Source organism: Trifolium pratense, linkage group LG7 (assembly GCF_020283565.1).
Source record: "Trifolium pratense cultivar HEN17-A07 linkage group LG7, ARS_RC_1.1, whole genome shotgun sequence".
Taxonomy (NCBI): domain Eukaryota; kingdom Viridiplantae; phylum Streptophyta; class Magnoliopsida; order Fabales; family Fabaceae; genus Trifolium; species Trifolium pratense.
The window spans coordinates 16984200-17056288 of NC_060065.1; the positions used below are offsets into that span (position 1 = coordinate 16984200).

General features: G+C 32.6%; 5 protein-coding genes and 2 long non-coding RNA genes across 10 annotated transcripts; 6 read left to right on the forward strand and 1 right to left on the reverse strand.

The window, feature by feature from the left end:
* The first annotated feature begins 13104 nt into the window (after positions 1 to 13104).
* LOC123895963 (B3 domain-containing protein At4g01580-like) lies at positions 13105 to 13881 on the forward strand. The gene is made up of 2 exons (XM_045946427.1): positions 13105 to 13210; positions 13300 to 13881. The coding sequence occupies exons 1-2, from the start codon at positions 13115 to 13117 to the stop codon at positions 13879 to 13881; spliced, it is 678 nt and encodes a 225-aa protein (XP_045802383.1). The 5' UTR covers positions 13105 to 13114.
* A 421-nt stretch (positions 13882 to 14302) lies between these two features.
* On the forward strand, positions 14303 to 15323 carry LOC123894506. The gene is made up of 3 exons (XR_006803832.1): positions 14303 to 14580; positions 14695 to 14770; positions 15168 to 15323. It is a non-coding gene; the product is annotated as an uncharacterized LOC123894506 (long non-coding RNA).
* A 1375-nt stretch (positions 15324 to 16698) lies between these two features.
* Positions 16699 to 19634, forward strand: LOC123894507 (B3 domain-containing transcription factor VRN1-like). Its single transcript, XM_045944519.1, has 5 exons — positions 16699 to 17040; positions 17233 to 17710; positions 17806 to 17957; positions 18701 to 18983; positions 19425 to 19634. Exons 1-5 carry the CDS (start codon positions 16954 to 16956, stop codon positions 19430 to 19432), a joined length of 1008 nt encoding a protein of 335 aa, XP_045800475.1. The 5' UTR covers positions 16699 to 16953; the 3' UTR covers positions 19433 to 19634.
* Positions 19635 to 21654: 2020 nt separating this feature from the next.
* Positions 21655 to 25607, reverse strand: LOC123894508 (transcription factor IIIB 90 kDa subunit-like). The gene is made up of 7 exons (XM_045944520.1): positions 25467 to 25607; positions 25020 to 25124; positions 24507 to 24587; positions 24186 to 24311; positions 22935 to 22976; positions 22456 to 22503; positions 21655 to 21806 (listed from the first exon to the last, which is right to left on the reverse strand). Exons 2-7 carry the CDS (start codon positions 25104 to 25106, stop codon positions 21762 to 21764), a joined length of 429 nt encoding a protein of 142 aa, XP_045800476.1. The 5' UTR covers positions 25107 to 25124; positions 25467 to 25607; the 3' UTR covers positions 21655 to 21761.
* A 4757-nt stretch (positions 25608 to 30364) lies between these two features.
* On the forward strand, positions 30365 to 31383 carry LOC123895964. The gene is made up of 3 exons (XM_045946428.1): positions 30365 to 30868; positions 30999 to 31178; positions 31324 to 31383. The coding sequence occupies exons 1-3, from the start codon at positions 30419 to 30421 to the stop codon at positions 31381 to 31383; spliced, it is 690 nt and encodes a 229-aa protein (XP_045802384.1). The 5' UTR covers positions 30365 to 30418.
* Positions 31384 to 31691: 308 nt separating this feature from the next.
* Positions 31692 to 32131, forward strand: LOC123894509. Its single transcript, XR_006803833.1, has 3 exons — positions 31692 to 31783; positions 31860 to 31981; positions 32078 to 32131. It is a non-coding gene; the product is annotated as an uncharacterized LOC123894509 (long non-coding RNA).
* Positions 32132 to 56087: 23956 nt separating this feature from the next.
* LOC123894510 (E3 ubiquitin-protein ligase TRIP12-like) lies at positions 56088 to 61555 on the forward strand. 4 transcript variants are annotated; one of them, XM_045944521.1, is made up of 8 exons: positions 56088 to 56137; positions 56239 to 56290; positions 57359 to 57762; positions 59792 to 59896; positions 59987 to 60055; positions 60137 to 60262; positions 60452 to 60526; positions 60630 to 61551. In XM_045944521.1, the coding sequence occupies exons 3-8, from the start codon at positions 57367 to 57369 to the stop codon at positions 60693 to 60695; spliced, it is 837 nt and encodes a 278-aa protein (XP_045800477.1). In that variant the 5' UTR covers positions 56088 to 56137; positions 56239 to 56290; positions 57359 to 57366; the 3' UTR covers positions 60696 to 61551. The 4 variants fall into 4 exon arrangements, with proteins under 4 accessions (XP_045800477.1, XP_045800479.1, XP_045800478.1 ...); XM_045944523.1 differs by having other exon boundaries at positions 56111 to 56167; positions 60630 to 61552; XM_045944522.1 differs by having other exon boundaries at positions 56136 to 56290.
* The last annotated feature ends 10534 nt before the right edge of the window (positions 61556 to 72089 follow it).

The window sequence follows — 72089 nt, forward strand, 5'->3', positions numbered from 1 at the left end:
TCGTGTAGACCAGAAAGATGCGACCTCGCCGGCGTTTGACGGTGGTTGCGAGCGTTTGAGACCCCTGTTGGAGCGGAGGGGGGTTGTGTACCTGCAGGCACTCCGACGCTCAAGTCAGTATGTGTGTAAGGTTTTCTTAGCTATAAAATGCGTACCTTGCAAATGAAGTGGAGATGCATATATATAGCCCCCAGCGCTGGGCTAAGGCCCTTGATGGCATTAATGGCCATCAAGTGGCTGCCGGAAAACGGCTTGGAGGCCTTGATGTGCAGTAAATGCTCATCATTCCGGTTTACGGCCGTTACAATACGCAAGGGTATCTGACCGTTAGGACGTGCTCGGATGGTATGTGTGTTCGACACCCTCTGATGCTCGAGCTCTAAGCTCGGCCCAGAACACTTACTATCTTTATTACTTTATGATTTTAGTATGCTTGCTAAATAAATCAGCATTTACCACTTCATCTACCTATGCAAAAGAAATAAAGAAAGATTTTTTTTCTAATTAATTAAAAAATTCTTAAAACTATAATTAATTTGGTCAAAGATTCAAACAAAATTAATTCGATCAAAATATGTTTTCTAATTACTTTTTGACGAGACGTATGGTCAAAAACAAATTTAAGACGAACAAATCTGCACCTGGTCTACATCTTGCATCTTTTCATTCACATTATATATAATAAAATAATATGCAATTAAAATATCTTGTACTTCGATTTCCACCATCTCGTTGAGCTTTTTCGACCCAATTTCAGCACAGGGCTTCAACAAATCCAAAATGATGTCATTGATGATCCGAATTAATGCGCCATCGTTCGACTTCCATAGGTACCACAGAATGACGACACCAACAACAATGCTTGGGTGGTTGAAATCATGGCACATAGACTTCAACTTCGCTTTAGAGTCTGTTTAATTTGAGGTAAATGGAGTGGAGGGCAAATTTTAAAATATTTATGTCTGGTTCAATTTTTAGGAGGAGGATAAGATGGGAGAAAAGTTCCTCCTAAATCCTCTTTTTTCTCAACACCAAATTGAAGAGATTTGGAGGGGAGAGAATCTCTTTAAAATGTTATTGTGTTGTCAAAATTATCCTCAATTCATTTTTAAATTCAAATACTATCCTTATTAAACATCATTCTTAATTGCGTTCTAACTTATAAGTTTTTTTTTTTACATGTAAAACATGACTTTCTTGTTATAGTGAGTGTACGTTGTTGCTCTCTGAATTTTGTTTTTCTTCATTGTTCGTAAGTTGCTCTCTTACCTTGCCTTAAGATTTTTTCCTTGTTTGATATCTTGTCATTATTCACTAGCATGCTAAATTTTGTTGTTTTGCATGCTTTGCATTGTTCTCATATTATTTGCATTGTTCATAGCATGTTCAAATCACTTTCTAGCATGCACTATTAATAAAACTTATTTTACATGTTCTTGCTTAATTTATTTTTACATATGTTTTGTTGAGTTAGATGAATCATAAAGATCAAAAAATTGTTATCAATAGATGGATTGAAATATTGTTAAGGGTAAAAAGATAAATTAGATTTAAAATTCAACCCTTCCCCTCGTAAATCAAACATATATTTAATGAAAATACCTCTCTTCCCCTCACCTCCATTAAAATCACTCCTCCTCCCCTTCGTTGAACGAAACATACCCTTAATTAGTAGTTGGGATCATTTGTAGTAGCATATGAAAGTTCCATCTTGAATAAGGTCCAAAACCTAACTCCCCAACCAGATTCCCTAGCTCTAGACACTTTTGAGTTCTGACCTGTGTTTAAGACTGTTGGAACAATGAGCACATTATGTGTGAATTGAAAAGAAAATGTTTGAGTCCCACATCGGGTAGTAGAACACTCTAATGTGTATAATTAAAATAAATATTTTATTTTCTATTTTAGAGCATGTGTTGAAAAAAAAAACACATGTATTTGGTTTTCCTATTTTATAGATCTCTGGAGCCACTACCAAAAACTGTTCCTATTATTTAGGAAAGGAGTTAATAGGATATTATAAAAACCAGTCTCTATCTATTTTTTTATGAGTTCATTAACTAAAGTTTTTTACTTATATAAGAAAACAACCCTAGTTGATAATTGAAGATAGCCGCCACCCAATATAGTGTGTATATTATACAAATATGCTAGCTACATAAGTTGTTCAAATCATGGGCTAGATATAAGGTTGTGGCTCCAATTGTAAGGGAAGAAGCTTAGCTTATAACAATAACGTGAACAAACCGAACCAGTATGAGCATGAGATGAAGAGAAAGAAATTAATCATGAGATGCTGTTCATGTTCTTGTCATGCAGCATCATGCTTGGCCGTAGAGTCAAATTGTTTCTTGAGACTTTGATAAAGTGTTTTTTACCGGTATGTTGTGAAGGTTTTCAATATCTTATTAGTAGTAGCAATATATATAGAAATTGTGTTGTGGTGTCATATGCTAAATGTTGATGAATCCACACTCATAGTTATCCATATTCAATTCAATTGAGGACATAAGAATGATATCGGTATTGAATTGTGCCGTATTAAAAATTAGTCAATGAATTAGGCACATGATTTAGTCTCGTTATTTCCTTATGCTAATTAAAAAAAAAAAAATTATTCAACGTTGAATAATACTACACTTACTATTAGTAGTATTATTATTATGTTTTAAGAGTGATCTTAGTATCACATTTCCTTCAAATTTAAGAATGGTGATAGCACCATATTCCCTATTCCCTATGATTTGAGTGGTCTCAGTACCATATTAGAACGGTCATAGCATCGTATTAGAATGGACTTAAAATCATTGCGCATTGGTTTTAGTACCATAATTGAGGGTGTAATTCTTGCCCGATATCTACAGTGCAATATTTATCGGTATCAGTAGAGAACTGGACTGTTTTATCCTGGAGACTTAGTGGTTGATCGTCTGCCTTGCACAATTTTGGGCAGTGCCGCGAAACGTCTTAAAGAAAGCGTATTCACCCGCGACTCAGTCCAGTAATCTCTTCGGTGGCTGAAAATTATTTTTAAAGATTTTGAACCTCGGAAACAACAATTTTAAGACGTTTCTTTTCTGCCATGTCTACCGAAGAAATTACTGGCTCAGATTATGATATTGCGGACTAGAACAAACCGTTTCGGTTTGATGTAAATCACTTCAAATATTGGCAACAAAAAATTATGGTTTTATAATAACAAAAGAGTTGCTACTTTTGAAGAAAGTGATTCCAGTTTTACTTTAAAATTGAACAAAGGATAAAATGGCTAAACAATATTCCCTCAAATGTCTGATAACATGTCTTCGCATTGAAGAAGAAGCTAGAAAGCAATATCAGAAAAATGAAGTGTTTGTTATCTTGAACAACAACACTAAAAAGAAATTCACAGGTCTGAAGCCAACCGGCAAATTTTTCAAGAATCAGAAACATATTGTGAATAAAAACTTAAGATGTGAGGTTGTTGATACCTTGTTTGGAAACGATAAAAATGATGTGATATGTTGTTGTGCACACATATAACTAGTACACATACGATTAGAAACAAAGGAAAATAAGCTCCTTCAATCTTAATTCCCTTTCACATGGTATTTTAATCCGTTAAAATTAAGTTGATGGCTAGCAAAATATAGTTTTCAAGTTTAACTATGAAACAATATGAGTTATATATGCTCTCAAGTTCATTGTTAGAGGCATAGTGTATAACTGAATTTTATAAAGAACATGAAATAATTCTTGTAAGAACATCACCTAAATTTTTTGAAATGGATGCTAAGACTGATATATAGAACACAAAAAAAAAATTCGAATTTTTACTGAGTCAGTGTTGTTAATTTCGGCACTGCACTTTATTGTTGAAGAAAAAAAATTTAATTAACTCATTGTTAATTTTGTGCTACATAGAGTACCTAAGTACAAGAACAAAATTTCTACTTTTGAAATTTTAAAGAAAAGACAATCTAATTTGTCTTATTTTAGAACTTGGGTTTATCTGGTCTATGTTTAAATTTCAGAAACCAAGAGAGTTAAACTCACTAGTAGAGCCTATGAATGTGTACTCATTGAGTATATAATTAACATTAAAGCTTATAGGTTTTATGACCTAAATGCTAAAGTGATCATAGAATCAAATGAAATTGATTTCTATGAAAATGAATTTCTCTTTAAATTGAGAAATAGTGGGGGCACTAGTGGGGGTATTGCAACTTATCACATTCCAGTGATCAGAAGCAGTGATGAGAACATCAAACAAGATGTTATGAACCTCTAAGAGGTAAGATAGCAATAGTTGCTAAAGAGTGTGAACCATGTTACATGGTTTATACATTAGAAGAGAATCTATAATTAGTTTCCAAGAAATGTTGTCTTCCTTGAAGACTGATATATGGCAAGAGACGATAAAAGATAAGATAGATTCTCTAGGGTCTAATAAGACCTGACATTTGAAAGAATTGCCTCCTGAGTACAAACCAATGGGTTGTAATTGAATTTTGAATAAGAATCTAAAACATTATGGAATTTTGATAAATAAAAGGCTCACCTTGTAGCCAAGGGTTTTAGATAAAGAAAAAAATATTTCTTCAAAAGTTTTTCTCCTTGCCACAAGAATAACATCCATAAAGGTACTAAAATCTCTTGATGATATTTATAACTTAATAGTAAACCAAATGGATGTCAAAATTGTTTTTCCTTTGTTTTTACCGTGACTGGAAGAAGAAATTTATTTAGAACAACCTGAATATTTTGTAATTCATGGGTGGCAAGAAAACAAAAGTCTATAAGTCATATAGTACTTTGTATGGTCTTAAATAAACAAAAAGAAATGTCATGAAAAGTTTGACAATTTGATGATGTCAAATGAATTAAAAGTGAATGAAGTGACAAATGTATTTACCATAAACTAGTAAATAGCATTTGCATTATCATATGTCTCTATGTAAGTGATTTACATGTTTAGAGAAAACATTCGTGTTGTGAATGAAGTGAAATCATTGTTGTCTAACAACTTTGATAAGAAAGAGTCCGAAAAGGTAGATATGTAATCTTAGGAATTAAGATTACTATTTCAAAAGAAATAATTTCTTTAAATCAATCTCTCTATGTCGAGAAGATCTTTAAGAAGTACAAGTAAACGTACTTGCACACCTTACGATCCAAGTGTAAACTTATTTAAGAGCACTGATGAATGTGTTAAACAAATTGAGTATGAGAGCATCATTGACAGCCTTTGGTATGTCACTGATTGTATTAGACCCGACATTGCATATGTCGTGGTACTGTTGTGAAGGTTTATTAGTAAACCTAATAAAGAGCATTGATATGCTATTGAGAGGTTCATGAAATACCTGACAAGGGTCATGAATCCCATATTACATCAGTAGAGATTTTCTGTTGTATTTGAAGGATACAGTGACGTAGATTAGAATATATTATCATATGATTCTAAAACTACTAGTAACTATATATTTAATATAGTAGATAAATTGTATCTTGAAAACAGACAATGTTGGCTCAGTCCACTATGAAATCTGAAATGATAGCATTATTGACTGCTAATGAAGAAGCAAGACAGCTGAGATACTTGCTAGCTGAGATTCCTTTATGGAATAATCTATGCCAGATGTGTTGATCCATTGCGATAGTACCGCGGCTATTGCATAAATTGAGAACCGTTATTATAACGGTAAAAGACGTCAAATAAGAAGAAAGCACAGCATAGAGAGAAAGTTACTCTCTAAGAGAGCTGTAAGAATGGGTCATGTACACACTGATGAAAGTTTAGCAGATCCTTTGACGAAAGGAATAGCTAAAAATGAAGTCCATAATATATCAAAGAAGATGAGACTAATGCCTATGAATTGCTCATAACGGTAACCCAACCTAAAAGACTGGAGATCCCAAGAATAATTAGGTTCCAATGGGTAAACAACAAGTTGTGAGTGGTAGGAAATGATCATGCAAGTTAAGAAGCATGAATCCTGAAGCAGAAGTAAAAGGATGAGTTAATAGAAACTCTTAATGAGATCTATACTCTGATATGAGTGGAGTACCAAGCTTCGGGAGTACTCCAGATAGACTCACCTATATGAATGTGGAACTGAGGCCGGTTCCTATGGAGTTTTGAGGCGAATTCCTAGAGCGTTCATGAAACCGGGATACACGTGCAGGGCCATTAAAGCACGGGCTTTTAAGATACACCTTAAGAGAGGTTGTGTGCGGGTTTGAGAAAAATCTGAGATAGAGTTCAAGACAAGCGTCACTCTTGTTAAATCGGGCTCTTACTTGCTATGTGAAGGTTCAAGACAAGCGTCACCTTTGCTTATGCACAATCTTATCGAAGCGTTCTACGCTATTTTGGAATTTTCTTTTAAATTCAAGTGGGGGATTGTTGGAACAATGAGCACATTATGTGTGAATTGAAAAGAAAATGTTTGAGTCCCACATCGGGTAGTAGAACACTCTAATGTGTATAATTAAAATAAATATTTTATTTTCTATTTTAGAGCATGTGTTGAAAAAAAAAACACATGTATTTGGTTTTCCTATTTTATAGATCTCTGGAGCCACTACCCAAAACTGTTCCTATTATTTAGGAAAGGAGTTAATAGGATATTATAAAAACCAGTCTCTATCTATTTTTTTATGAGTTCATTAACTAAAGTTTTTTACTTATATAAGAAAACAACCCTAGTTGATAATTGAAGATAGCCGCCACCCAATATAGTGTGTATATTATACAAATATGCTAGCTACATAAGTTGTTCAAATCATGGGCTAGATATAAGGTTGTGGCTCCAATTGTAAGGGAAGAAGCTTAGCTTATAACAATAACGTGAACAAACCGAACCAGTATGAGCATGAGATGAAGAGAAAGAAATTAATCATGAGATGCTGTTCATGTTCTTGTCATGCAGCATCATGCTTGGCCGTAGAGTCAAATTGTTTCTTGAGACTTTGATAAAGTGTTTTTTACAGGTATGTTGTGAAGGTTTTCAATATCTTATTAGTAGTAGCAATATATATAGAAATTGTGTTGTGGTGTCATATGCTAAATGTTGATGAATCCACACTCATAGTTATCCATATTCAATTCAATTGAGGACATAAGAATGATATCGGTATTGAATTGTGCCGTATTAAAAATTAGTCAATGAATTAGGCACATGATTTAGTCTCGTTATTTCCTTATGCTAATTAAAAAAAAAAAAAATTATTCAACGTTGAATAATACTACACTTACTATTAGTAGTATTATTATTATGTTTTAAGAGTGATCTTAGTATCACATTTCCTTCAAATTTAAGAATGGTGATAGCACCATATTCCCTATTCCCTATGATTTGAGTGGTCTCAGTACCATATTAGAACGGTCATAGCATCGTATTAGAATGGACTTAAAATCATTGCGCATTGGTTTTAGTACCATAATTGAGGGTGTAATTCTTGCCCGATATCTACAGTGCAATATTTATCGGTATCAGTAGAGAACTGGACTGTTTTATCCTGGAGACTTAGTGGTTGATCGTCTGCCTTGCACAATTTTGGGCAGTGCCGCGAAACGTCTTAAAGAAAGCGTATTCACCCGCGACTCAGTCCAGTAATCTCTTCGGTGGCTGAAAATTATTTTTAAAGATTTTGAACCTCGGAAACAACAATAAGACCATTTTGCATAACACAGTTACAATAATGAGGTGGACAACTACAAAAAGAACCGCATTCAAAAAGTTTTGGCCTCCCTTTCAAGAGAAATCCACTTTGACTATATGGAAATTCGTTTCCATTATCCATGATACAAAAGCATCCATCCACACATTCGTTATTCATAACCCGTTACCCTCTCACTTTTATGAAACACAGACTGCGGAAAAGTAACCTTCGGGGATACTCAAAACACATTGGGTCATGATTCTTATCAAAACATGAATACATCGGAGGGCTACTTTTCCATAATTAATCTCATATATTGATAAGAATCATGACTCGATGTGTTTTGAATATCCTCCGGGGGCAACTTTTCCACAGTTTGAATTTCACAAGAGTGGGAGGGCGACCTGTTGTGAATGCATCGACGATTGTCTGGATGGATGTTTCTGTCTCATGGAAAATGGGAATGAAATTCCATATAGTCAAAGTGGGTTTCTCTTGAAATGGAGGCCATTACTTTTTGAATGCGGTCCTTTTTGTCGTTGTCCACCTCATTCTTGTAACCGTGTTAAGCAAAAAAGTCTTAAACAAAGGTCGGAAGCAGGGCGGACCCAACTATAAAATATTAGTGTGGCTAAAAAATTTAGACACCATTGAAAAAAAATTCTTCATTCTGAAAATTCGGTTAAACAACAAACAGTATATGAGATTACTACTAATACAACATGTATATTCATAAAAAGAACAACAATAAACCAAAAAATTTCTATTCAAAAAAAGAAATCAACAAATTAAACCATATCTAAAAAACAACAAAATTTCTATTTGAAAAAAAAAAAAAAGACTATAACTTATCAAATATCCATTAAATCATGCATATCGCTATTGTTTGATGTTTCACAAGACCCTACCTTTGACAAAAATATATAGAACCCAAAATTATACTACCTTGTTTAGTTTGATAAATTAATCCAATTTTACCTGTATTATTTTATTTGAAAAAAATAAATATCACTTAAACATATATTTTTATGTTATTCCATATTTATATGCTAGTTCAATTGCTAATTTTACCTAGTATTACAAATTCAATTCAATTTAATCTATTTATTACAAGTTCAATGGCAACTATTTTTTTTACAAACAAACTAAAAGTTGAATATTATAAAATTAAACTATACAACTTAAATTAATACTCTACATATAACAAAAGAATTAAAATCACCAATAATAGACTATGAATTAATATTTGCTCTAAAACTTAAACTAATATATGTACCGAAAGACTTACAATCATTAATAATAAACTCTTAACTAATATTTATATTAATATTTGTACAAATATGTATATAAAATGTCTAAAAATTATTATAAAATATATTTATTTTAACAAAAAACATTTGGGCTGGTGTGGCTATAGCCACACCAAGCCTTACACAGGTCCGTCCCTGGTCGGAAGTATTTAGAGCTAGGGAATCTAGTTAGGGAGTTAGGTTGGACCTTATCCAAGCTGGCACTTTCATTTGTTACTTCAAATGATCCCACCTGTTAATTTAGATCGGACGATCTAAAGCTCAGAAAATTCATTCCTAAAACTTGTGTGATTGTCTAGTCGGTTGATTGAGAGTTAAATATGAATAATTAGGAGAGAGAGTTCAAATCTATGGATAATTCTTATATAAATACAATTCATTTAAACACAAAAAAATAAACATTTATCAATAATTTGTATAATAATATAAATTGTTTTTTTTTCTTTAATTAATTATCTGTGCCAAAAAGCTTTGATTTGAAATAAAATTACACAAATTTGTATAAATTAAAGAGATTAATATTAATATTTCTATTTGTACAATAATATATAGACCTTTATTTCAAAATTAAGAGAAAATCAAAAAACTACAAATTATAAACATGATCCCCCCGTTACAAAGGCCTTGATTTGAAAAAAAACAAATTATACATAGAGATTAATATTTGAAAAATGTTGAAATTTACGGATAAATTGATGTAAAATTGTAAGGAAATCTAAAAACGTCAAATTAGAATTTTGTCAAAAATATTTATGAATTTATACTCGATAAAATATAAGTGGTGTAATTTTTTTTTTAAGCAATATAAGTGGTGTAATTTAATCCTCAAATTTTGATGACTCCTTTAAAATGAATATAATAATAAAATTGACCACTATGTGTAGCTGTAGTGGCTAGCTGTAACCTTTAATTTTTAAAAAATAAATTAAAAAATAAAATGCCTCCTGTAGGAATCCAATAGCAGACATATAGTTTACATTATCATTTGGAAAGCCAATAAGCTAAGCTTTTAACTTATAGTTGTGTTTCGTAACAATTTTTAAAAAATAGTTTATAGCTTATTTTACTAGTTTATAGGTTATCATTTTTTCTTCCAATTTTACTTCTATCATCTTACTTGAAAAAAGAGTTGTTACAATTTTGATTTTTTTTCTTTTATAATTTGAGACAAAAATATTGAATTTTTTTTGCCTTATAATTTGGTGTACAAGGGGAAAAACCTTTCCAAATATCTCTCATGCACCCACTATTTTAATAAAACAACTAACCTCAACTAAACTAAAAAAGATACTCCAACTTAAGTTTTTATTTTCATCGTCATATAGGCAAAATATTTGTTATAAATATACTGTATTTACCATACTTTTTTGCTCGAGATTATATAAATATATGTACGAACAAGATTGATAGTACAGTGCATCGTTTTTTTTTTTGAAGGAAGTACAGTGCATCGTTATATAAGGGTAAAAGTGGATTTTTTTGTAATTTGTGTGGGTTGATCTAAGAGCATTCACAATGGAGATACTCATTTTTTAGTACTTAATTGGGCCCCACGTCTACCCGTCACTCATTTATAATTTTTTTAAGGACAAAACTTACATGCATTTCCATACATGCATTTCTTACTTTTCCACTCACAAAGAGGTGGTTATTTGTGTTTTTTCATTTTGAAAAAATAAAAGAAAATTATTTTTTAATAAAAAAAAGGCTTAAATGCAGTTTTACCCCCCCTATTTTGAAAAATGCGGAATTTTACCCCCCCCTATTTTAAAATGCGGAATTTTACCCCCCCTATTTTATAATTTGTTGGATTTTGCCCCCCCACCAAAATTTTGCATAAAATCTCCTTCTGAGCCTCAAGTTCAAAGCTACGCACAGAACTCAATTTGGATCAATAATTCACCAAACTGGTACAGAAACGACCGCAATCGAGTTAGTTTTCCACAGAATCAAACTCCACTAAATTTGGAGTTACAGAGAGAGATTAATTACTGTTTTAGTGAAGGTCTGTTCAAATTAATTATCGTATGAAACTACCACTGGTATTCTCGTCATTCCTCTCACCCTGTAGCTCATTTTTTAATACTATTTACATGTATGGAAATATAACGAAATTACCCTTGTTGGCATTTCAATTTCGTCGAATTTGGAGTTACGATGTGTTCGGTAGACAATGTTGAATTTGAAGATCACAAGTAGATTTCTGCAGAATTAGTAATTGGACAGACCTTCACTAAAACGGTAATTAATCTCTCTCTGTAACTCTAAATTTAGTGGGGTTTGATTCTGTGGAAAGCTAACTCGATTACGGTCATTTCGGTAGCCTTTTGGTGAATTATGGATCCAAATTGAGTTGTATGCGAAACTTTGAAGTTGTGACTCGAAAGCAGATTTTTTGCAGAATTTTGGGGGACATACCTTCACTAAAACGGTAATTAATCTCTCTTTGTAACTCCAAATTCAGTGGGGTTTGATTATGTGGAAAGATAACTCGATTACGGTCATTTCGGTATCCTTTTGGTAAATTATTGATCAAAATTGAGTTGTGTGCGAAGCTTTGAAGTTGTGTCTCGAAAGCAGATTTTTTGCAGAATTTTGGGGGACATACCTTCACTAAAACGGTAATTAATCTCTCTTTGTAACTCCAAATTCAGTGGGGTTTGATTATGTGGAAAGATAACTCGATTACGGTCATTTCGGTATCCTTTTGGTAAATTATTGATCAAAATTGAGTTGTGTGCGAAGCTTCAAAGTTGTGACTCGAAAGCAGAATTTTAGGGGGGGCAAAATCCAACAAATTATAAAACAGGAGGGGTAAAAGTCCGCGTTTTAAAACAGGGGGGGTAAAATTCCGATTTAATCAAAACAGGGGGGGCAAAACTGCATTTAAGCCTAAAAAAAACTACCTCTTTATGAGATGAAAAGTAAGAAATGCATGTATGGAAATGCATATAAGTTTTGTCCTTTTTTTAATAATAATACCTAAGTATTCAATCCCTCCAACCCAACATCTCTTAAAAAGTTCTACCAATAACACATCTCACCAATAATTATACAAAATTATAAATGGGACCCATGAAAACAAAATAGATACTAAGAGCATCCACAATGGAGCACTCCATTTTTGAGTACTTAAATGGTCCCACATAGACACATCATCAATTTATTATTTTTTTAATAATAGTACCTAATAGGTACTCAACCCCTCCAATGGAGCATTTCTTAAAAAGTTCTAAAATGAGTTTCATCAATAACTCCACATCATTAAAATTTGAAATTTAATTTAAAATAATATTGCCAAATTAAATATTTTTGAATATATTAAATAAAGTGGGTCCCATAAAAAGAAGAGAGAGAGAGTTCTTATATTATAAGTGGTACCTATTAGGTACTAAAATGTGTTGTGCTCTAATGGTAGTACCTAATAAGTACCATGAGTATCTAATAGGTACTACACCATTGGAGATGGTCTAATGCTTATTATAGAACTAGTACATATTAGGTACTCAAATGAGTATTGCTTCAATGATAGTATCTAAGACCATCTCCAATGGTGGATACTTATTTTTTTAAGTACTAGTACCTAATAGGTACTCCCATTGGAGCAAAATACAAAGAGTACCTAATAGGTACTGGTTCTAAAATAAGAAGTGGTACCTATTTTGTTTTTGTGGGTCCTATTTATAATGATGTATAATTATTGGTGGAATGTGTTATTGGTGGGACTTATTTAGAACTTTTTAAGAGATTTGGGTTGGAGGGATTGAGTACTTATTAGGTACTATTATTAAAAAATTATAAATAAATGATGTGTACACGTGGGGTCCAGTTAAGTACTCAAAAATGAGTATCTCCATTGTGGATGCTCTAATAAGTACCATGAGTTCCTAATAGGTACTGCACTATTGAAAATGGTGTAAGTCAATTATTTTGTGGGAGCATCTTAGAATGAATACTAATCTAGAAAATAAGAGCTACCGTCCAAGATACATTGGAAGTGATTACTACGCAATATTAATGTAGTAATTAATTTGTATTGGAAGTTGAAAGTTTTTGCTATAAATTTAAAATATATTTGTCTTAGATCATCAATCATACCTTTCTTTTCCATTGAAACACTCTTCATAGTTTCGTATCATATTGAATTTGAAAGAATTATGTCTTCTCATTGTTCTCAAGAACTTAATCATGAAAGTCTTGGTGTCCACTTTTTCAAGATTATTCTTCAAACTACCATTCAACAAGGAAAATTGGTAACAAATCTTTGTTCTTTCTTTTTCATTAACTTATATTGATTTTTTTTTAATATTAATATTTATTATTGTGTGTGTGCGTGTGACAGAGAGTGCCAATAAGTTTTGTGAGAAGGCATTGGAAAGGAATAACAAACCCAGTTACCCTAAGGCTTCCAAATTTGACTGAAAAGAAAGTTTTTTGGGAGAAAACTAGTGATTATGATGTTTGGTTTTGCAATGGTTGGAAAGAATTTGCAAATTATTTGTCTTTGGGTGATTCAGAATTTTTGGTGTTTCGATATCAACGAAATTCGCTCTTTAATGTGATTGGGTTCAGAAAATGTGGATTAGAAATAAAATATCCTTTAAGAGAAACTACAGAAGAATCTCAAGACGATGAAGAGAACGACTGTCCTGTGACGACGATCATTAATGATCATTCATCATTGCGGGTTAAAAGGCCAAAATCTCCATCACCGTCTTCGAATGTTTGTAAGAAGATAATCAACCCAAAAACAGGAAGTAGTTGTGATTATCTTAAGAAGAGAAGCAGAGTTTTGTCTGAGAAAGTGAAGAAAAACTTTGTCTCAGATGATAAGGACTTCTTTACATGTATGATCCTAAAGACATACAATGGGAGAGATCTGTTGGTAACTAACTATCATTTGATCACCATTTTTTTTGTTTGATAGACGAATTGACAAAGTTGTTGAAAACTCACACATACACAAAGTGGAGTGACCGGGGTTCGAACTCCGATCCTCACGTCCGAAATTAGCAATTTCGACATTTCGTACAGTTGAATTAGGATTTGTTGACCGACCACCATTTCATTAGTAATAAATCATTAATATTTCACCCAAAAAAAATACACATACAAGTCATTCATTGATATGTCTTATTTTTTGTTTATGTCGAGTAGCCTAGTGGCTACCCAAACTTCTGCACATATAGTGCGATGTCCCAACCGACTGAGCTAAACTCACATCCGCTTGATATGTCCTATTTAAATGTGCTTCTATTGATATATAATTATAAATTGCATCCATTTAGCAATTTTGGATTTGTTATGAGTTTTGTTACTAATATTTTAATGTGAAAACAGGTCATACCAAATGAATTTGTTAAGAGACATATTAGCATGATGGATGGAAGAAATATTAATGCAACTCTTTTTGTTAATCAAGATAGAACATGGAATGTTGATTTGAAGATCAATTTAAATAATCAATCTGCACTCCGTGGTGGTTGGAGTAAATTTTGTGCTGACAATAGTGTGGAATTTGGTGATGTTTGTGTTTTTATGCTAAACAAGTGCAATGAAACTGTTTCATTCCAAGTTGCTATTTTTTCTATTGAAAGGGAAATTAGTGCACCCTATTTTGAAGGTAATTTATGTACTTGCCATTATATTTTTCACTACCATCTTGTATTTTTTATAACTTTTTTTTTTTTCTTTTCATTTGATCATAATGTTTCATCTCTTTCTCCTTTGAATTTAGATTTTACATACAAACACAACACATATCAGAAGGTAATTTATTTTTGAAAGGGATATTAGTGCACCCTATTTTGAAGGTAATTTATTTACTTGCCATTATATTTTTCATTACCATGTATTTTTTATAACTATTTTTTTTTCTTTTCATTTGATCGTAATGTTTCATCTCTTTCGCCTTTAAATTTAGATTTTTCATACAAACACAACGCATATCAGAGTCATCCTTAAGATTTTGAGTATAGTGCAAAATATGAATTTAGTTCCCTAAATTTTTATAAGTAATACACGCATGCATAAATGCATTGAGAATTTGGTGCCAAAAAATGGGGCCAGGTGCAATTTCTACTAATGAACATCATTGCAAAATTTATTTCGAAAAATTGAGAAAATTGTGATCTTTGCTATTTAGGTAAAGTTTGTTGCTTATAAAAGTTCTTTTTTTATGAATATAATTCCCATTTTGGATTCTCTCAGGGTTGGCTTGAATGAAGGTTGTGACATGAAAGAGGAGATAATTGTCTTTTGAAGATTGTTGATGAGGAAATGCTTGTATTTGATATAACAATTTCAAGAAGTTGCTACTATTTTAGAGATATGTGGTTTTTTTGACACAATTTTAGAGTTATGTGTAGTCTCAATGTTATATGTTTTATTTCTCATTCCAAATAACATGGATTGAAATTGTTTTGAACATGGTTTTAATTTTTAAGCAATTAGAGAATTATTTAAATTTTATCCACTTATTGATTGATACTCATGGATGAAATTCATAAATTTATATGCTATTGACTTAAAATATTAGAAGTGGTCACAAGAAAGGGTTGAATTATGACGCTTTTAAAAATTGTTTCTCAAACACAAAACTTGTGAATATCTCTTTCCATAAGTCTGAACTCCAAGATGATCCTCCAACTCCACTTACCTAAACGAGACGGATTAACAAAACACTAGTCCTTACCTAATTCCAAGACCTTATCTACTTGATCTTAGGCTTACAAACCTCGTACCAACAAAATCATACTAGATTGTCCCGGTAAGTATAACTCAGTTGACATTATACTGTATATGTAGGCATAGTTTTAAAAACCGGACCGGCTGGTCGGGCTGGGAACTGGTGGGGTGGCCGGCTTGGTTAGCATGCAGAACCGGTTCTGCTTTTAAACCGCCGAAAACCGTTGTGAACTGGCCGGATCGATGGTTGAATCGGGAACCGGGTAAACCCGCGCGCGAATCGGACCGGTTTGGAGAGGAAATGAATCATTTCAAACACATGTCTTTTCTATACTTTAGAATGACAATCACCACTAGACCACTTGTATTTATGTGATATCCATTATTACTGAAATATATTTAATACTATTATAACAGTTATAAAACACCATGACATTCCTTAAAAAAAAATACCATGACATATATTAATAAATACATATTGATAATTTTTTTCCTTATTATTTTAAATTTAATTTTCATATATATATATATATATATATATATATATATATATATATATATATATATTCATTGTTTTATTTTAATGTAATATATTAAATAATATTGTTCTAATTAAAAATTATGATATAATAATACTTTTATTGACTAAATTATAATATTATATGGTTGGATATGTGAATCAAAATATAAATAACGATAAAATGAGAAGCTTTTGTGCTTTTTCTTTTAAATATATGAAATTTTATTAAAAAAATTTGAAGGAAATTTTTTTTATTAAATTTTATTGTTATGAAATTCAAGTTAATATTTTAAATTTTTTATATAACTCGGGTCAATAATCGTGCGGTCAGACCAGTGACCTAGTGCTTCGATCGGGTAGATCACCCGTCCGGGTTTTAAACCATTGTAAAGGTCGGTATAGGAAATTAGGATTCCCTACTTATTCACATGGGTGAAATTCTAACTCGAAAAAAAAAAAAAAATCTACTAGTTTTTTTCTCAACAAAAATGCTATACTTGATTTATATAGAAAAAATTATCCTGTCAATTAATTGTTCATATCCAGCTATAAATCCGTAACTAAAATATATTCTTCTTTTTTTTTTTTTGGTCAGAAAATATATTCTTCTTATACTCCAATTTTAGGTTTTCTTTTTCTTTTCGTTTTTTATAAATCGGTTGTCTTTGTTTAGAAATCCTTACGAGAAAGATGCGCCTATATAATTAACCATTAATTGTGCATTGATATATCGTAGTAGTTTTTTTTTTCTTCACTAAAAATCTAAAAGCATTCACTCTTCATAGAACTATGTCCTCTCAAGAACTTGATCATGGGAGCAATGGCATCCACTTTTTAAAGATTATTCTTCAATCTACCCTTCAACAAGGAAAATTGGTAACAATTTCTTTCTTTACTTGATTTTTCTATTTCTCACTTTCATAATAAAAATTGTTTTTTTAATTAATCATAAACAAATTATTTTGACTCTAAAAACGAAAATTGGTAACAATTGATTTCTTTTTCTTGATTTTTTTATTTTCATAAAATAAAAATGTTGTATTAATAATGATTGTTTGTGTGTGACAGAAAGTGCCTATAAGTTTTGTGAGGAGGCATTGGAAAGGAATAACAAACCCAGTTACTCTAAGTCTTCCAAATTTGACTGAAAAGAAAGTTTTTTGGGAGAAAACTAGTGATTATGATGTTTGGTTTTGCAATGGTTGGAAAGAATTTGCAAATTATTTGTCTTTGAGTGATTCACAATGTTTGGTGTTTCAATATCAAGGAAATTCGCTCTTTAATGTGATTGGATTCGGAAAATGCGGATTAGAAATAAAATACCCTTTAAAAGAAGCTAGTGAAGAATTTGAAGAAAGTGATTGTTCTTTAAAACTTATTGAGAATCCTTCGTCATTGCGGAGTAAAAGGCTAAAATCTTCGTCATCATCTTATAACGTTTGTAAGAAGATTAAAATCAACTCAAAAGAACAAAAAGAATTTAAAGATGACAAGAGAATAGTTCAAGCACAAGCAAGGTTTCCCAAATTTAAGGATATGGACAATGGTTGGTTTTCTTATATCATATGGTTATTTTTCTTTTTATTATTTTTTCTATTGTTTTCTTATTTTTATGTGTTGTTGCTACTTAATTTTTTTCAGGTGAAATACTCAAAATTTTACCAGGAAATAGTTGTAATGATCTCAAGGAGAGAGGCTTAGTTTTGTACGAGAAAGTGAAGAAAAAGTTTCACTGTGATAAGGACTTCTTCGCATGTATGATCCACAAGACATACATTGAGAGAGATATGCTGGTAACGTATTATATTTTATTTTAGCACTTTCATTAGTAATAAATATTCATTATTAATATATAGATGTGAGTGTTACAAGACCAATCGTTAGTTACTTCAGTGGTTATTGACACTGGACTTGAAAGGGAGGACCACGCTTCGATCCCCCGCAACTGCAATCGGGAGGGGGTTGGAACTACTTAATGCCAAAACTGACCCCCAAACCACATTAGGCGGTTTAGTGGGCCGGAAAAGATGTGAGTGTTTTAAAAGTGCCATAGAATTAATTTTCATCATGTATTCTTTGATGAGATTAATTGACATACACTAACGCCCTAAATATTTTTATGATGCATCTGTTGCCTGAATATTTGTTTAGAAGTGAGGACAGTCATCACTTTAGAAATTGATTTTGTAGGATTGATTTAGACTCAACCTACAATGTTAAGATAGTATCAAAGCCTCTTTCATGATTTGTTAGGCCACTTGTTATCAGGTTTACGTTGGTACTTGGTATCGGTGCATACAAATTAAATTATTCATTGATATGCCTTGAAACATGAAAATTGCATCCCTTTAGCTATTTTGTATGTTCTGTTTTTTTAATGGAAAAGTGTTAATATGTTAGTTGTTACTGTATGTTAGTTTTTTTACACTTTACCGGGACTTGAACCCTGGCTCAAGCTACCTATCCCACCCTTATTTTGTATATGTTCTAAGTTGTGTTACTAAGTATTTTATGTGAAAACAATAATCCAAAACAGGCCATACCAAATGAATTTGGTTATACACATCTACACAGAATGGAAGGAAGAAATGCGACACTTTTTATTGACCAAGAGAGAACATGGAATGTTGATTTAAAGCTCACACGAAGTAAACATAAACAATTCAGACTTACTAGTGGTTGGAGTAAATTTCGTGCTCACAATAATTTGAAATTAGGTGATGTTTGTGTTTTTATTCTAAACAAATGCAAAGGGACAGTTTCATTCCAAGTTGTTATTTTCTCTCTGGAAAAGGACATGAGTGCCCCATATTTTGAAGGTAATTTATTTATTTGCCATTATTTTATTTAGGGTAAAATAGTATATCTCCCGGCAATGTTAGCGAATTTCGGTTTATACCCTATATATTTTTTTCCGACTACTCTCTGTAATGTCACGATTCCGTTCTTTTAGCCCCTCATCAAATGTGCTGGCTTAAGATTTCACATAAATGATGACGTGGCATGCTTGGGAGGGGGTAAACGGAAATTCACTAACATTACAAGGGCCAAAAGAACGAAATCTTAAGCCAACATATTCAATGAGGGACTAAAAGGACAGAATATTGACATTACAAGGGTGTAATTGAAAAAATTATTACAGGGAGGTAAACTGAAATTCACTAACATATTGCGGGGGTTAGCAATATTTAACCCTTTTATTTATTACTAGCTTGCATTTTTTTTCCTATAAAAATATTTTGTTGGCTTGATTTGTGAAGGGTTGTGACTTGAAAGAATGTGATACATGCCTATTGAAGATGGTGGATGAGATAAAGCATGTATTTGATGCAATTTCAAGAAGTAGCTGCTAAATTAGAGTTTTGTTAGTCTCACTGTTTCATGATTTATTTCTCATTCCAAATTATATGGATTGAAATTGTTTTGAACAAGGTTTTAAGCAATCAGAGGAATTATTTACATTTTATTCACTTATTGATCTAAGTATGATCCTATGGATGCAATTCATAAATTTATAACTCATCTTCCCTGCATTATGGGAATTGGGCAGCAAACCAGCTCCAAGATAGTCTTTTGATCCTAAAATGTCTGCCCTGACTCCGTTAAATATTATTTTGTTCCTGCTCGTCCATATACACCAAACTGTGGCCATCCACACTTTGCATCGTTTCCTTTTTTATTTTTTCTTACTTACCAATGCGCCAAATTGCAGAAAATGCATGATAATATACCAGTCAAAGATGTCGCTCCAAATTCTCTAAGAAAAAGAGCACTCAAAAAATAGGTGTTGCGATGTTTCATGATCTCTGAATGAAAAGAAATATCATCTCTCTTGTCTTGGATCCAGCAAGCTTCTTCTCAGCAAAGCAATCTTCGTCGTAATCTGCCATGACTGCTCCAGACAGGCCTTATTGCGATACTAAAATCATCGCTGCCTGTAGTGGGGTTACTGCTGCGTTTTGTGTAGTCTGCTGTAGTGGTGAGTAACCTGATTTTATGGTGTACCCTCTCACCATATCCGACATCCAAATCCACTTATTCACAGTCTCGCATTAGGAGAAATCCCGTCCAGCAGCTGTATCATCAACTATGGTCTATCAGGTTCTTCCCAACCCAGTAGTGGACATCGCCAAGACAGGTTCCAATGCATACAAACGCGTGCGGAAAAACCTGCATAAAACAGTCAGATGCCAACCAGTTATCGCTCCAGAAATTGAACTTTGAACAACTCCTTAATCGAAGCTTGACGCCGTTCCCAAACCAGTCAATTTGGTTGTGATCCAAATAACTCAACACCGACAAATCACTATTTGGTTAATTACTTCCGTCTGTGAATATGTCTTCCATTAGTCAATTTAGTCATAAAATTACTAACAAAAGCAGCAGCATTTGGGGATTTGCTTGTAATTTTAATACATTCAATTCTTATAGTAAAATGAAACTCTCTCGCACATTGAACCTACCAATCATAACTTATAGGAAACCACCTCTCACAAAACCAGTCTTCAAATGGAAATTGTTAACCCGATGATACCATTACCTTTAGCTCTACTTCAACTCATACAAAGATTTCTTCAACATACGTATCTTTGAATTGTCTTCAACAAAACCTACTTGTTGTTGTATATAGATAGTTCCTTCTAACTCTCCATGTAAGAATGTAGTCTTAACGGCCATTTGCTCCCTCCGGTCCTTATTTGTTAACTTAAAGGCATTGTTTTTAATGAAATTACTTTATTTGTTAACTTAAAGGCAACGTACGTAAGATGCGAGTGTGTAAATAGCAAAAACTAGAGAAAAAAGTCAGTTAGCATTCTAAATATTAAATTAAAATAAAAGTCATCACAAAGTATATAAACCACTGACAAAGGCTAGATGAACCTTTGAATTGAAAGTACATACATTCTCATGTTGCACTTCGGGCCATTTTAATTTAAATCACTCGATTGTTCCTTTGAACCTTCGCAATCGTTGGAGTAAATGTATATTGTTAGGTCTGAATGTGTATTACTCCCACATTTATCGTGAAGAAAAAAGACATTCGCAGACAAATTGGTTTGCTATGGAATGGAGGGACATGCTTTTCCTAACTTTGTATGGTGGGATTCAATTCCTTCTTCTATCCGGAATGAGTTTTTGAAGGACAAGATGGGGCTCCCCGGTTATCGGCCGTGTGATTAATTGTGATCTTTTTACTTTTACGTTTTTTGGGTTTGGCCGGTTATCTCTTCCATATCTTTTAATCTAATGGCCGGAGTATGTAACTAATGAAATTCGATCTCATATACACATTGTTTTGGAGGTATGGGTTAGCATTCTCCGATAACTTTATTATTGGAAAATTTATTCAGTTGTTGTATTAAATTTTAGAATTGAAATGCGTAAATATAAAAGCACCTGTATTTCGAATTATATGTGAGAATTAAAAGTAAAGAAGCAATATTAGCTTCTAATAGTAACTTAAAGATCAATAATCACATTCAAATGACATAATAGATTAATCAAATTTTACTTTTCAGTTAAATATATAGTAAAAATATTTCTCTTGTTTGCAAAACTCAACTGTAATAGATATACACATTTAAAAGGAAAAAAGTTCAAGAATGAATTGATGGGTTATCTTCAAACAATCTTTGCAGCCTCTGCAAAGGTTACAAGTAAAAAAAAAATATTAGTAATTAGTAGTAATATATAGTGAACAATTTCAGATAATGAGATGAAAAGAAGCATTAACCAGAACAATTTCAGACAAAATAAAAATATTTCACAAGCTAAATAGCCCAGTAAGCAAATAATAATAATAATACTAGTACTAAATTATAAGGAAATGTTGTTCAATGAATAAATATTTCTTCTACCTTATAAATGTGAAATATTTCTTCCACCTTGAGATGTGAATGAAGGTTGCCGTACATATTGATATATTACACATTAGGTTGAAGATTTAATTTGTACACACTATCGGTGTAAAGTTTTTTACACATGCAACCAATAATGAGATGTCGAATTATTGAAAATACTTTACTTATCATATTCAATAAGTGGTGTGACAACACATTATTGGATATAGTGTTATTAGCAAAGTGAAAAAAAGTACATAAAAGAGAATGCAATAACTTCAAATTCACAAATATAGGCGTGTGCGCGCGCCCACACACAAGTGTGGACATCGCTTATTTGCATATGTCTAATTAGACAAGAAGTCTAGAAGTTATATAATAAGGTTAATAAAAAAAATCTCAAGAAAATTCAGAGATAAGTCTACTATTGAAAAAATACATCTGCTCTAACCATTTCGTAAGCGGCCTGTTGAGCTTCTCTCTGTCGAGCTTCTCTTTGCTTCATTTAACAAACCAAAAAAAACAAACCAAAATATTATATACTTGAAATTTTGCAGTACTTTATGTTTATAAATTATAATACAACATTAATGATACTACCTAGACAAAATAATTTGTATAGTTACTCTACACATGCAATCCAATGATGTGTTGCCACATCATTTTGTGATAGAAAATACCTGACTTGTCATATCCAATGATGTGGCAACCAATCATTGGATGCAGTAATATTATCAATGTAAAGAAAAAATACATAAAGTGAATGCAATAACTTGAAATTCACAAATATAGGTGTTTATTGTGCATGCATGTGCGAGCATCACTTATTTGCATATATATAAAAAGACAAGTCAAGAAGCTATAAAATAAGTTTCATAAATAAAATTTCTAAGAAAATTCATACATAAGTGTCTGATATTGAACAAATACCTCTCTTCTATCCATTTGGTAAGTGGCTTGTTGAGGTCGTCTCTGCATTTAACAAACCAAAAGATTATATCCTTGAAGTCTTGCAATACTTTATGCAACATTAATGATACTATGATACTATGTAGACAAAATAAAATTAAACATTAATGATACTACCAAAGCATTCCAGTTGGACGTTCAGACCTGAACGTCCCAAGAATAATGTCACATTTGAACCTAATATTAATGAAAAATCAGTATCAATTTGATCAGAATATAAATCCAGTTCATTTGCCAAACATGTTACTGGGACATAAAGAAAACTAATTGGGTTGGTCTGGTGGTATTGGCTTGAGACCTGGGAGTGTGCTCCTCCTTAAAGTCTCAGGTTCGATTTTCTCTGGTGCCAATTTGGGTGGGCTAATTTAGCTTCTTCAAAAAAAAAAAAGAATAAAGTTCTATACATAGACAAACACATATATTTACAGTATATAGTGGCCTTTCTTGACTCCTCAGCTTAAACAAAAGAAACACACATTGAGTGTTCTGCAAAACGTAGAAGCTAATCTTGAGAGATAATCTAAGATGCTCTGTGCAACAAAAAAAAAAAAACTTCGAGCGAGATAAAGTACCATACTGTAATATAATGTTCCTATATTTTCTATAGTCTATAACTCCCTCCCACATTATTAAAGTATAAGCAACATTATCCGTTTGGTTCGACGAATGGAAGGGGAGGGGAGGAATGAGATTGTAATTATCTACATGTTTGGTTCAAAAGAGGGAGGGGAGCGGAGGAATTTTAATTAAATTTGTGTTTGGTTGGGGAGGGATTTTAAAAAAGTGAACCAAACACATTTAATTTATAGTATCCCCTCAGTCCCCTCCCCTCCAAAAACCTCGAACCAAATGGACCCTTAAGCTGCTCTGGTCATCGATTTATAACATCAGACAGGAACACCAGTACCAGAGATAATATAACTTCCTACATAATGTGATTTTATGAGAAACACTGTCACATTCTTTGCATATACCAAATACCAAATTTTAATAAAATTGATCATTGATCTCAAAATCTAGTAGAGAGGAGGATAGTTTCATTATATACTAATTTAATTAATGGTGCACTGAGAAAACATAGATTAAGTCAATGACCTGATACACTTTTAACATGATTTGTGTAATCAGAGAACTATAAAACTAATGGTGGATTTGGGAGGAAACTTTTATTTTACAGGTGACAATCTCACTAAAACTTGATTCAAAAAGTACCTCTCTGTATCTTGCCAGAACTGCAAGAGCAGATTCATAACGCTCCATTGATTCTAGTAGATCTTCTCGAGTGTTTAACCAAATTGCTTCATAAACTTTCTTCTCAGCTTCCTTCGCTGCTTCCTCCTGAAAGAAAATAAAAAGCCAACAAAATACTAATCATGAAATAGAAAACCAGGGGTAAAAACACAAAGTATAAGTTACAAGTACCTAGTTCGAATTTGAACAATCATGATACATAGTGGAATAGCTAACAGACTACTTTATCCAGCACACTATTAAAACAACAAATTAAATAGTATCATATAAAATTGTTTGTACCTCAAGATATTCGTGGTTCCGATATTCCCATATTATCTTCACGATGCGCTTCTCTTCGTCATTGAAAAGGTACTGATCAATCTATGCAGCAGAATTTTGGCAGCAGGATAATAATCAGTGTTACATGGTACAATAGTGCGGACACAAATATGCATTTGTGCATGTAAAACAAAGCAATATCAAGATGGAGAATTTTCAAGGTCACAAACAGAGAAATAAATTTGGTAATTTCGGTGGGCTAGTCCATACTCCATATAGAGCAAAAAAATGCTGACTTTAAATGGGTTCCCGCAAGTGGGCGGTGGGATTGGTACCCTCAGATTAGTCGGACCAAATACCAAGTTTCAAAAAATATTTGGCCAAGAGAAGCATTAAGCTACAACTACAAGACTAACAATTTCTGATAACTTGTAGAAATAATAATCATTTTCAAATTGCATGTTCAAAATCTGAAAATAGTATTTGACAAAACAATGTAACATTGACAGATAAAACATTATAATTATTAGTCACCTCTTGATCATCGATATCGGAGAAACTTTCCGATTCATCTTCACACAGCATATCATTTGAAGTAGATGCTTTGAATTCACTTGCCATTGTATTCAACACCTCAACCTGTAAATAACCATAATAGATTGCTAAAAAATTTCAAATACAAACCAAAAAATAACAAAAAACAAAAATATATAAGCTTAATTGCACTTTTGGTCCTCATTTTATCAAATTTACGAAAATAATTTCTCTGTTTTGAGAAAAAACATTACAAAATAGAGACAGAAAAGTTCAATTTTAAAATAAGGGGACTATTATCCTAAGTTTAATAAAATTATGGACCAAAACTACAATTAAGCCAAATATATAAATATAAAAAGCTAGCACAAAACAACAAGTAAAACATTGTGAGCGTAAAATTGAATTAAAAAAGAATGAGAATTGCTCATCAGAAGGAAACTTAACGCAAAGAGTGAGATCGCGAGATGATCAAACTTTTAGTAACAAAACCCTAATATAGTACTAGTAATATATACTGATGTAGTATTTATATGATGATGATGATGATGATGATGATGATGGTGATGAAATCCCAACAATACCCAAAAAAAAAGCCCAACCGTTTTCTACTTCTAATGAATCTAATAATCTTTTTGACGAAATAATAATATAATCTTATACTAGTAAGATATTTTAGGTTTCATAATAGTCCTTAAAGAAAAAAAGATTCGGATTGATCCCTTAAAGACACATTTGTTTCTCAATTGGTTATTTTCGTCAATTTTTTACAAAAAACGTTAGTTTTATTTGACTAAATTGTGGATGTCATTAAGTCTAAGTGGTCCACCAAAAACCTTATTAATTTTTAAAATTTTAACCATTGAAATTTTTTTTTATATTTAGAGTTAAAATTTAACGGAAATGACCAATATGACAAACATGTATGTCTTTAAGGGACCAATCCGAGACTTTTTTTAAGGGATCAATCTAGATTTTTTTTTCTTTAAGGGACCATTGTGAAACCTAAAATGTCTTTAAGGGACCAGTAGACTAATTAAGCCTATAATCTAATAATATTTTTTTGTCAAGTAAATGAATCTAATAATCTACATTTTTTTTCTCTTTTATCATGTCTTACTCTTTTTTGATAAAAATTTGAAAAAAAATCGTATTTTTTGTATTTAATGTATCCCATGTGTTCTTGTGGTGTATCCTGTATGAAAATAAATTAAAAAAAATTGATACGATTTCGGTGTGTACCATACATGTACCGGATACGTATCAATACCTGATATATATCCAGGTACTCTTCCTCAAATAGATTACCCATATACTCCATAGATAGAAACAAAATAAAAATATGAATTTATGCATAAAAACAAAAATAAAACAAAAACAATAAAAAGATCATAGAAAGTTTAGTAAAATTATAAAAATATTATATAATAAAAAATATATAAATAATATAAAAAGACTAAAATAAATTCACATTTTCAAAAGTATGTTCAGAATCTTGCTTATCTTCATTCACCAAACTCTTTCTATAATTCACAAAAATCTTGCTTATTTTCAAGTCTTCAACTCATTATATAAGCAATAGAGAAAGATCTGTTGAAGAAGGATAACCACCCAAATTTGAGGGGGTTCGATGGGTAGCTCAACTAGTAGCTAGTTGAGCTGACGGTTAGGAAGGTGGTAGCGTTCAATTCTTGACAATGATAAAAATCACTAACAACTAACAATTTGCCATTAGAAATATAAGGATATTAGGAAGAAAAAAAAACACCCAAATTTGAGTCTCGGAGAAGCTTTATCAGAGACGTTGGTTTTATCCTTGATTTGGACAATGTCATTGAAAGACATTTGAAATATAAGGATATTACGGTTTCTTTCCGCTTTTTTTTTTTTTTACTAACAAACAACAATATTCATTCATTCAAATCAGTATATTACATCGATCGAAATCATTACATATTTAAGTTTGCTAACGACTAAAAACGATGAATATGCGAACAAGTTCACGGCATCCAAGTTAATAGCATAAAACGACCTAATGTCAGTGACAAAGCCTACAATTGATATGATAAGATTCAAGTGTCCGGAATAGTAATGCATCCGAATCTGCAACGTTGACGACGCTAAAATCATTGAATCCGCACTTAATTTGGATCGAAACAAATCTGCAAATTTAAACAAAACAAACTTCGTACTACAATGGGAAAACATTGTACCAACACAGGAACTCAAAACAAACAACTCCGTACTAAGACGGGATTAAAACAACACCAGACAACAACAAAGAAAACTCAAATGAAATCTAAAAATTTGTGAAGAAAATCAATTATTTAAATAAAAAAATATAAAATGATCAAGAAGGTGATTTCAAATCAAAATTGACCATAAATCACTCATCTTTAGTAGATTGACAAGAAGAAAAAGCAAAGGGGGATGATTTGAGTTTTTGTGCAGCGGCAAAATTGACCATAAATCACCCCCTCTTTCCACTTGTCTTTGAGGAGTTTGTTTAATTCTACACATGATCAGATGAAGACAAATTTGACTATGAGCTTGACAGTGACATATCAGAGACTCCTGCTCAAGTTCTATGGCTTTCAGAAGCTCTTCAATTTTCATGTATTAATGACAAATATCGGTCCAGTGTATATTCTTTAATAAAAAAAATAGAAATTTGATTAGAAATGTTTAGGGCAATTTATTAAATTTGATGGTAATTAACTGTATTATACTACTTTTATTATCAATTGTTGATTCTTATTAGAGTAGAATTACATAAAATGGTAGAAAATGTGAAATATTATTAATTTTTCTATATTTGTTTTTATTGACTAAACTTTCTATAATCATTAAATTATTATTTTTTTACGGAATATATTTTTTGTTTATATATATTTTTGTTTTGCGTCAATTTTTTTTTGTTTTGTTACTATTTTTATGCATATATCTCTATGCTATATATCTATTATATATCTATATCTATTCTATATCTATATCTATATCTATATTATATATAAAGAGAATACATGAGTTTTTGTGTGGACTTTCCATAATTATATATAATATAAAGAGAATACATGAGTTTTTGTGTGGACTTTCCATAATACCAATAATATCCCTGATTTTTTTTAGTAGCAACAAAAATCTTTTATTAACAAACTCACCATAATATAAGACACATTTTTTTTTGCAGCAAAAATTTTTTATTAACAAGCTCACCATAACATAAAACATATCCTTTTTTTGTACATAAGTTAGACACATGTAGGCGCGGAACGCGCCTGCCTGGTCCGCTAGTTTGTATATAATCTTTTTATTGTATTCATTTTTTTTTTCAATTTTTTTTGTAAACATAGTTTAGAGACTCGTGCTTCTGCTTCGACGAATGAAAGAGTTATCTTGAGTTTCCCCCGACTAAAGTTCAAAACTTTGCTTCATTGCGTAAGGGGTTGAAAGGTAATATTCATCAGTATAATAATGGAAGAGCATTCTCTTTAGTTTTTTTTTTTTACACTGAACTCTTTGCGGTGTCGGCTAGCGAGTTGCGGTCACACTACAAGGCTTGCTTGCTTACCCATTTTGATATGACCCAAATCATTTTGTCTCATCATAGGCGTATGATTCCGAAGAAGGATGAGAAACAAGTCTAATTCTTCCACTATCAATATTGAATCTGAGCAAGTCCCTTAACCGCCTCCAAATGTCCCCTTTAGGCCAGTATTATGATTTTTATTTAATACTCCCTCCGGTCCTTATTATAAGGAACAATTTAGATTTTTTTTTGTCCTTTATATAAGGAACACTCCTTAAATCTATGCTTTATTAAATAGGTAATTCCTTTTATACCCTTATTGAATTGAATTGTATACTCAATATAACCTATTCCAATGCTTAACATTAATTACACATACATTTCCTATACAAAAAAATTGGAGGCAAATTTTAGTAAACAAAGAGTCACGTAAATGGTCTACCACCATTCAATAAAATCTATATATTCATGTATGAGTTCTTTTCCCTCCATTATTCCTATCTTTCTCACATGAACATGGACATGGCATCTCATAACTTTAATGAAGATGACTTCAAGTCTCATGGTGGAAAACTGAAAAATCTTTTTGATTTGAACAAGCTTCCTGAAATTGAAGATTCATTTGAAATTGAAAGTGAGATTATTGAAGATTCACTTGATGATAATGAAATTGTTGAGGATTCACTTGAGCCGTAAATAATAATGTAACATTGGAATTAATTAGCCTTGTGTATATGAGGACTTACATTGGAATTAAGAATAGTGGTTTAATATATTGATAATTACAAGAGACAACAATCAATTAAGACCAAGGTTATTTTTGGAATTAAACATAACATTTTAGAATTTTTAATAAAAAAAATAGGTCTCCTTGGTCTGTTTGTTTTTGTCAAACTGTTCCTTATAATAAGGACCGGAGGGAGTATATAAGTTGATTACTCCCTCCATTCTAAAATGTAAGTCACGTTGATATTTTTACGCATATTAAGGAATTACTAACTTTTATGAATGTTGTAAAAAAAATAATGTTTTTCCTCTTTTACCCTTCACATAACATTTAAAGCTGTGTAAAAGAAAAAAAAGACTTAATAGTAACTTCTCATTTCTCTCTCATTGATATGCGTAAAAGCATGACATGAGAAATGTATCACAAAATATGAAAAAAGAGAATAAAAAGAGCAATTTAGGAAGATCATTAATAATTATACATTGATATTGTCAAACGACTTACATTTTGAGACAATTTTTTTCCCCAAAGTGAGTTGTATTTTGGAACGGAGGGAGTATTATTATATTATGGTAAAACAAATATTTAGAATAAAATTTTTGAAAAAATTGTAAAACTTGTTAAATCAGTAAATTTAAATCAATAAATCAATAAACTTATCACCGTGAGCTTATCTCAATTGACACGAGCATTGTAAATTATTGCTGGGTTCGAGGTTCGAACTTTGTTATTCCCACTTATTCACCTTAATTCATCTTAAAACTAGGTGAAATTCTAACCACTAGACTACTTGACAACAAAATACAAGTTAATAAAATAAGTAAAAAATACCAATATGAAAATCTATAAATAAATAAATAAATAAAATTTCCTTTGTAATCCTCCAAGTCTCCAACCATTCCATTAAAATGTTTAAACACGTTGGCATAAGGGGGTAACGCGGATAAGTGTAGGGGTATGGGGGTAAATCAGTAAATGTATCCAATAAATCCTATATATTAACAATGCAAACCCATTCGTCGAGAACTATTTCAGCCAAAAATCATCCAGTTTTCAAAATACTGAACTCTCCTTGATTGGGCCACTGTTTGTTTAGAAAAAATAGGGTTTTTACTATTAGATTGTACCTCAAAATTCTCATCAATGGATACATCTCTCTCTTTCTCTAGACTCCTCTCTTCTTCCACCACCACATCACTCTTATCTCCCAAAACCAAAACCCTCTCTTCCAATTTTACCCTCCCCCTCAAACTCAACCGTTTCAACCCAAAACCTCTCCGATTTTCCACTTCATCCAAAATCTCCGCCACCATCTCCGTCGGCGACAAACTTCCCGAATCCACCTTCTCATACCTCGACCCCGCCGGCGAAGTCCAAACCATAACAGTTTCCGACCTAACAAAAGGCAAAAAAGCCGTTCTCTTCGCCGTTCCAGGAGCTTTCACACCAACATGCTCACAGAAACACTGCCAGCTTATCATGTGCGATTGTTCCAGCTTAATAGGGTGTTTTAGATTCGTTTTTCAAAAGCTTTGCGCGCGTAAATTGATTCTGATTATGGGAATACTATGCGGCTTTGTTTCTAGCAATTGGGTAAGAAAATATTCTGATTCTTCTTTTCTCTATAATCATTTGAATAAGACTATTCTCAACAGTGTGTTATTGTTTGTGATTCTCACTTATAAATATCCATAATTTCTTTTCTTCTTCCATTGCATTTGAGGCTGAATCAGTCATCCAATTCGATTTCGAAATGGCAACCCAATTTGACATGTTGTGCGATGTTCTTCCTGGGCATAATTCATGGAAGTTCAAAGTTCGTGTCCTCCGTATGTGGGCAATTTCTTCTTTTATGAAGCCTAATGAGTTGAACTCTATGGAAATGGTGCTGATAGATGAGAAGGTTTGTTCGTAATATTTGGTTTGTTTGCTAATTCATAGAATTGATTATTGTGTATGATTATTTTTTTTTGGTTTTGTTTTGATATGTTTCTCGTGTTCTTGGTGATGGTTGATCTATAAATAACGAAACTTTGAATAATACACAGGGAGGTAAGATTCATGCCTTGATAAGGAAAGAATTGTTTACCTATTCCAGAATAAATTAAAGGAAGGGGAAGTTTATAAGCTATCAAACTTTGATGTTGTTCCAGTCGTTGGATTTTATCGTACAACTCTGCATCCTTACAAATTGATTTTTCGATCGAATACCAAAGTTCAGAATTTTGCGAGTTCTGATATTCCTATTTTGGGATTTTCTTTCACCGATCTTGCTGAAGTGGCTAGCTACTCTGTTAACTATGATTACCTAATAGGTAATTTTGATTTGAAGAACCTTACAAATTTTGTAATTTTCATCGATTTAATGGTCATTGTGTATCAAGTTATTTGTTTCTTATGTCATTGTGTAGATGTAATTGGTTTAATCTCTGGTATATCAAATGAGAGGGAGTATATTCGTGCTGGCAAAGTCATCAAGATGGTTGTGCTTGAACTTACAGACAATAGGTAATACCAAGTTTAAGTCGGTTAATATTGGTTTTTGCCTAAATTTATTTGCACACTAAATTTTCAATCGGATCAGTGGTAAATGTGAATGCGCGTTGTTTGGTGATCATGTTGATGAGTTGCAAAGATTAATTGGTAATTGTCCTTCCGGTCTCCACGTTGTTGCACTACAGTTTGCCAAAGTTAAAATATTTAGAGGTGAGTGTTTGTTATTTTAGTTCTTTTCTCTTAGTTGTGGTTGTACAAGTGTGTAATAATATCCCTTTTTTTTTTTCCAATCTTTTCCAATCATAGGGAAAGTTTCCATTCAAGATGTTATGAATACCACAAGGATTTTTCTTGACCCTGATTTACAAGAAAATGAGTCATCTCCTGTTGAGGTATGGAGTAAAATTAATATTTAGTTATCTTTCATGTTTTAGTTAAACATTGGTTATTTTGGGTTTTTTTATAAGTAAATTTTTTATTTTTAGATATATTTGATACTGTATGTGATTTATAATTAAGGCTGAATATATTAGTTATTGATTGAAATTAAAAAGTGAAAATTTGCTTAAAATTTGCTTATAATTAAGATGCGATGGAGTATTTATATATAATTTTTTTTTGTGTCATTTTGTCATATATAATACATCGAAATGGTAATTGGTTTAGTTTATCCGAGTATGCAGTTAGGGACTTTATGCTCGCTGTTGAAATTTAGTTATCACTGATTTTTTAAAAAATTATATATTAAATAGGGTAACTCAAATTTAAAAAACTAAATTCTTTGGTTTTTTATATATGATGGTTGCCTTTTTATATATGCATTAGGACCGGGATTGTGTGAGTTTTACCTGGAAAAGTCGGTGTACCATTGTTTTAATCGTGTCCGTTTGAATTAATAGTATTGACGCTAATTTGCCATTTGGTTTGTTTTTTTTATTGAATGAATATGCTTTAAAAGAAATCCTAAATCTCTTTGTTATTCCTTTCACCGCCGCTGTGAATCCCTTATTCGGTCGACATCGACTTTGATTCTCACCACCGAAATCAGTCTCTGCTCTTTCGATTCTGATATCCTCTTAGATACTCCGCCGCCGTCTTCTGAAAGTCGGTAGTCTCGGTCTGTTGACCCACATCCATTTGAGGTTTTAACTATTTCACCAGGGATTGTTCCTGTGAATAGGTTGAGAAATTAGTGAAATTAGTTTTTCGCATCTTCCATTGTATAATTGGGGAAATTTTGGTGTGGGTGAACGGTGGTTTCATGTGGCATAGGCTGTTAGTCTGGTGAAGGAGAAGATGGAAAATTGTAATCATAACGTGTAACGTGGCAAGAAAAAGCCGGTTTGTAAGCTCAATTTTGAAACCTGCTAATTAAAATGATGTGGTACAAGAAAAAGTATTAAAATGATGTGAATACGTCGAGTGATGATGCAGAAAGTAATTACAAACCTTCTGTTCTATTTCTTTACTTGAAGTAAGCCATGCTTGAGCAGTAAGATACTCTATTTGTTCTCTTGCAAAAACCTGTTAAGGAAAAATGTAAGCTACAAAGAACCAAAGTCATGTGAATGTGGCACTACAGTCTCACACAATCCACAATCCCGGTCCACGCGCAACATATTCTACCTGCCATACTGTTTGCAGATTTGATTGTTGTTTCCATATTTTCTGTGTACACAGTAATTTCATTAATTACCGATATTCATCATAGTTTTTTTTTTTGACCAATACAGTTCATCACTATAGGTAATAATTATATTCCTTTGAGTCTTTAGATTATACTTTTACTCCACATGTGCTCCCAGTGAGAAGAAAAATTCTGACATACCTCATTGTTTGGTTAAATCTAGGAACAGCCATATTTATACGTATACTTCATTCATTCGATCTTAAATATAATCAAAATGTATTTAGTCTATACTTGATCAAATACGTTATAATTTTTACTAATATTTAAGATTGGAGGGAGCAGGATCCAATGCAAATATTAATTTTAATCTATAAACATACCGTATTCCTTTCGGCCTTATATGTAATTAAAAATAACTTTTTTAGATTATTTGAAAAATGGATGTATTTAGTCTAAAATTTAGTCTAAATACATCATTTTTTCAATGAACATAAAAATGATACTTTTGCTTAGATACGAGGCCGGAGGGAGTACCTTCTAACACTCTCCTATCTATACTCTATAAAATCATATATTCATAGATGAGATTATTCACACCAAGGTAACGTGTGCAAACCTTACTCCACAAACCTTACTCCATTTCAATGTCTTCTTCCTCAAATAATCCCACAAACCTTACTCCACTCCAAATGTTAGATCTATGGAAACTTAAAATTCCTAGCAAAATCTATAACCACACAATTAGTGCAGAAACTACTAAAGTGTCTGCAAATAGTTCCGATGAAAAAGCAATAACAATAGAACTTCATGTACAAGGATTCTATAAGCTTTTTGTTCAGCCTTTGGCTGGACTTCAACCTATACCAACCGAAAGTGATTTTATTGTATCTCCTATCTATAAATTCAGTTTCAAGATTCCTCTTTTCTATCTCTCTATTTTATCTTTCATTTTATCTCGAAGGTTGGCCAATTTACCCATTAGCAAGGATTTAGCTAATTATATTGAACCCTATATTGTTGAAAATTGCATTTCAATGGGACAACAATTTGGAGAGAAAGAATTTAAGATTGTTTTTTATATTGAGGTCATTGAAATAGATCTGGCAGATTGTGAAGATTGCGATGATTATCGTAGACGCGGTATCGTTTGATTGATATTAATGATTAATTGTTGATGGTTTTCTAGGTCTTGGTATTTTTCTTTAATATATGGTATGTAATTTTATTAAGTCGTGGAATGCCCTTATTCCTGATGATGAATATTAATTGGTTTGTAATTTACTTATAGTTAGAATTGAAATTTATCTATTTGGGTTGGTCTGTGCAGATAATAATTGTATCATTACTTTGTGATCAAATATTCAAATGTGCTAAAGTGATTCAAAAAGAAGCTAAAGGATTAAGAATATATTGGTCATCATATCTACGATCATGTGCAAGACCTCCATTCAAGATAAATATATATTATGAAATACTTTGTTTGTGATAAAGTTATTGAACCTGATTTATTGTCATTATGTTTGATAACTTATCATTAGCTTCAATGATTTGAAAGTTTATTTATTTATGCTCATGCAACATGTGTCTGTAGTACGGACTTTGAATATAAATATCAATTAGTTTTAATAATCTGGTCTTACCTTTGGGAAATTTTATTTTTAATTTATTTATAAAAAATTTATCCTTTATAATTTTTACTATTTATGGTTGAAAATAATTGTTAGATTATGTATTAATTAAATATTTTAATTAAACCCGTGCGGATCCGCACGGGTCTTACACTAGTAGCATACATTACACCTTAATGATAGTTTCATTCCGTGTTCCCATTTTGAATTTTTCTTCAAAGAAAAGAAAAGGTTTAAACACGCGTTCTCTGAAGAGAAACCCTAAAAATCAAGATTTGAATTTTGAGTTACGAAGGTTGTATCTCTCGATCATCTCCAAACCCTAAATCGTGTGTCTCTCGATCATCTTCAAATTCTTCCAGTTTCACAAATTTGCGTTCCTCTTCGAAGATTGCAGCGCTAAGTGTTCGAAGATTGACGGAATCTTGTTTTCTTCAAGACAGGGTTCAAACGTGCGACGAATTTCGAAAAGCAATTTATTCATTTGCCCAGGTAATAGAATTTTGATCTTTTGATTGTAATTTTGGAAATTCCTTACAAATGATTTGCCCCTTCGATTTATACTTGGTACATGTTTGTTTGTTGGATTACCAATTTTTTCATTCTTGACTCAAGATGCATGCTTCAATCTTCTGATGTTGGATTATCAATTTTTTCATTCTTGATTCAGATGCTTCAATCTTCTACTTTTGTTTTAATAAAGAACATACCATTTTGTGAGTGAAAAATTTAACTGTGGTATACAAATCTATGAGATTTTTTGTTTTTTGTTGGAAAGAAATATTTTTTCTGCACTATATGAGCCTAAATTTTAAAACAGTTGGCGAACTATATTCATTATGTACAAGTTGAACAAGTTGGATGATAGTTCTTTAATGTGAATTGTCCATCTGATTTGAAATTACTTTTTGTAATTTGAAAAAAGATGATATAAACCCCAACTTTGATGGTAGGAATGGATGAATATTTTTTTTCTCTCCAAGATTCTGTAATTGTTGGGATGCCTGAGCTATTTTAAAGAAAAAATACATGATGCCCACTTTATTTATAATGTAAAAATTTACAATGCTTTAAATTCATTATGAGTGTAAATTTGTATTCACAATATAAGGATGGTATCTATTGAGCTTTTATGACGTGAATGCAATTCGATTTCGATACTGCAAGATAATATATGAGCCTAAATTTTGAGACTATCGGCTGCTTCGATGAATATTATTTGTTATATAAACGGTTGCTAGTATTTGGAAGCCTCATTGACCGTAAAAACATTATGAACACTTTACTCATAATGTAAAAGTTGCATGATGCCTTCGATGCGATATCAATATGAATTGAATTTGATTCATTCATATTATATGGGATGGATTATTGGATGCCGATGACCCGAAAGGAACCAATGAATATTATTTGTTGCTAGTATTTGGATGCCTCATTGACCGTATAAAACATTATGAACTCTTTACTCATAATGTAAAAGTTGTCTGATGCCTTCGATGTGATATTGATATGAATTGAATTTGATTCATTCATAATATGAGGGATGGATTATTGGATGCCTGATGACCCGAAAGGAATCAATGAATATTATCTATTTTATAAAATGTTGCTAGCTAGTATTTGGATGCCTCATTGACGATAAAAAACATTATGAATCCTTTTGTGCTGGATTTTATGTTTGTACTTTGTATGTGGCTGCCTTAAAATACAAGATGGCTGCACAATCATATAGGACCGTTTTTAGTCTGTATTGCTTCGACATTCAAGTAGTTATAACTTTGATAAAACCCCGCTTTCTTTATTAATGAGAATCCGGTGGTAAATTTTGTCATGTGAATATTCAGTACTTTGATCTGTTGATGACCGTCCTGGACTTTCTGTTCTTTCTGTTTTGTTTGGTTTTAAAGATAACTGGTGAAGTCAAGCAAGATGCAGTTCTAAATGGAAAATATTTTTATACATATAAAATAAAACCATCATAAGTGAAAAATCTACCTGAAAATAATCATTTTTATGATATTGCTATCATAATTAATTAGCTACAGTTGAGCTATCAATATGAATATGAATTGAATTTGATTCATTCATAATATAAGGGATGGATTATTGGATGCCGATGACCCGATAGGAACCAATGAATATTATTGTTGCTAGTATTTGGATGTCTCATTGACCGTAAAAAAAACATTATGAACTCTTTACACATAATGTAAAAGTTGTCTGATGCCTTCGATGCAATATTGATATGAATTGAATTTGATTCATTCATAATATGAGGGATGGATTATCGGATGCCTCAATGACCCCAAAGGAATCAATGAATATTATCTATTTTATAAAATGTTGCTAGTATTTGGATGCCTCATTGACCATAAAAAAACATTATGAATTCTTTACTCATAATGTAAAAGTTGCCCGATGCCTTCGATGCGATATTAATATGAATTGAATTTAATTCATTCTTAATATAAGGGATGGATTATTGGATGTCTTGATGACCCGAAAGAAACCAATGAATATTATTTGTTAAAGTGTTGCTAGTACATTTTTGGATGTCTCATTGACTGTAAAATAAACATTATGAACTCTTTAATCATAATGTTAAAGTTACATGATGCCTTCATTGCGATATTGACATGAATTGAATTTGATTTATTCAAAATATAAGCGATAGATTATAGGATGTCTCGATGACTGGAGAAGAATCAATGAATATTATTTGTTATATAAACTGCTGCTAATATTTGGACGCCTCAGTGACCGTAAAGAACATTATGAACTCTTTACTGATAATGTAAAAGTTGTTGGCTGCCTTCGATGCGATATTGATATGATTTGAATTTTGATTCATTCAAAATATATGAGATGGATTCGTTGAGATATAATGACCATAAATGCAATCATAGAATGTGTATTTTGCTTTTTTGAGCTGTTTCAGTAACCATATTGGTTTGCATTGCTCTGTTTATTATTGTTAATAATATTTTTTAATGTCATTTGACCTTTTAAAACACATGTTGGGCCATAGGTCTACATAAAATATACAATGCCCAAAATATCTATGCAGCCATCTCAGTAGACGCCACATACATTTCTGCTCCCTCACACTCTTGCCTCTGTAGACCCTTCATTTCCTGAAATCAGTGTCCGGCTGATTTACTTGCAAGTTGTAAGTGTGTTTCTGTAACTAAGAGTTATACTTATCTGCATTTGATCACAGTGGGGAACAAGCACACATTATGTATTCGATGGAAGAGTTAATGCCATCTCGTGTGCTGAGTTTCGAAAAGCAATTTATTCATTTGCTCAGGTAATTGAATTTTGATCTTTTAATTGTAATTTTGGAATTTCGTTACAAAAGATTAGCTCCTTCGATTTATAATTGGTACATGTTTCAATCTTTTGCTGTTGGACTACGGACTACCAATTTTTTATGACTTGAATGCAATTCTATACTGTGGGATGAAATATGAGCCTAACTGTTGAGAATATTGGCTGCCTTGATGACCTGAAATGAATCGATGAATATTATTTCTTATATAAATTGTTGCTAGTATTTGGAAATCCCATTGACTGTAAAAAAACATTATGAACTCTTTACTCATAATGTAAAAGTTGCCTGATGCCTTTGATGCGATATCGATATGAATTGAATTTGATTCATTCACAATATAAGGGATTCATAATATAAGGGATGGATTATTAGATGCCATGATGACCCAAAAACAATCTATGAATATTATTTGTTATATGAACTGTTCCTAGTATTTTGAAGCCTCATTGACCGTAAGAACATTATGAACACTTCACTCATGATGTAAAAGTTGCCTGGTGCCTTCGATGTGATATTAATATGAATTGAATTTGACTCATTCATAATATAAGGGATGGATTATTGGATGCCTCAATGACCCGAAAGGAACCAATGAATATTATTTGTCATATATAAATTGTTGCTACTATTTGGATGCCTCATTGACCATAAAAAACATTATGAACTCTTTACTCATAATGTAAAAGTTGCCTGATGCCTTCGATACAATATTGATATGAATTTGATTCGTTCATAATATGAGGGATGGATTATTGGATGCGTCGATGACCCGAAAGGAATCAACGTATATCATCTGTTTTATAAAATGTTGCTAGTATTTGGATGCCTCATAGACCATTAAAAAACATTATGAATTCTTTACTCATAATGTAAAAGTTACATGATGCCTTCGATGCGATATTGACATGAATTGAATTTGATTTATTCAACATATAAGGGATAGATTATTGAATGTCTCAATGACTGGAAAAGAATCAATGAATATTGTTCGTTATATAAACTGCTGCTAATATTTAGATGCCTCAATGACCATAAAAAACCATTATGAACTCTTTACTTGATAATGTAAAAGTTGTTGGATGGTTTCGATGCGATATTGATATGAATTGAATTTTGATTCATTCAAAATATATGAGATGGATTCATACACTCTTTTGCCTCTCCAGACCCTTCATTTCCTGAAATCAGTGTCTAGCTGATTTACTTGCAAGTGTGTTTCTGTAACAAAGGGTTATACTTATCTGAATTTGATCACAGTGGGGAACAAGCACACATTATGTATTTGATGGAAGAGTTAATGCCATTTGTTGGTACCTCCGTCCCTTCTCCTTCGATACATTCCGTCGTTTTATGCCAATCAGACACCACTCTCCAGAACATTGGCAAGAACTATTCTGGCATACCTAGTTCTCCTTTACCTTCACGAGGATTTTGATAATCCTTTTGACTTTTGTGACGAGTCCCACATTATTTCTAAGATACATTTGATCTCCATATCCGATGATGGAAAATTATGGGACTGACTCTTGACTGCTGAAGTGAATGCAGACAGACACTCAAAAGGATGATAAGAAGTTGGGTTTGGTCAATGATGAATCCACAGCAGCATTACATGGAGCCAACTCTGACACCATGGTGTCTTTTGCTGGTGGACGGGAACTGAATGTAGGCAGGCCGCTGGATCATCCCAATGATAATAAAAGCCACTTGCTAAGCTCAACCTTCAATCATGAAGAAATTTCAATGACGGTAAGACTGTACTTACAAACTTGGTTTTTTTTTTTTTTTGTTGATCAGAACTTGTTTTGTCTTATTTGAAGCCCTTGCAATCAAATAGACAGTGTGCATTTGTAGATATATATTTTTTATTACATAAACAAAGGAAAAACTTACCATGTAAATATAAAATATTGCATTGGGAGGGAATGTCTTGTGTCATATGACTGCACAATGAGTGTATTTATAATACTAAATTGATTTTTGTTCATTGCTTGTAGTCCATGATCTTAGTATTTGAATAATATTTAATTGCTACCGCTTCTTCATATATTCCACCAATTTGTTAAGACGAACCAAATAGTTGCAACCAAATTTTGAAGTTCCCCATTTCCTATCAAATGTAATTTCAATATGTTTTCACTTGTCTAACTTTTATTAATTCTGCTTCTGATATTCAATCAATTGGGAAAGGCAGAACAGATAGTCAAAACCAATTTTTGAAGTTCCCCATATCCTGTTTCCTTTTTTATTCTTTTGAGGTTTGATATAAATGCTAGAGCTTCAAAGCATTAATATATTAAATGTAATTTTTATTCAAGATAAAAGGGGGTTGTTGCCATAAGAGGTTGATTCTTGATAGTTAGTTAATTTATAGGGATTTTATAAGGCTAACTTAGAACACCATTTAATGATAGTACAACTAGAGTACTGTTTAGATTCTGTATGGATTAGAGAAGTTATGGCAGGCATATCATTAAATTTGCCAAGTGTCAGTTAAGTAAATATGTGGCTATAAAAAGTATTGCTATTTGGAAAATGAGAAATAATTGTAATCAAATTTGTTACTATAACCAGATGCACACTGGAGAGTGGAGAGTAAGGAAAAGAGAAAGACAGGTTCAGTAGCTGTCATATTCTCTTTTCATTGGATTTGTGTCTGTCGCCCATAACTAAATACTAGTTTAATTGCAAAATCGCAAAATCCATGGATTCTACGACTTTGATCCCGATTCTGCTAACCATGTTTCTAACTGCACTAAGATAGAAAAGTTGCATCAAAATAAAGCAAAATGCATGCATACTTTAAAGGAATGAGAATACGCGGTAATCCATATTTTTAGATTCTGGAAGGTGATCACAATCCTCTGGATATTTTGAAAAGTGGTCTGAAAGATGAAAATCCATTCTGGTCATTGAACCAACTAATAAAATAATGGGTTATTTTTTCATAGAGGAAGATAATAGGATCATACATTCTTAAATTGGAGCCAGAGTTCTAATTATTTGACTCATAATCTTTGTGCTAATCTGGGTCCTGGCTTATTATCTATGCGAGAAAACTGCATCTAAATGCTAATGCTAGGTAGCACTTATTAAGATTTCCTGTGTCGGTTTCAAAATTTTGATGTTTACATCCTTGCCTTTTCCTTCTGATGCAGATTAGCCTAGTTGGACAGCTCCAGCTTCTCTCTTCAACGGTGACTATGCTGGCAGTACAAACCCCTTCTCTGACTGCCAGTAAAGGAAGCATTGTCAATTTACTTATAATTTAAAAGTTGTCTGATGCCTTCAATGTTATATTATATGAATTGGATTTTATACATTCATAATAGAAGCGATGGATTTGTTGTGATTTAATGACCCTGAATGCAAATATAGACGGAGAATTGCCACTGTGAGATGGAATATGGGATGCTTCGATGACCGAAACAGAATTATGGTAATTATTTGTTCTATAAATGTTTCAAGTAGGTGGATGCTATCTTAAATGGTATTTTGATATGTGAAATTTTATTCCTTTAAAATATAATAATGGATGAATCTATTGTGCTTTTATGATTCTTACTGCAATCCTAGATTGAGAGTTGTCGCATGAGATAGAACATGAGATGTCTCGATGATTTGAAATGAATCATTCATATTATTTGTTCCATGAATTTTGAAATGTTGGTATGACTCATTGACCCTAAGGAAACATGAATATCTTACTCATAATGTAAAAGTTGGATGCTGATGTAAATGAGATATTGATATGAAATTTGATTCATAATATAAGAGACAAATTTGTTGTCCTTTTTATGACCTGAATTGGATGCAATTCTAAAATGTTAATTGCCACTATAAAATAAAATATGGGATGCTTCGATGATCCGAAACGAACCCTGAATATTATTTGTTCCATGAATTTAGAAGTTGTGAGATGCCTCCTTGAATCTAAAAGAAATATTATAAACATTTTACTCATAACTCATAATTTAAAAGTATTGTTCTTCAGTGATTAATTTTGGGATAGCTTTGATGGCCAAGAAAGGTATGAGTGAAAAACTTTGGGATGAGAAAGTTGATACCTTCAAGAAATGGGGTTGGTCTGATGAAGTTGTTTCTCATGGATTTAGGTCACATCCTGGTGTTATGTTGGTTTCAATTGATAAGATTAATTTGGTGATGAGTTTTTGGGTTAATCAATTGGGTTGGAATTCCTTGGCAATTACTAAAAAGCCACTTGTTTGAAGTTATAGTTTGCAGAAAAGGATCATTCCAAGGGCCTTAGTTCTGCAATATCTTCTGATGAAAGGTTTAAGAAACAAGGATGCAAGCTTAGTTATACCCTTTACTTATACTGAGGATTTGTTTTTGAACAAGTTTGTTTTCTCCTTTAAAGAGGAATCTGATTATCTATTAAAGCTATATAAGTCAAAAAATAAAAGTATTGTTCTATAAATTTGGCAAGTGATGCGATTCCTTATTGACCCTTAGGAATGATATTTAGCGTTTTTATGAAAATGAATTCTAGTATGAGAATTGCCAATATATTACTCAACATGATCATAAGTTTTGTAATTGTTTGGTTACCTTGATTACCTGAAAGGAATCAATATATTTGATTTCTTCCATGATCATATATGAATCATTATGAACTTTTTGTTCTAATAGTTGGATGATGCGTTAAATATGATATTGGTATGAGTAAGAATTTATATTTGTAATACAAGCAATAAGCAATGATATATATTTTGCTTTTATAAGTTTAATGCAATACTATAATGAGAATGACCACTGAGAAACATAATTTGCTCCATTTTATAGTTGTTGGGAAGTTTCGATGACTGGGAAGGAATCCAAGTATTGCTGGTTCAATTAATTTTTTCAGTGTCGGCTGCGTAGACGACCCTCTAAAAGAAGCATTGTGAACATTTTACTCAAAAGTCGGATGATGACTTGATATGAATTTTTATGATAATATCTACTGTAAGCTTTGATGATTCTAAACACAATTCTTGCCCGTGACTTGCCACTATGAGATGGGATCATATTCCATGATATTAAAAAGTGGGGTGGTATATATGAGCCTAATAACCCTGAATTTGATTGCAGGAATCAATGAATATTTTTTGCTTCTTGAGTTTTGTAAGTATTGGGATGCCTCCATGACCATTGAAGAAACTACACCATGAACAATTTATTCATAATGGAAAAGCTTGATGATGCCTAAACATTAGTTTGAATATTAATTTTTAATCATCAAAATATTAAGAATGATATATTGTGTTTTTATGACCCTAAATGCAATTATGTAATGTGAAATGCCATTGTGAGATACAATATGTTTTCTGAATCTAACTATCGGGTGGTATGCATGAGTTTAGTAACTCCAACTTCAACTGAAAGATGAACATACTTTGCTCAACGGTTTTTTTGAATTCACCTACTCAATGGGGAGGAAGGCATGTTGACAGATTCCGCGGAATTGGAGAATCACATTTTCAATTATTTTCAAAACATCTTCAGTGGTGCCACCACGTGTATCCCCAATACTTTGGTCCAAGAATGTATTCCTAGCCTGGTATCTGGTGAGGATAATGTAGCGTTAGTGCGTTTGCCGTCTCCTGCTGAGATTAAATCTTCCGTGTTTGAGATGAATGGAGATGGTGCTCCGGGTCCGGATGGCTACAGTGGATATTTCTATCAGACCTTTTGGGATATTATTCACCATGACATAATTGCTTCGGTTCATCCCTAATTTCAATTCCAGTCTTCTAATCTTGATTCCAAAGTCCCCGGGTGCATATACTATTGCGAAGTTCAGGCCAATTGCTCTGGCGAATTTTCAATTCAAGATTATCACCAAGATCCTAGCGGACAGGTTGTCTCTGATTGCTTCTAAAATTATTTCCACACATCAACGTGGCTTCATCCCAGGAAGACATATATCAAACTGTGTTATTGTGACGTCTGAAGCCATTAATATTCTTTCTAAGAAATGCTTTGCAGGTGACATTGCTCTCAAAATCGACATTCAAAAGGCTTTTGATACTATTGATTGGTTGTTTTTGATGTACGTCTTACGCAAATTTGGGTTTGGTAACACCTTTTGTGACTGGATTTCTGAAATTTTACACTCCGCGAGATTATCAGTTCTTGTCAATGGTAGGTCTGTGGGTTATTTTAATTCTGACAGGTGTTCGGCAAGGGGACCCTCTGTCACCTTTGCTGTTCTGTATTGCTGAAGAGGTGTTTATCCGGTGCATCTCCAAGGCAATGACGGCAGGTGCTTTACAACCTATGACCCTTTATCACGGCATTCAGGTCCCCTCCCATGTTTTGTATGCAGACGACATCATGATATTCTGCAAGGCATCGAAGAAAAATATCAAGCAGCTGCTTCTCATTTTTAAACTTTATGGTCAAGCCTCGGGTCAACTCATCAATCATCAAAAGAGTAAATTTTACGTGGGCTCGATCTCTAATGCTCGAATGCTTATGCTTTCTAATCTCTTTGGCTTCACTTCGGGCAGCCTACCTTTTATTTATCTTGGTTGTCCAATTTTTATGGGCAAGCCTAAGAGCATTCATCTTTGTGCCCTTGCTGACAAAATAAAAACAAAGCTAGCTACTTGGAAGGGCTCCTTTATTTCCATCACGGGCAGAGTGCAACTCGTTCGCTCTATAATTCATGGTATGCTGACTGATTCTTTACAGGTTTACGTATGGCCAATCTCCTTGCTGAATCGAATGGAGAAATGGATCCGCAACTTTATTTGGAGCGGGGAGGTTAACACTAGAATGATTTGCATTGTTTCTTGGAAAACTGTTTGTCTACCTTACGAAGTGGGAGGGTTAGATCTGTGTTCTCTACGGAAAATTAACACTTCCTTGTTGCTTCTTTTGTGCTGGAAATTTCTATCCTCCAATGATGATTGGGCACGCCTCTGCAGAGCACGTTTCCTGCGTGCTGGTATGCCGGCAGCGCATTTCATCCGCTCATCTGTTTGGCCGGGAATTAAACCACACATCTCCACCGTCCAACAGCAGTCGCGTTGGTTAATAGGTTCGGGTGATGCTGTCCTCTTCTGGTCTGACAACTGGCTTGGTGATAAATTACTTGATTTACTACACATGCCTACTTCTTTACGCCCTTTGCTGCAAGGTACAGTGAGGTCCTTCACTCATAATCATTTATGGCGAGTTCCCCATTGCATTGTTAATGACTATCCGGATGTTGCTCAATGTATTAACAAGATTGTGCTTCCTACTACTACTCTCTTAGACAGATTAGTTTGGTATAGTTCAAAGGATGGTGAACTAAAAGCTAAGCAGGCGAATGATTTTTTATTCTCCAACTACCAATCAGTTTCCTGGGCACATTGTTTATGGAGCTCTGCTGTTCCACCCTCGGTTTCATTTGTGTATGGAGATGTTTGCATAATAAAATGCCGACGGATGAAAATCTCATCAAGCGTGGTTGCGTAATTGTTTCAGTTTGCATTCTAACTCGCAGTATGAAACTACGACTCATCTTTTCCCTCAATGTTCGTCCGCGCTGCACATTTGGAGATGGTTAGGTGCATTGCTGCATTATGTTCTTGTTACTAACTCAATTTTATCTTTATTTGAGAACCTCCCAGATTGGTGGAGTGATTACTTGATGAGTCTCGCGCGTGCCACTATTATGCAGACCTGTCACACAATTTGGATTGGCAGAAATGGAGCTTGGTTTAACAGTTCAGTTATTACGTTACAAGTGCTCCTGGGCTGAAAGTTTACACATCAAATGCACCCATGGAACAACAAATATTGCAGCACTTCCATCTTGCTCCTAGGCTGCGTAAGGCTCCTCAAATCAAGCTTGTCTTATGGAAGGCTCCTAATATTTGGTGGCCTAAAGCTAACACCGATGGTTCTGTCGTTAGCAACACGGCGGCTTGTGGTGGGTTGTTTCGTGATCATCTGGCTGATCACGTCGGTAGCTTCGCTCATAATCTTGGCCCGGGTTCCATTTTACATGCTGAAATCACGGTGATAACAATCGCATTAGCACTAGCTGCAGCTCATGGTTGGCAGCGCATTTGGATTGAGAGTGATTCCATGGGTGCTTTATCTTCTTTTGACAATCCATCTATAGTTCCCTGGGACCTCCGAAACCGTTGGAGCAATTGCGACCTCTCTTGGTTTAACCGTTATACATACTCATATCTTTCGGGAAGGCAACATGTGTGCGGATAGGCTAGCTGATCATGGGCATTCTATTGTCGATTCCATGTGGTGGGATTCTCTACCATCTTTCGTTCGAGATTCTTTTCTACATGACAAGCTGGGTTTGCCTTGTTATAAATTTGATTAATTTTCTAGCACTACTACTTTTATTCTGGGGTACGGTCTAGTGTCTAGTTCCCCCCTCCCCCCTCTCTTTTGTGTATATATATATATATATATATATATATATATATATATATATATATATATTCTTATTTAATATATTATTATGAGATATAGGTATAGGATAGGTATGTCTAGGGGTGCCAATATAGTTGGGATGTTTATTCATACCTTGATGCTTAGACGCTCTTAATTTATCAAAAAAAAAAAAAAAATAGCGAAATGTGCTGATGAAAATATTCTTAGATGACAATAATCCACTTTAATATGGATATGTGTTCATAATATAAAGGATGATATCTATTGTACGCTTATAAACTTTAGTATCTAAATGCAACTACTATATAAAGTGATTGTGCAAATACAATGTTATGAATGTGTTGGGTTAGCCTGCGAACTGATATATTTATGTTGTAGAAGGATGCCTGATCTGCATGTTGGAGATCAATGGAGGAAATTCTCATAACTATGATGGCTTAGAGGTTGAGGATCTCTACTACTACGAATATAATTGTCCCGGGAAAATGAGGACATAAGGAGGATAACACTGAAAAAGGTTGGTAGCCTTTATGCCCCAAAGTAACAAAATATGAATTTGTAAGTAAGAAAATATCATACTTTCACTTTCAATGTCGAGGGGTAGCCTTTCAATGCTGATATGTTTTGTAAATGCCCAAATTTTTGTAACTAAGCATGTTATCTACTGTTCGATATGTCGTGTTTCCCTTGATATTTGATTTGATAACATTGTCCTTGTTATACTTCATTTGCTTTTCTATTTATATTCAATACTTGAAAGTATTATTGTTTATAATGTTGATATGGACGTCTTCAATTACACACTGCGCTGCCCAATTGTTGAATGTATGATCTAAATATCTAAATAAGTTTAATATTTTCTGCTAATGATTGAAAAGAAAGTTCTTGTTGAGTACAAGTGATAACATTGACATAGGATTTACATTCATAGTAGTTTGTTAACCTTTTAGATTTATTATGAGACCACTGGCCTTGAGATTTGAAGAGACTGTGGAAGGAAAACTGATGTTTTGGTTGCAGGATAAGAATTGGGGGAAGAATAACAGATGCAAGGAACTTTGTCAAGGAGATAAAACCATATATCAAAGGTTTTTGATTTGTTTCTTCGCATGTTTTAGGCTGTAAGTGAATGTAAAGTTTTAATTTTTATTTTTGCCAACTCTTATCATGGAGATAAACCATATATCAAGGTTTCTACTACTTTTCATGTATGGTGTAGAACCAATTGAAGTGCAGTTGTGGATGGATCTGAATGAAAGTGCGATTTTATAGTGGGACTAAAAACAAAATTCTAAAATTTTAGAGGGACTAAAAACATATTTAACCCTTTATAATATTACATGTTTGATTGGTCTTTTGTCTCCTCTAAGCAAACTTTCCCATCCTAAGTAAATATTTTTCTACAAATTGTTGGAACAACTCTTAATATTTATCTTTGTTACATTTTACTGCTTTTCAGTTAGGTATTTGGTGTAGAACCAACTGAAAGTGAAGTTCTGTATATTTGTTCTTTTGTCTACAGTCCTCTATATAGCCAATTTAGTGTGTGTAAGTATTATACTCTATTGTTGTGTGGATTTAAGATTAGAAGTTAAGACATCCATAGACCCATTTGTAATATTTAATCATTGTATCAGATTATGTAGATGTACCTTATTACATATATGATAAACAAGAGAATTGGAACCTATCTAACTTGAATCAGGGAAAATGAAAACTTGGTCAAGGGACATGTGCAGAGATGTACTGATTGGACAGAACCTGCAGGCTGCAGCTACAAAGTCAATAGTGTTGGTATGTATTCTTTCTTTCTTTCTTTCTGGTATGTATTTCAATGTGCATAGTAACAATATGGCTCAAGATTACACGAATAAGTAATGACTAGGAGGAGTCTAGGACGTGAAATGAAAATTAATGGGAAATCAAAATTAATGAAAATTATTGGTCTGCTTGGAATCGCTGTGGGAGGGGACGAATGTGCGTTTTTTTGAAGCTACAAATTGTAGCTTTGCAATTTCATGTTAAATTGCCATTGGAATGTGAATAAATGACCAAACGCGCTCCCAAACACTCACTTAGCCTTATCACCCCAAATATTACTTTGTTCCATGATTTTTTTAAGGGATAGGATGTCTTGATGACCCTAAAGTAAACTGCATTAGGAGCTTTTGCAATTATAAATATGCACAAAGTAATAAATAAAATTTTAAATATGCAAGGTGACTACTCAATATATTTGAGATGTGGTTTGCATCCTGCATAATGAGGTTTGTGTGACTTGATTTTCTATTTGAAAGCTCTAGATTAATATCATAGCCAACATTTCATGAGTTAATTAAGGTCTGATGTGTGAATGACCAACATGTTATTGAGACTACATGCTTTGTTTGCGTCCTAGGCTATGAATATGTGCATAATTGGTGTATGTGTCGGCATAAGTATGATTAGCATGGTTGTTTTATGAAATGATAATGAAAGGTTCTGGTATAATATGCTTTGAATGCTTATATAAAAATTGATCAACTACATAAGAATTGGAGGCAAGTGATAGTTGATGATGGCATGTAAGGTTTTCAGATTTTGGAAGTGGGTTATAAGGACTATGACTTCTGATTTTAATTGATTTATGTTTCTGGTAAGTCTAAATAGGTCATTTGAAAAATGACAAGTAATTTAGGTTGTCATAGAATATGGATAACTATAGTTAAGAAAACCACAAATGATGCAAGATGGCTTAAAAATTTAAGATTTCAACCATCATATTTTTTCTCTTCCTATATACTACAAAGATTCTGCACAAGTGTGCATAGATCATGCTTAAATGAGTTTTATGAATCGATTGGAAATGACGTAGGGTGATAGTGCTGGTTAGTTAGTTGCGTTGAAATTGTGTGACAATACTACTACTTAAAGGGTTCGTTTGATCGGCAAAACATAAATACTAGACATTTTAAGTCAGAACAACACAGGACAAACGTTTAAGGTATTTAACAAACTTTGTGTTGTACGATGCTTGGTGGACAAAGGGTTATTTTGGTAATTTAGACAACTTGTGCTGAGGACAAAAAGTTGTCCCGTGGTTCTATGGGGGACAAGAATTTCAATTTTTGTCCTGAGGATCTGGGTCTCGCTTACGAACATCAGAATCTTTCGATCCCAAACATAAAAATATAGATCACTAGCATCCGGCTCTTCCTAACGATCACGAAAGACAGAACTCTCCTGCGGTTAGTAGTGGCATGAGTAGTTTACCCCTGCTTGTTAGCTAGTAAATTTATTTTACAACTTTCCAGGATATTTATGGGATATCTATCTTGCCAGTCTTTCCTTATGTCTTGTATGTTCGGGGACACCTGTGTCCCTTGGCGCCACTAGTTTGTCCAGTACTAGGAACAATTTTAGAATCAAACATTGTACAACATAAGTTGTACTGTCAAGTCCCTTATTTTTTAGCAGATCAAACGCACCCAAAATGTAGACTAAGAGCTATTGAAATATCAAACTTTTTGAGTTAAAATAAGTTAGTTTTTTGGTTATGCCATCCATAAATACTGGAAAAAGTTGTACACACAATCTCATGTAGTTATTGTAAAAAATTGATTAGGCTGAAAGTAAGGTATATAACTCATATTGGGTTGGTCTTGTGGTATTGGTTTGGGACCTGGGAGTGTGCTCCTCCTTAAGGTCTCAGGTTCGATTCTCTCTTGTGCCAATTTGGGTGGGCTAATTTAGGTTCTTAAAAAAAGGTATATAACTCATATTACCCCTTGAAATCAAAAAGGAAAGTTTAAGAGGATTAGGAGACCTAATTTAAGATTTTGATCAAATTAGAATGATATATTGATTTCAAGCTTTTTTCCCCGAGTCCTATGTCGTGTTTATAGTTTATAGATCAAGTAAAAAGTACAAATAAATAATAAATACAAACTTATAAAATTAGGCATAGCAATTATTTAACTAATGATAGTAATTATACTATCACAGTTTTTCTGCATCGCATCCTTCTCTTGCTCTGTTATCCCTCTTTGCTTCTGTTTGTGTGCAAACATCATCTGTTTCAGTGAGAAAATTGAACTTATTTTTTATGGTAAATAACTAAATATGATAAAATTGATTATAATTAGGAAAAATCTAAGTGCACAAGTTAAGCTACTTTAAAAAGAAGTTTTTAATTAAAAAATGTGCATTCAAATGTTTTAAAAGTCAAATTAGTTGTATTTTTCGTACAGACCAGGAAGCTCAGGAAGCGATCCGATATTTTAATAAATCTTACCTTGGCTCACTCATAATTACTTGTGAGGTTGGTTGTTTATTTCATCTTTTTCTTTAAACTCCTTACACTATCATATTAAATAATAATTATCTCATTCAATATATAATTTTATCACTGAGTGAAGCTATAAAAATGATATACCGTGTTCTCATAAACCAAACAGGTAGTTCGAATGCTCGGTGATGCAAATCTTCCTCGTCTGTGGATTAGGCTTCAACAAAAAAAGGACAACAGAACAAAGTGATCACCCCATAGGCTTTTTGACCTATGAAGTGTAGTTTCAATACTTTTATTATGTTAAAAGTGGATACAACGATTCTTAATGTTTGGTTGATAAAGATGATCTCATAATAATTGAAAATTTGCAATGTTTATTGAACTAAATATGGTGACTACTCAATGTATTTTGAGGTGTGGTTTGCATCATGCATAATGAGGTTTGTGTGACTTGATTTTCTATTTGAAAGCTCTAGATTAATTAATATCATAGCCAACATTTCATGAGTTAATTAAGGTCTGATGTGTGAATGATCAACATGTTATTGAGACTACATGCTTTGTTTGTGTGTATCAAAGATTTGACGTGCATAATTGGTGTATACCTGCATAAGTATATTATCATGTTTTCATAACCAAACAGGTGGCTCAAAAACTCGGTGATGCAAATCTTCCTTGTCCGTGCAGTAAACATTCAACAAAAAGGACAATAAAGTGATCACCCCAGATGCAAAAAATCAGGCTAGAGCTAAAAAATCATGCCAGATGTAATATGCGCACTCTAAGATGTGTGTTTTGTCTGCTACTCTATGGTTTGCTGAATGCATGATGTTTGCCAAAATTTGTGGCTAAAAAGGGGGAGTAGTGATCTGTAGTTGTGGTTGCTTTCTCTGTAAATTTGCAAGTATCCAATTTTTTATCATGACTTTTCATTGTAAATTTGCAAGTATTACTCATTGGCCATAGCATGGTAGTTAAACCACAAATTCACCAAAACAAGCAGACTCAAACTGATATTAATAATAACTTATCCTATGTCATCCATCATATTTTGCAATTCCTTACAATACCTCCATATTAAAGGGATTCAATTCTGATATATTTTATTTTATTTTATTTTTACTTGATCTATAAACTATATACATGCGACATAGGACTTGGGAAAAAAGTTTGAAATCAATATATTATTTTAATTTGATCAAAATCTTAACTTAGACCTCCTAATCCTCTTAAACTTTCCTTTTTTATTTCAAGGGGTAATATGAGTTATATACCTTACTTTGGTCTCTAGTTTTCAACCTAATCATTTTCTACAATAACTACATGAGATTGTGTGGTCAACTTCTCCTAGTATTTTAAAAGGTATAACAAAAAAACTAACTTATGCTAACTCAAATTTTGAAGTTTGATATTTCAATAGCTCTGGTCTACATTTGGTTAAAATGTATTTTTAGCCCCCCTAACTTTCACAAAATTGCGATTTTAACCGCCTAACTTTAAAAATGCATTATTTGGTTAAACTGAACCAGTTGGATGGTTAATCCTCAAAACAAAAATTATTTTTAAAGTTAGGGGGCCAAAATCGTAACTTTGTGAAAGTTAGGAGGCTAAAACTGCATTTTAGCCTCTACATATGAAGTAGTAGTATTGTCACAGTTTCAAACGCAACTAGTTCCGCCACTCCCACACTACCACCCTACTTCATTTCAAACCGATCTGTTGTGTACTAAGATTCATAAAACTCATATTTAAGTCATGTTCTATGCACACTGTGCAGAATATTTGCATAGAAGAGAAAAAATATGATGGTTGAAGTCTTAAAATTTTAAGCCATCTTTTGCATCATCTAATTTTCTTAACTAGTTTTCTATATTCTATGATGACCTAAATCACTTGTCATTTTTCTTATAACCTATTTAGACTTATACCAGAACACAAATCAATTAAAATCAGAAGTGATAATGCTTATAACCCAAAAGATGAAATATATGTTTCACTTTCCTAAAATATATATATATGAAAAAGTAAGTCATATCTCCCTGTTAGGATTTACGAGTAATCAGTCAATTTAGTCCCTAAATTATCACTCTCTCACCAACTTAGTCCCTAAACTATTAAAACCAACTAAAAGGTCCCTAAACTATTTTTCATCCATCAATTAGGTCCCTAAACTATTTTCCATCCATCAATTTAGTCCTCCGTTATATTTTCCGTTAACTATTCTTTAAAACCCTAAAATCCAAAAGCTACTTTTACGCTTATCTCTCTCTTCTCGATCAACTCTCTCAACTCCATTAATTTAGTCCTCCGTCACCAACTCTTTTTTCTTCAACCCCCTTCAATTGCATCTTCTTATCTCTCTCTTCTCGATCAACTCTCTCAAATCATCTCAATCTGAAAACCCTAGCGCCACCTATACGCTCCAATTCCGGTTGTCGTCGTTGTTTAAGGTACGTTTTTCATGTTTTTCGTTCTAACTTTTATAAATTTGTAAGGGTTTATTCTCACTTATTAATTTTCATGAATGAAATTTGTGTTTTTTAGTACAATGAACCATGTTGTTTTAGCTTGAACCAAATTTGTTTTATCGTGAACCATGTTGTTGTTGCTTCCTTTTTCGCTTATTCATGTTGCTGCTATTTTGAAGCTTTTGTATCTCTTATATTAGGCAAAATTACACTGCAGGTCCTTTATCTTATTTTTTTGTAACACTTTGGTCCTTTATATTTTTTTTGTAACAATTTGGTCCTTTATCTTTTATTTGTAACACTTTGGTCCTTTATCTTTTTTATTTGTAACACTTTAGTCCTTTTTTTGGTAACACTTTGGTCCTTATCTTATTTATTTATAAAAAATAAAGGACCTAAATGTTACAAATAAAAAATAATAAAGGACCATAGTGTTACAAAAAAAATATAAAGGACCAAAGTGTTACAGAAAAAAGATAAAGGACCAAAATGTTACAAAAAAATAAGATAAAGGACCTGCAGCGTAATTTTGCCCTTATATTATTACCATCTATATTATTGTTTATTGTTTATGTTGCTTTGTGGTCCTAATTTGTTTAAGTATTATAGTGGTTCTAATTTGTTTCTTTTATATGCAATTGTCTCTCTATTTTGGAGTACTCCCCTATTTTGCTTGTGGTCCCTGTTTTGTCTCCTCAATGTTTTCTCAATTTGTGCTCTTTGTTAATACTATACATTATATTAGATGGCTGAAATTGATGATGATACAAGTGATGGAGGAAGGTTCTCTTATCACTCAGAAGAACTTAGAGGGCCTATTAGTTCATCTGATGAAGAGAATGAATCAGTGAGAGTTATATATCCACAATTCAATGCTGAAGCTCAATTTGGGGAAGTTATATATCCAGTAGTTGCTGTTAAAAATATCGTAGTTATAAGTATTTACGAAAATATACTTACATGTGTCATTGTCTGTGTCAGTGTCGTGTCATAGCTACATTGCTAACTGTCTGAAGTGTTGTCGGTGCTATATAGCTAACTATGATTTTTTTCTTTTTTTGAGTTCTAAAAAATATCAATTTTCTCTTTGTTTATGTTATCAGGGCACTGACATTAACGTGCTTCTCAAACCTTACTAGCTCAACCTTGTATTCTATTGTCTTTGGAGAGAAAGTAGCTGCCAAGTTTGCGCCAACGATCAGAAGAAGCTAGGTACGTTGATAATTTTCTCTTGGTATGGGAATTCATTCATTAGATAAGTTCAAATCAGATTTCAAATTTAATACCTTTGCTACTACTAATATGTGTATAAGAAACATTTCTTATTGCACACATGTATTACGAGTTCTAATACTAGTTAACATTGCGCACATGTATTACGACGCTGATAAGCTGGTTCTAATACTATCAGTTTTTTTTTTAACGCAATTTTAAACTAGGAAGTTAGCTTATCAGCTAAATTTTTAATTATATATCAACTAATATTTAGTTTAATTTTACCCAAACAAAATCGATTTAGAAGTCTTAATGAAGAATTTAATGATTTGTGGAGTAGTTAAAGCTATAAAGATGGTAAGGTGGTTTTAACCATCTTGAAAGAAATGTTAGAGATGATAAATGGAGAGATGACATAATTAATGTGGAATCGATCATCAATATTCAACTGTTATTAACTAATATCCACGGAGCATTAAATGATTTCGAACAATTTCGAGTTGTTTACACACCCGATGAGTTGTTTACAACATAGAGTTGAACCAGAATCGAACAACACCCAGTAGTCTTGAAACAGAGCTGGGGGAAACCCAATCGTGAGCTAGTTTTTTGGTGGTCATCCCTAATTTTTTGGTCTGGCTCTGCCACTCATATTATTAGAGCCTCTTTAAGAATTGTTTAGTCACTTATTATCAAATTTTACTATTAGATCAAAACCACTAGGTTTGATTTAGTGATGAGGTGAAGAGGGTGTCAAGAGTCCCACATCTTATATATATATATATATATATATATATATATATAAATAAGGGAAGTCGATCATCACCTTACAAATCAGTTTTATAAAGATATTAATGTCTATTTGGTAACACAAATAAAATAGTTTATAACTTGTTATATTATAAGTTTTTCAAGGTAGTTTATAAAAAAAAGCTCATAATATGAATAAGTGATTGTACCGGGATTCGAACCATAGCCTATACATATAATATGCAATATCTCGGCCAACTGAACTAACATAAAATACTACTTAGTCACATAAAATAACCATATATTTTTATGTTATTTTATGCTTAGAACATATCAATTTACCAAATACTTTAATTTTATTTTACTACCTTTTAAACTATCAGTTTTTTTTTTACGCAATTTTAAACTACGAGTCAGCTTATCAGCTAAATTTTCGACTATCAACTAATTTTTAGTTTAATTTTACCCAGATAAAACCTTAGTCACACCTAATTTCTAAGCTAGTCTGCTTTTTTTTTTGTGGTAGAAAGTCTGCTTTTAAAATATATATATATAAAATAAACCGCTAAATGGGTTAACTTAACGCCAACTGGCTATAAAAGAAAATTAAAAACAAAGAGGCTAAAATCAAACGAAAAACACTTGAAATGAAATGTGTAAGACCTAGCTAGCAGCTCTCAACTCAAGTACTTCTTTTAACACGTCACAACCCATTCATTCGATTTCCCCTTTCTAATGTAAATTTCTTTTGTTGCAGCAATTCATTCATAATCGTCTTGAAGAATCTTCGTAGCTTTCTCCCCTAACAGGTATACCTAATCTTCAAAGCAATTTTTACTTATCTGATACGAAAAGCTTTTTTTTATGCATCCCTATTTTGTTGGATATGAATCCATAGTCAAATCAGTGTGATTATAGTAGTTTAACATTTTACTAATTTAGGCTTTGTGCACGCAATTTAGTAATTTCATTTAGTCACGCTACTGAGCTATGAAGCACGGACACAGATACAAATTTAGGTTTTGTGCACGCAATGTAGTAATTTAATTTAGTCACGCTAGTGAGCTATGAAGCACGAACACAGATACAGATACAAACACCAGACACACTGACATGTCGACACCAATAATATTTTGAAAAAAATGTCATAATTTCAATGTAATCATAAGTGTCAGCGTCGTGTCAGTGTCGGACTGACGCGTTTTTGACACGTGACACACCTAATCCGAAGAGTGTCCGTGCTTCATAGCTAGTGATTTATATTTTTGTGTAACGCTAGGCTTTGTGTGTCAATTTTACTTTTTTTAGTATTTTTCACAAATGTCTAACATGAAAAAATTAGAGGTTAAATGAGGTTTTGTTCCGAGCTGAAATCCAAGGCATCGTGTTTCCGAGACATTGTCTGCTTTGGAACTTTGGTGAATCCTCGCATTTTGTTCTTATGGGTATAGATTACTGCATGATGAATTTTTTGTTACAATAGGAAAGCTAAAACTAAAATGCATCATACATATTATAACTAACTGATAATGTAATGATCTACAATTAGCTGATGAGGTTTACATTCAAAATTTAAAATACAAGGATCATGTTGACCTATATATTAAAGAATTTATCTTCGTACTTTGTAAATTAATATAATTCTTTGACTATACTTCTCTAAATTTGATTCTAAGAAGTACTCAGAGTTGTTTCCTTAGTGGCTTTCCATGGTTGGACTTGGTGCATGAGTGAATTCTAGTTAATTACATATGTTTTACATGTTTGTAGTTAATCCTTATTCACAGTTTATACATTATTCGATTTAGCTTGTGATTATGTTAATAATTCTAGGCCAAGATACATGCTAAAATGTTTCCTCTTTGTTTTGTTTGTAGTTAAGTTGATGGCTTCATCAAGTGACTCGTTTAGAAGTCTTAATGAAAAATTTAATGATTTGATGAGTAGTTACGGCTGTAAAGATGGTGTATTAACCATCTTGGAAGAAATGTTAGAGATGTTAAATAGAGAGGATGACATAATTAACATGGAATCGATCATCGATATTCCATTGTTATTAACTAATCTCCACGCAGCATTAAATAATTTCGAACAATTTCGAGTTATTTACGCACCCGATGAGCTAGATTTTGAGCCGGATTCTGAGACTGCTCTGCCGCACTTCTGCTTTATACCAGCTGAGGGAGAGACAAGTCTCCAAAGATACACGAAAGAAGGCGAAACACACCAGCATGATCCTTTTGATACTTTTGGTGACATTCAAAAATACATCTGGCCAGAGGTAAATTTTGCAGCTATATTCTTCTGATTATTCCACCACATAGAAAATGCTAAGTTTTCATCGTAAAATCATTCTCCCCTGTTCTAATTATTCCACCTGCACATTGAATTAATTGTATTAACTCCAAGCAGTAGTTTTCTCTGATAGCCTGGACTGATTGCAGTAGTTTTAATTAATTGAATTATTTTATGTTGTCTGTTACATTTTTGCATTATAGTTCTTATAACAAATCATTGCTTTTTTTATTTGTATGAGTTGAAGACACACAAACAAATTATCCTTTTTTACTCTTCTTTCTTTTCAGCATTTTTTCATTTTATTCAAAACAGAAAACTTCAGTTTTCCACACACTTTTTCACTTTAAATGTATATTTTGTTTAAATCTGAACCAATTTAGCCTTACCGGTGACGTGTTTGTGTTTGGTGTACAATGTACATGTTAATGCTTGATATTTATATGTCTAATTAATGTGATCATGATTGCTAACTTCCAGATTAATGCAATCCGAGAATCAGATGAAGATGGTGCTGCACAGAAATTGGTTTTTTATATTGGAGGAAAGGAACAAGATTTTAACTTTTCTCTTTACCAAGCATTCCTTTGCCATTTTTGTTGAGACGATAATGATTTTGATATCTACAAAGAATTGTGGAGTTCTGACTCACCCCACATAATAACATATAGAAGAATCACCACAGATTCTGAAAAATTTGTTGAAAGTTTTGCTGATATGGAAAACCAAAGCCGGATTATTTTACAATTTGTTCGTAAAATTCATGATCTCGGCATAGGTTGCCCTATTGCCTTTGTTAATAATGGGTTGGATGAAAAGCTAGAGGAGCAGGTGGAAGATTATATTGGAGGAGAATTACCTACATACTTGCCTCCATGGTGGATTTATCTTATGCTTTCTTATCCGTTTTTGTTCAGTTACCAAACAAAGTGCAAATTTTTCAAACTGGCCGCATACTGGGATCGAAATTTCTCGGGAAGTATGGCAGAAGAAAATTGGTTGCAAGAAGACGTGATACTTAATGTGTCTCGTAACAATATCCTGGATCATGCCAAAGGATTGATGGATCAACACGCAAGTAATGCTATAAAACTCAGTGTGAAATTTTTTGATGAGCCTGGCATTGGTATGGGACCAACTTCAGAGTTCTATACCCTAGTTTCTAAAGAATTTCAAAAGTGTGGTTTAATGTGAAGAAATCATATCTCTCTTGGACTTTTCCCTCGTCCGATGTCAGACTCATCTATTGTAGAAGTATAGGTGAGTCTGACATTGGACGAGGGAAAAGTCCAAGAGAGATATGATTTCTCCACATTAAACCACACTTTTGAAATTCTTTAGAAACTAGGGTATAGAATTCTGAAGTTGGTCCATACCAATGTCAGGCTCATCAAAAAATTTCACACTGAGTTTTATAACATTACTTGCGTGTTGATCCATCAATCCTTTGGCATGATCCAGGATATTGTTACGAGACACATTAAGTATCACGTCTTCTTGCAACCAATTTTCTCCTGCCATACTTCCCGAGAAATTTCGATCCCAGTATGCGGCCAGTTTGAAAAATTTGCACCTTGTCCGGTAACTGAACAAAAACGGATAAGAAAGCATAAGATAAATCCACCATAGAGGCAAGTATGTAGGTAATTCTTCTCCAATATAATCTTCCATTTGCTCCTCTAGCTTTTCATCCAACCCATTATTAACAAAGGCAATAGGGCAACCTATGCCGAGATCATGAATTTTACGAACAAATTGTAAAATAATCCGGCTTTGGTTTTCCATATCAGCATAACTTTCAACAAATTTTTCAGAATCTGTGGTGATTCTTCTATATGTTATTATGTGGGGTGAGTCAGAACTCCACAATTCTTTGTAGATATCAAAATCATTATCGTCTCTCCAAAAATGGCAAAGGAATGCTTGGTAAAGAGAAAAGTTAAAATCTTGTTCCTTTCCTCCAATATAAAAAACCAAAAGAAGGGTGGTTAAAAAATTCTACAATGTTTTTTCAGGTTTTCACCCTGGGAACATATCCCACTGGCATTCAAACTTTTTCTATATTCACTGTAGAAGAATTTGAGGCTATCTTGTGTGGTGAAGGACAAAATAGTTGGAGTGTATGTATTAAATTTAGTTTTGCTTGCACCCCTAATCCCTATGCCTCCTCCTTCTATTTATTATTAATGATAACCATTTCTTGTTAATAGTTGGAGGAGCTTAGAGAGCATATTAACATCACTGATGGATATACGGCAGAAAGTGTTCCTATTGTGAATGTAAGTATTTTAAAATGACCCTAATAGTTTGGATGATATTTTTATGCCTTATTACTGAAAGATATCTATTCCTTTGTATAGTTGCTTGAAATCCTTCAGGGGTTCGACCGGGAACAGCGAAGGGGATTTCTACAGTTTGTTACCGGTACACCAAGGCTTCCTTCTGGAGGATTAGCATCCTTAAATCCCAAATTAAGAGTTGTAAAGGTTTGTAAACATTGTGCAAAGTTGTCTTAGTTGATGTATAATGATCGATTTTATGTGTTGCTAAAATAAATAGAATACTATGTCATTTATATCTATCAGTTTGGTTTCCTTTTGCACTTCATGTTGAATTTGTTTTTAAATGTTTGTATCATCTATTAATTGTTTGTGTTGACTGTTTGTGTTTAACAGATTTACGATGAGAAATGTTTGCCTAGCGCGGCTACTTGTTATAACCAACTTACGCTACCTCCTTACCTTTCAAAAGTAAGGATCATACTTTTTTTTCTTTCTTCACATTATTTCCTACCGAAACTTATTTTCTTAATTTTGACCATTAGAATAATTCTTTGGTACTCTTCATTTTCAGGACACGATGAAAGAAAAGCTTTTGTATGCCATAACAGAGGGACAAGAATCTTTTGACTATATATAAGTTCCCTAGATAAGGTCTCTAGGTTTTTCATGCACGGTTTGTTATACCTTAGTGACCAAGATTTTTCATGCACTGTTTGTTTGGATACCTTTGTTTGGGTACCTTGTGATATATTTGCTGTTTTTCCATCCGAGATTTTTCATTAGTATAATATTTTTGATGAAATTTCATGTTATTGTTAGAAATTCCTTTACCCTCGGAAAAGAACCGCACTGTCATTGATTGTTATGTGATGGTTTTCTGTTTAGCAGAGAAGGTTGTCTCGTGGCATCGTTTCTTAATCTTGGCTGGCTGTTTTGTAACAGGAACATTGTCTGATTAATTTTGTTGAGAAGGTTTGTCGCTTTGGTTGTACCTCAAAATCCATGTCCATATTGTAAGGGCGTGAAGTTAATGATTTTTTCATTTTCTTCGCTTATCCTTATGGTGGCATGGACCGAGGTCCTAAGGTGTTTAAACTTTCTCTTCCATCTCTGTTCCTCGCTTTGCAATCATGCTGTGTTTGGTTAAGTTCAAAAGTAGCAAATTTGCTATGTGGTCGTATGTTAAGTGTATTGGAATGTTCATTCTGTTCATATCATTTGTCTGCGAGCACTTGTTTAATTCTCTGTTGATTGGAGATCAACTTTAAGGGTGCCTTTTAATTGTTAGGGGTTAAGTGATGCAAGTTTTGGTTTGAATTGTGCAAGTATCCTTTGGCTTCCTTTGCTTTTTACCCTACGGCTGTTTTGTCTCGGTACAGGAGCTTTAGTTTTTTAGCTTTTGTTGTGCTATTGTTAATGTGCTAAATAACAGGATAGGTTGTTTACTTTATGTTGTACTCTTTATGTACTCATCTCTTGGATGGCACATCTTGTGCTTATAAGAATAGTGTGTTGTGTTTTTTAATAGAAGTTTTTCTTTGCCTCTTCAAACAAAAAAGAACCAGTTCACTTTGGATTCTACAATCCGAAATGAAGTTATTTTCGGATTGTAAGTTTCGAAAACGCTAGGTTGCGTTTCGTACCATCCAAAATGGTGTTTTATGGCGCTACAAACTCAGAGAACGCTTAGTTTCCAAACATATTTTTATTGCTACAAACCCAGAAAACGCTTAGTTTCGGAACATAGGTTCCGAAAACGTTCTGTTTCGTTAAGTACGATCCGAAATCGCTTTTCGTTTTGTAGTTTTGAATTTGTGTTATATGGCTACAAACCCAGCAACACTTCATCAATGTTGCAAAAATAGAGTTGTAGAGCGATTTTTAGGGTACGAAAAGGGGCGATTTTGAAGCAACCACTTTGATTCTTTCTCAATCATCTAGATTCATTAAAAGATTTTGTCTTGTCATTCTCATTCACAGAAATGGGTATTTGGAACGCAAACTCCGAAGTTCTTGGTTCTATGCTATGTATGAATTTAACATCAACAGTTGGACTCTGCTATGGCTGAATGATCTTTTATATTTCATAGGAGATCTTGGTCCTTTATTTATAGTTCTTGCATTAACCGGTCCGGAATTAGGTATAGCTATATCACAAGCTTATGTTTTTACGATCTTAATCTGTATTTACTTGAATGATGTTCCTAATATTAGAAATAAAGAATGCTAAAGCCTGAAGTACCATTCTATAAGAACTAAAGCTTCAGCTTCAAGGATTGAGTGAGATCCACTTTTCCAATAAGTCCCTGCGCTAAAGAACTGTCCTCTATCGTTTCGAAAACACCAACCACCGCTCGTTATTCTTCCTTCGTTATGAGAGCTGTAACTGTGTCAGTGACGCAAGAAATCCAATTCCCATAATACATTATTTAAGTCTAACTTATGTTTAAGAGGGGTTGGTTAAACAATAAGATTGAGTAGTAGGAGGAAAGATGAAATTAGAAGATACTAACCCATAATTTGTCAAACATTTTCTCCTAAAAAAAATGTATATTGTTTTAACAAAACATGAATTAAATATAAATTTTCATATTTAATGCATGTTTTGTTAAATAATTCTAATTTTTTTAGGAGAAATTCTTATAATATTTTATAAATCGTTAGTTGGTTCAATGGTGATTGACGCTGAATTTGGTAGGGAGGACTACGGTTCGATCTTCCTCAATTGTGATCGGGAGGGAGCTGAAACCACTTGATGCTAGAACTGACTCTCGAACCAGATTAAACTAGTGGTAAAAGTAAAAAAAAAAAAACCATAAATGAAAAAATCCATTCAAAAATGTGAAGGGTACACATGAGTTGACCTAAAAGTAGGGTACACGTGAGAAAATAAGTTAGAAATTCAAATTGTATCCCATTGCTTTAGCCCATAAAATATCAAATCATTCACGCAGAGGTTATACACACCTTGCGGTTGTGAAGCACTCACCCAACCACGCTCATTTCCCCTTAACCAAGGATCATCCATCATCTTAATTAATGTTGCTTCCATCGCAATATTCCATCTACAACCAAGTCTAAGTACATTACAAGATTTCTATATGCTTCTCCACACATAACTAGGATTAGAACCAAGTTTTGCTTCAATAAAAGATGAGTGTGGAAAATAATTGCTTTAGATAGAGGTCTACTTCTCCACGAGTTGATTTTCCTCCACATCCTATCTTTGATATATGCAAAGGTCACTTTCTTGTTTCTACCTATCATGGAAGGCATTCCAAGATAGGTTCCTGTACCCAACACATGTTGCACCCCGTCAAATTAGATAGATCCTCTTGGACTGCTCTGTTAGCATTTCGACTGAAAAATACTTATGACTTCGAGAGGTTATTTCTTGTCCGGATGCATCCTCATAAGTTTTGAGAATCTCCCTTAATTTCCCGGTTTTTCGATAAATTAGACGTATAGAAAATAAAGCAATCATTAGCAAAAAGTAGATGAGACACTATCGGTGCCCCTCTACAAATTTTAACACCGTGTAAATCTCCGCTAGCCGCCACTTTTTTAATAAGTGACAAATTCTTTTGACTAATCTTTAAAAATATTTTAAAAATAAGGAAATTTGAATTTCAACAAATTGACAGTATATTGATCGAAGAAATTTCAAATTGAATGAGATTAAAACCTCATACCCAGAAGATGAAATGTATGTTTCTTAAAATATAGACGCCTATAAAAAATTAAGTCATATCTCCATATTAAGATTTACTATAGAAAATATATGCCATTCAAAAAAAAAACTATAGAAAATATATATGAAAAAAAAAAGCTAAGTCCTATCTGTATGACTTATCATAAAAAATATAAAAAGAGGTAGTCATATCTCGCATGTACGACTTATTTTAAAAAATATTTTTTTTTAAGAGTATAAAAAGGTAAGGCATATCTTCTTTGTACATATAATAATATTAGACCGATAAAAATCACTAAGTTTAGTCTACTGATGAGAGATTTTGGTATTATGTTAAGGTTTTGGGTTTTAATGTTCTATCCTCGACTCTATTGTAAACAAAAATAAAAACGTTAGACCGATCAAATAAAATTTCAGCGATCAATCTAATGTCGAATGATTGAAATTCAAACTAAAGAAGTAAAATGATCACATAATCATACATGATTCGTGTTGTCATGATAAAAAATATATAGAACACTCGACAAATAAAAAACTTAGACACATGCCAATAGTCAAAACAAACCCAATTTAATATAGAGAGGGATAGAATGAAAAAAAAATAAAATAAAATTAGATCCCTATCTAACTTAACTCTTTCGATCATTTTACTATATTATTTAATTGTGCAATCTAGATTTTCCGATCTCAAATTAACTACTAATATTCATTACTACGTGTAACTACGTAAAAGCAGTTACTTTTATTAGTTCTAATGTTTTTTTATCCGGTAACTTAACCAAGCTTACATATCACTCCTGCATGAAGGATTTCAGCATCCTTAAGAATTTTAAAGGCATATTGCGTCCTCCTAGAGCACCATCTATTAAGGAAGTGCTTTGGCAGCCTCCTCCCATGAATTGGATGAAATGCAATACTGATGGAGCTTATAACACAATTAAGGCTTCTTGTGGAGGTATCTTTACAAGCCATCAATCTGAATTTGTTTTAGCTTTTGCAGAAAATCAGGATTCTCACTCCTCTTTTGTAGCTGAACTTTGTGGTGTGATGAAGGCCGTTGAAATTGATAAGATCCACAATTGGTTGAATATTTGGATTGAAACAGATTCCAACTTTGCAGTTTTGGCTTTCAAGTCTAACTCTCTTGTGCCTTGGATGGTAAGAAATAGATGGCAGAATTGTAAGTTGTTGGCTAGAAGAATGAATTTAATTGTCACTCATGTCTATAGGGAAGGGAATGTTATTGCTGATAGCCTTGCTAATCTAGGTCTTAACACTGATATGTCTTGTTTTTTTGGGATCCTCCTAGTTGTATATATGGTTAATAATCTGAATAGGAACAAACTTGGTATACCAAATTTTAGGTTCAAATCTTACTAAGAGGGTTTGGTTGGCCCTCCCCTCTTAATCTTTTGTATCTTTTTCTCTTTATCAATGCAAGTTTTGTGGTTGTAGTGTAAGAATTTCTACTAATTCATAAACGAAATTCAACCTTAAACAGCGGAAACAAAATTGAATTTAAATAGCCGAAATACCTCCCGCCATTGCTATAGCTTGTTCTTGTTGAGGATTGATCTTGTTTGAGGTTGCTGAGGCTCTTCTAAACCTTCTACAATCTCCCTTAGATGGTGTAAGTCACTGAATAGAGATATGAGGCTTAGGGAACCAAAACAAGGGTTGCACTCTATTTATAATTTTTGTCCATCACAAAAATATCTTAAGTGCAATCATAACTGCCACACTATCTTTATGGGCGGTTACTATATTTTAGGGAAAGAATAAAGACCACAATTTAGGCTTAATGGATAATTACCACAATGTGCACTTAGCAGTAATTATCCCTTATTCAAATTAATAAATAAATAAAAGGAGATAAATCCAACATTCTCCCACTTGGTCGACATATTCTTTCACTTACAATAATAAGAAACAAGACACATGGATCATAGCGATAGGTCCTCTATAATATCGAGTATTATCTTCTATGTATCACAATGTAACGAGTCTCTAACCAAATATAACTTAATGAATAAACTCACAACATTTATGTTTATTCAGGTTCCAAACTTAAGCGATATTTCTCAAAATCAAATGTGTACGTACACTTTAGAACTTAAAACATGAGAATATATCATATATAGAGTTTCATAAAACAAAAATCGTTATTATAACGAAAATTAGATACAGGAACCAAGTCCCGTTCTTTCTACATGATCCTTAAATTTTTACGATGGCATGCCTTTAGTCAAAGGATCGACAATCATCAATTCAGTACTAATATGATTGATCAATAACAATTATTTGATCCTTAATGTGCTCTCTTACGGTTAAATACTTAATGTCGATATATTTAATTCGACTTCTACGGCTAAGTACTTAATGTCGATATACTTAATTCGACTTTCACTTTTGGTATTCTTAGCCATAAAACCGCAACTGAATTGTCACAATACATCTTTGCGGTCAAAGATTGAATCTACAATTTTCAACCCACAATTGAAACTCTTCATTCATACACCATGTGATGTAGTCTCAAACAAAATACGAACTCAGCTTCCATTGTGGAAGTGACGGTCAAGGTCTGTTTTGCGTCTTTTCAAGAAACAACTCCACCGACTAACATGAAAATGTAATCGGATGTTTATTTTCTTAAGTCAACGCAGCCTGCAAACTCTTAAGTAGAGTAACCTTTGACCTCTAAAATTTTAGTTCGTATATACATAAGCATGTAGTCTTTAGTTCCTTGAAAGGACCTAATTACTTTATTTGCAGCTTTCCAGTGTTCCATATCTGGATTCTCTAATATTTGTTTAATATTCCAATTGCAAATGCAATGTCAGACCGTGTGCGAACCTGAGCATACATTAGGCTTCCACCGATGGAAGCATATAGAATATTAAGCATTTGTTCCCTCTCAAATCGTTATTCAGCATAGGTCCAAATAGAACCTATCACCCTTCACAATGGATGCTATACGTGGTGAACAACATTTCATCTAAAACATCTCTAAGACTTTATTGATATGAGCCTATTATGACAAATCTAGAATTCTACGAACTCTATCTCTTTGAATCTCAATGCCCAATGACATAAGAAGTGTCACTCATATCTATATATCACAACTCTTAGAGAGAATTTGTTTCACCTTATATAGCAACTTTTATCATTAGTAGCAAGTAAAATATCATCCACGAACAAAATAAGGAAATAAATTATACTCCCACTGACCTTCTGGTATATACATTGATCCATAATGTTCTCTACAAATCCAAATGAAGAGATGACACCATGAAAATTTCAAATACCACCGAAGGGAAGCTTGTTTGAGTCCATATATGGATTTCTTAAGCTTGCATACCAAAAGCTCATCACCACCAGAAGAAATTCCTTCGGGTTATTTCATGTAAACCTTTTCTTCTAGATTTCCATTCAGAATGCAGTTTTCACATCCAAGTGAGAACGTTTCAGAATCATTTTTAGCACCAATATTATAGTCCGACATTTGTAAATATACCACATAATCACTAGCTATAGTTGACTTTATTTCTCTAGTAATCTTTCATAATGTTGGTTCAACATTTTGTTCAATAATTTCAAAAAATTCTTGAACATCTTCATTTACTAGATTATTATAAGCCGCTTGTGTAACTTTAATAACTGGCTGTCTAATACCCATTTGAGCTTGAGGGGCAATACAAATGACAATCAATTGATCACTTGAAGTGGAAGGGTTCAACATCAATATTACTTTTATCAGAACAAATGTCCTGGAATTGATTGCTCCCACTAATCAAGTCATCTTCAAGAAACTTTGCATTTCTTGATTCCACAATTTTAGTGCTATGAGATGGACAATATAACTTAATACCCTTTTAGATTTTTCGGCATATCTAATGAAATACCCACCTATAATCATAGGGTCTAGTTTCTTTTCTTGTGAGTTGTAAACTCTTACTTCAGACGGGCATTCCCAAATGCGTATATGACACAAACTCGGTATCCAACCTTTAAATAACTCAAAAGGTGTCTTTGGGACAACCTTAGTTGGAAGACGGTTCAATATATACACTACCGTTTTAAGAGTTTCGCTCCACAATGACGTTGAAAGTCTGAAGTTGCTACGCATACTCCTAACTATGTCCATTATCAGTATATCTATAATAATATTTTTCACCTCTATAATCTCTCACGATCTTAATTTGCTTTTCGCATTATTTTCTACTTCAGCCTTAAACTTTATAGGCTTCCAATGCTTCATAATTATTATGAAGAAAGTAGACATACATATATCGTGAGTAATCATCAATGAAGGAGATGAAATATTTCGGACCTTGTATGTCCATGTCTGGACGTACAACATATATCTGAATGTATGATTTCTAATATTTTAGTTTTCCTCTTAGCACTTTCTTATGTGTGTTAGTCTGCTTTCTCTGAATGCAGTTTACACAAGTCTAAAAAAAATTAGTGAAATTTAAAGTACTAAATTCACTAGTCTTTTAATTTTCTGAATGGAGATATATCTTAATCTCCGGTGCCACAGAATAGAGGATTCCTTATTTATAACACATCATTTAGTTTCAACTTGAACATGCATAACATTATTAGTGGCATCAATTTGAAAATTAATTGAGAAAAGAGACCATTGGATAATACATCATTTCCAAGAAATTTAGATTTATTAAACAAACTGAAAGACGTTTTATAAAAAATAATGGAATATCCCAATGGTTCAAGCCTTGAAATAGAAATTAAATTTCTAGAAAAACTTGGAATATAAATAAAAGTATTTTTCAAATTTAAAACAAAGCCACTACTGAAAAAATTAAATTGCATGTTTCAACAGCCTCTATATGTGAACGCATCTTGACTTCCTAAATAGATGCCTTGCTCACTTGGAAGCGTTTTTCTTAAGCTGATTATACATTGTAAGGTATTCGATAATCATGGATTGTAGAACCAAAATCAATCCACCATGTGTTATAAATAACATCAATCATATTAGACTCAAAGCAGACAAATGAAATTCATTTACCTTTCAGGGTCTTGCTCTTTTCCATATTTGTCATTATAACATCTTTATCCATTTCCATCATCAATCTTTCTTTCTTCTTGAACACGCATGTGTGTTACATGGAATTATGAACGGCTGATTTGAGGATGGAAGAGTGCTAAAAATATAACGCACAAGGAAAGATTCTGAAATGTTAATCTCAAGAGTCTTTAGTTGTGCTGCTATATCCCTCATTCACATGATGTGCTGACGCACTCCTTTCACAATGATGAGCTTCATTGATGAGAACTTCATAATTAAGGTGATAACAAATGTCTTATTTGATGTTTTTAAAATGTTCATCAATGACCTTAAGCAATGCTTGAACATTATTATGCTGATCAACGCAACCACGAATGCTAGCAAAAAAAAAAAAATGTTGGTCTTTATGAACATCATTCTGAGACGATTAGGTCGCTCCCATATTTCATAAAGATCGACATCTTCCTGAAGGCTAGTCTCTATAATAGGAGATGGTTCGTCTTTCCGAATAGCATAATCAAATATTCATTCATCCTGAATGAAGAAGAACTCTCTCCTTATACACCTTATTATTTTCATCCTTTAGTTCGGGAATTTCACACTTAAAGTGAGAGAAATTTATAGGCTGCATAGCTGTAAAATTAAATTTACATGCTTATAATTAAATTGAGACTACTAAACAAATACCATGTTTTACCAATGTAAATCATGTTTCAAACTATGAATCTAGTGACATAAAACTTACCTGTAGGCTAAAGTTTTATTCAATTAGATTCATATAACTTAATGATAAAACTATCAAATTATGTTCCCTTTTCTAATCCCTGTGGGTAAATTAGAAAATATAATTTAATATTTTATCCTAATTAACCATACATAAACATAATAAAAATTCCTGTGGGACAAAATTTACTACGTTCAATATAGTCAATTACAACCAATGTCACTAACATGATTTTAAACTCTTAATATATAATTTCACTCGATTAAAGATGCTGTGGCTACTCCTTAATCAAATAAAATCATATAAATCATTTTGACATTTAATTCATAATATTCAATTGCATAAAATGTAACCGATTCATTTTAATGCACATAATTTCATGATTAAAAAACTTACATATTATATGCTTTAGTAGGTTACATAAATTAACCATGTAATAATACTAATCAAGTGAATGACTAGAATCGGTGTTACATAACTTCAACATGGCATATATACCAATTAATTTTAATTACAATTACATGATTAAAAAACACAATTATCATGCCTTAATTGGATACAACACGTAGCTGCATAATAAATAAAGTTCAATGCAATTAAATACAAAAACGTTACACCTGACCAAGCGGTTACTGAATGCCGCTTCTTAATGGGCGCGTCTTACAGGTTCCTGGTTCGAACCGGTGTTAGGACAAATTTTTCGTGATTTTAATTTTAATCATTGCTGTTCATAAAGAAAATTGAAAATTCACAAAAAAAGGCAAAGAGCGGAATCGAACCCACGATGTCTCAGCAGCAAGTCAATAAATCAACCACTAAGACAGGTGAATCAGTTTTGAAATAATTTGCGTTACATAATATTTATAATGAAAGCATTGATTAAAATAAATATCATCATCTTCAACCTCCAGACGGGTCAAAACGACCCGGTTGAAAAATTCACGCGACCCGAAACTGGAAAAATCGATTTCAAGCCAAAATAACACCGAAAATTCATGTTTTAAACACAGAATCATGAATCTAAAATATTTCCGTATGATTCAATATTTTCCTGCATCTAAAACGCTCTTAATCTGAAATCGAAATTTATGAAAAATTCAAGCAAAACCCAGATTACTAAAGCTTTTGATTTCATAACTATTTTTAACTCTAAATCACATGAATCGAAATTATTTCTATATGGTTTAAAGATTCTCTGTGTATAAATTAAACAGTTACAAACATATGAAATCAAAAAATTTAGAATGGATTAAAACTGCAATAATCAGAACACGAAATTGCAAGGCAGAGGCAAATAGGGCTCTGATACCAAATGTAAGAATTTCTACTAATTCATAAACGAAATTCAACCTTAAACAGCGGAAGCAAAATTGAATTTAAATAGCCGAAATACCTCCCGCCATTGCTATAGCTTGTTCTTGTTGAGGATTGATCTTGTTTGAGGTTGCTGAGGCTCTTCTAAACCTTCTACAATCTCCCTTAGATGGTGTAAGTCACTGAATAGAGATATGAGGCTTAGGGAACCAAAACAAGGGTTGCACTCTATTTATAATTTTTGTCCATCACAAAAATATCTTAAGTGCAATCATAACTGCCACACTATCTTTATGGGCGGTTACTATATTTTAGGGAAAGAATAAAGACCACAATTTAGGCTTAATGGATAATTACCACAATGTGCACTTAGCAGTAATTATCCCTTATTCAAATTAATAAATAAATAAAAGGAGATAAATCCAACATGTAGCACCCTAGCTACACCACCTTTTGTTTAAAAAAAAAAAAAAGCTTAACCGCAGGATCCAATTTTTTATCATGACTTTTCAATGTAAATTTGCAAGTATTACTCATTGGCCATAGCATGGTAGTTAAACCACAAATTCACCAAAACAAGCAGACTCAAACTGATATTAATAATAACTTATCCTATGTCGTCATATTTTGCAATTCCTTACAATACCTCCATATTAAAGGGATTCAATTCTGACATATTTTATTTTATTTTTACTTGATCTATAAACTATATATACATGCGACATAGGACTTGGGAAAAAAGTTTGAAATCAATATATTATTTTAATTTGATCAAAATCTTAACTTAGACCTCCTAATCCTCTTAAACTTTCCTTTTTTATTTCAAGGGGTAATCTATCTATCTATCTATCTATATATAATTGTAAAGCAAACTTTTTTTTGCTGATGTGGCAGCCTAACAAAGCTTCCCATTTTTTTTTCTTTTTTCTAAGCAATAGTTGATGCTTATGTGTCATATATCATTACATTGCATGCTTATATGTACTTTCTAATGTAACCCTCAATTAACTTTCTCATTATTCATTAAATATATAATATAATATATAGACTATATAACTCTTTGAAATAGAAAAATTCTTCACGTTTTTCATTCTTGACCTTTAAAATTCTTCTTCCCATTTTCTTAATTTATTGCATTAATTTTACACTAATTAAATATTTTAATGAATTTTTATCTTACACTAATCAATCCTAATATATTTTAATGCATTAGTCTATTATGCATCCCTTCCCATAAAAAAAATACTGCTTCAATTCTAAAAAAAAT

Coding starts and splice junctions, on each gene's coding strand:
- LOC123895963 (XM_045946427.1), top strand. CDS start 13,115: ATGTCTTCTCATTGTTCTCAAGAACTTAATCATGAAAGTCTTGGTGTC. Junction 13,211..13,299: donor CCATTCAACAAGGAAAATTG/GTAACAAATCTT, acceptor TGCGTGTGACAG/AGAGTGCCAATAAGTTTTGT.
- LOC123894507 (XM_045944519.1), top strand. CDS start 16,954: ATGTCCTCTCAAGAACTTGATCATGGGAGCAATGGCATCCACTTTTTA. Junction 17,041..17,232: donor CCCTTCAACAAGGAAAATTG/GTAACAATTTCT, acceptor TGTGTGTGACAG/AAAGTGCCTATAAGTTTTGT. Junction 17,711..17,805: donor ATTTAAGGATATGGACAATG/GTTGGTTTTCTT, acceptor AATTTTTTTCAG/GTGAAATACTCAAAATTTTA.
- LOC123894508 (XM_045944520.1), bottom strand. CDS start 25,106: ATGGCAAGTGAATTCAAAGCATCTACTTCAAATGATATGCTGTGTGAA. Junction 24,588..25,019: donor CCGATATCGATGATCAAGAG/GTGACTAATAAT, acceptor TCTGCTGCATAG/ATTGATCAGTACCTTTTCAA. Junction 24,312..24,506: donor GGAACCACGAATATCTTGAG/GTACAAACAATT, acceptor ATTTTCTTTCAG/GAGGAAGCAGCGAAGGAAGC.
- LOC123895964 (XM_045946428.1), top strand. CDS start 30,419: ATGGATACATCTCTCTCTTTCTCTAGACTCCTCTCTTCTTCCACCACC. Junction 30,869..30,998: donor GCTTTGTTTCTAGCAATTGG/GTAAGAAAATAT, acceptor ATTGCATTTGAG/GCTGAATCAGTCATCCAATT. Junction 31,179..31,323: donor TGGTGCTGATAGATGAGAAG/GTTTGTTCGTAA, acceptor AATAATACACAG/GGAGGTAAGATTCATGCCTT.
- LOC123894510 (XM_045944521.1), top strand. CDS start 57,367: ATGGCTTCATCAAGTGACTCGTTTAGAAGTCTTAATGAAAAATTTAAT. Junction 59,897..59,986: donor AAGGACAAAATAGTTGGAGT/GTATGTATTAAA, acceptor TCTTGTTAATAG/TTGGAGGAGCTTAGAGAGCA. Junction 60,527..60,629: donor TACCTCCTTACCTTTCAAAA/GTAAGGATCATA, acceptor CTTCATTTTCAG/GACACGATGAAAGAAAAGCT.